This window comes from Bos mutus, chromosome 1 (genome assembly GCF_027580195.1).
Source record: "Bos mutus isolate GX-2022 chromosome 1, NWIPB_WYAK_1.1, whole genome shotgun sequence".
NCBI classification, from domain to species: domain Eukaryota; kingdom Metazoa; phylum Chordata; class Mammalia; order Artiodactyla; family Bovidae; genus Bos; species Bos mutus.
In genome coordinates, this window is record NC_091617.1 from 89,942,362 (window position 1) to 90,014,450 (window position 72,089).

At 37.0% G+C, this 72,089-nt stretch overlaps 1 pseudogene; it reads left to right on the top strand.

Annotated features, from left to right (window-relative positions):
- The first annotated feature begins 7,960 nt into the window (after positions 1-7,960).
- LOC102280822 (E3 ubiquitin-protein ligase RNF135-like) lies at positions 7,961-52,367 on the top strand (annotated as a pseudogene).
- Positions 52,368-72,089: the final 19,722 nt, after the last annotated feature.

Genomic DNA, 72,089 nt, shown 5'->3' on the forward strand with positions numbered 1-72,089 from the left:
GCCCATCTATGTATATGACTTTGATAGTGCCAAGTAATTTTTTGAGTCTTAAATAATTTTCAGACTTTTAAAAATAGTAAACCCACAAAACTAATCTAGCTTATACTAGGGAGCAGTGGGAGTCTTTGAGGCAATGCTTATCCTATTTTAGGAAAATTGCATGACAGCCACCTGATCAAATTCAGGTCAGAGATATAAGATTTGGTAACAGAAAATGATATGAGACAGGGAAACACATTTGAAAGAAAACTTGGTAACCCCTTTCTCAGCACTTTCACATATTGTTAGGCTTCTAGGTTACTATGGAAAGGTAAGGTTCCTGTTCCTTCTGCATTTCAATACAGTGCCTTACAGATAGACTTATATATTAGAATTTCTAGAGACTTCTACTTTTTCCTCCCTTTGTTTTACTCCTTTTTTTTTTTTAAATTTACCAGGATGCATTGCACTAATTAAACTCAGCTAAGGTCTGATGGCTTGTCAGGATGAGAAAAATCTTTATGATAAAAATATGTAAAGCTATTTATATTAGGCATGCCTTTTCTTCTAAATTCTTGGTGTTTGAGCTATAACCGAGACAAGATACTTTTGTTTTTCTCTCTGCTTTAATGACTGCTCTACACTATTTGTAGTACACAGGATTGCACTGTTTTCCAATTAGGAAAGTATACAGGATGCAAGGCTTATCGTTATTCTGCACATAATTGAGCCATGCATCTTCTACCATCATCATGGTTTTATTCCCTCAGAGATTCTCATTATCATATATAGCTTTTGCTTTTTTGGCAGACTCGAGAATGTCCTTTGGGGGTTGAACCTCAAAGTAACTTGACATCCTCTTTAACTTTTATGGCAACTAAGGCATTGAGCTTTCTTACTCTGAGGAGTTGTGTCAAATTGTTATCATTTCTTTCTTTCTGCATCCATTCATTAATACAATCTTAAATTTGTTAGCAGACCAGAAAAAGTGAGAAGAAAACCAAAAGAAGTCATCTAGGTTTTGAATATATTTTTAATGTGTGTCTAAGTAAGAAGAATAGATGCTTTTGAACTGTGGTGCTAAAGAAGACTCTTGAGAGTCCCTTGAACTGCAAGGAGATCCAACCAGTCAATCCTAAAGGAAAGCAGTCCTGAATATTCATTGGAAGGACTGATGTTGTAGCTGAAACCCCAATATTTTGGCCACCTGATGTGAAGAACTGACTCATTTGAAAGACCCAGATGTTGAGAAAGATTGAAGGCAAGAGGAGAAGGGGACGACAAAGGATGAGATCATTGGATGGCATCACCAACTTGATGGACATGAGTTTGAGTAAGCTCCAGGAGTTGGTGATGGACAGGGAAGCCTGGCATGCTTCAGTCCATGGGGTTGCAAATAGTCGGACATGACTGAGTGATTAAACTGAACTGAACTGAAATAGGAATAGCAATTTTTTTTTTCTTTCATAAGAGGTAGGTGTTCTATTGCAACAAACCTTTAGTACTTCACTAAATAAAAAGTAAATAACCATTTAGTTTTGTTATTTTAGAGAATTTGAAGCCTGAAAGATGTGTTAGTGGTGACTGAGATTACCTATTTTATTTTATAGATGAAGTTGCAAGAACCAAAAGAGTTAAAGACACCAAAATTAGCAAAAAAAGAAAATTAAAATAATAGACTATTTTTCTGGGGTAACTGTGTCTAATGCACATTACAGAATGCTAAAATGTTTCAAAATATGAGTATTTAACACTGGTTGGGCAGAGAGAATTATCCAGATTTCATCCCTTTGCAAATCATCCTTCAGATCATCTGAATATGGTTTACCTCTGTCTCAAATGCTTGCTCATCCTTCATCACCTAACACATTGTTTCACATACTAGTATGATCATCAGAATCCCAATCCCATGGGACCTGTCATATCATGCTCCTTATTCAATATTCAAACACATAATGTCCCATAATTGCCCACAGAATGTGTTTTCATTGGAAGACCACTGGGATGGACCTTTTTTTCTTCTTTCTGGATTGTATGTTGGAAAAATCTATGATCAGTCTTTTCCTACCAAAACATATCACTCCTCCTTTGTTTGGACTGGAAGTGTGCTGTCTTAAGTCACCTTATGAGATGTCCACCCAAGGGGAAGTGTGAGCCATTCATCAGGACCAAAGGGCTACTTGGGGTGTATGGTAGTGAATTAAGAAATGATTGTGACTTTTACCAGTGCCAGAGGTGGCCTTGAAATGAAGTAATTGGTGGCCTGCTTGACTTAGAAAAAGTCTTTGTAAGCTAATTCATTTTAGCTAATCACACAGCTATGAATCATATTTATAATTGTGGAATAGATACATAAGTGTACATCTATATCCACTCAGATCTCCATTACATCTCTGGAAACTGGAGATCCACGTGTTCCAGTTCAGAATAGTGTTGCACTTATTTAATCATAGGTCGGTCTCTGAAAGTAATATTAAAATAACTCAAAGCCTTTACTTTTATTCTTGAATATGTTAAAAGAGGATTCGAAAGATACAATTAACATAGTTAAAACTCCTTCATTTCTTTTTCCCTTGATTCTTTAGTTTCCTAAAGCCTTCTAAAATTCTTAATCCACAAGCAAATCTTCATATTCATGCCATTTTTAATTTTTTTCAGATAATTCATTTTCTTGATCACTTTTGTCCCCATCAGAACACCTACCCATATATATACTCATATATATCCATGATGCATCCTCACAGCCACCATGATGTTAAGCTATGAAGCTCTCAGCAGCTCATTTCTGGGAGAAGTAGACTTTAATGTTTGCTGCTTTTCTTACTAAAATGAGCCCTATCTGCTTTCCTCCCCTTATCTAATTCTGCAGAAGTTGGGAATACATGATTGTCATGTTAATAATTGTACACACACACACACACACATATATATATATACATACATATATTATTATTTCTAATTTTAAACATTTAGTGTAAAAACTACATACAATAAAATATAAAACAACATACATTACTACAAGCCAATGCTAAATAAAATTACCAGATCATTGTGCCTTTTTTTCCAGTCATATATAGATATATTTTTTCAATACATACAATCCAATAACAGGATTTGGACTATGTTGTATGTAAAAATTTTTATTTACAGTTATTCTGTGATGATATTTTTCTAAGTACATTTTAAATGTCTCTGTAAAATGTGATTTTTAAAATACTAGTGTTACATTTTATTATTTGAATATACCATAATTTTTAAACCATTCTCAGATATGTGGACATATATGTGAATAATCCATATTCAGATGAAATGAACCTCAGCAGTTTCCATTTTATAGAAAGAACAATCTGATTTCAATATCTGAAAGATTTACAAATACTTTTGAAAACTGTTTAGAACCTTCAAAGAACCAGATACTTTCAACTTCAAAAGAAAATATTTGGTGTAGAATGAAACTGGCTTGGGTCCAGTTAAATATTCTTTTAAGTCACTTAGAGTAAGTCAAGGTGTTACTTCCTCTATCCCAGTGGAGGAAATATAAAGTTATTAATTTCAATTTTTTAAAATTGCATTTTAGGTTCAACTTGCAAAGTTATTTTTAAAATTTTGTTTTCATGATAACCATAAGTATATGCTCATCAGAAGATATTTTATGCTCACTGTAATCCTTCAATTACTTCATCAATCTAATGCAGACAGTACTTACTTTTCATGGTAATTTTATTCAGTATTTTGCAGTCCAGACACACTAAAAACACATTTTTTTAAACAAATGAAACTGAAACAGGCAGTAAAAAAAGGCTAAATCTGATGAAATTTTTAAGTAAGTGCTGACTTTGGTATCCAATTTATTTATTCAACAAGAGGGCAATTGACAGGTGAAAAGAAAAATGATGTTTTAATCAGATTCTAAATTCATAGCTTAGCTCTGTGACAGAAGATACCAACTAGTGCAGAATGATACTTTTCCTTCTCTGAGCCTCTTATTGAAGAAGCATTAAAAATTGCAACTGTTTACTTTCCTTGTAACCTTGTAAAACTGGTACAATCCACACTTTTCAGCTAAAGAAACTAAACAACCAAGAGATTAAAATCATAGTGTAAAGAAAAAGGACAACTTAACAAGCATAGCCAAGATAAATTTTATACTATCTGATGCCAGTCTTGGAGAAGAAAAAATGCATTTTGATAACAAAGACACTGATGGTGTTAAAGCTCAACAACAGTAGCTAATCATGTTCCTCTAATAATGATGACAATAGCAATAGCACTCAAGAAAAAAGATTATCATGAATGGGAAAGTTTGAGTTTCAAAATTCATCACCATCATTAATTAAAATGTTGGAGTTTACTCAGGCAGCATCTCAGAAGCAGCCCAAATATCTGACTGTGGCTGCTCCATCACAGCTCAGCCCCCAGAGCATACCAAGAATCCATGTGGGGTCTACCTGCCTGTCCGGTGATTCCACAACAGAGTAGGGGCAGCAGAAGCTAAGGGCAAGAACTGACATTAAGAAACAAAAGGAACTTGCACCCAAGTCTGTGCTGGAGTGGAGTCATGGATACCTGCACCAGCAGTGCACTGGACCTCTGTCTGTGGCTGACATGAACCCCAGTAGTGGAGGTTCTTCAGCACTCCCTCATAGCAGAGCAAGGATCCTGGTGTAGGGATACCTGGTGGGTAGAGGGAAATACACACACTCAAAGAGAGCAAAGCCAGCTCAGGCTGACCCTCAGGACTTCTGCTCCTTGCCTGTTAGGTGGGTGACAGCAACTGAGTGGAGGGGAAGTCCTACCTCACACCCAGTGCCTCCTTTAGGCCATTTATCTCACCTGGTAGACTCCACCTACCAAGCTGAGAGCTGCCAGTGCTTCCTGGGAAAGATGTGACTTGTCTCCACTTTAATCCAGTTCTCCCACCAGAGGAAGTAAATACAGCCTGTACAGGGATGCTTCCACACAAGATCACCCTTTCAGGACTGCAATAGGCAACTTTTCACCTACATGCATAGAGGCAGAGAAAGTTAAACAAAACAAGGAGGTTATTGTCAGTTGAAAGAGAAAGAGAAAAGCTCTGGAAAAAAAAAAAGGTTGAATCAGAAATAATTTACCAGATAAATAATTCAAAGCATTCTTAATAAATAGGTTAACAGGAAAAGTAATTGATATACACAGTGAACACTTTAATAAGGAAGTAGAAAATATGAAAGAGACCCAATCAGAAATGAAGAATTCAATAACAGAAATAAAAAGCAAATGGAATGAATAGCAGGCTAAGCAATATGGAAGAACACATAAGTGTTCCTGATCTTATACAAAAGCTTTTATGTTTATACTGTTTGTATTATATTAGTTAACTGTGAGCTTGTCATATATAGCTTTTATTACAATGAGGTATATTCATTTTAGGCTTCTCTGGTGGCTCAGTTGGTAAAGAATCCACCTGCAATGCAGGAGACCCCGGTTTGATTCCAGGGTCAGGAAGATCTGCTGGAGAAGGGAAAGGCTATCCACTCCAGTGTTCTTGGGTTTCCCTGGCGACTCAGATGGTAAAAAATCTGCCTGCAGTGTGGGAGATCTGGGTTCAAGCCCTGGGTTGGGAAGATCCCCTGGAGAAGGAAAAGGCTAACAACTCCAATATCCTGGCTTGGAGAATTCCATGGACTGTATAGTACATGTTGTCCCAGAGAGTCAGACATGACTGAGAAACTTTCACTTTCACATGTTCATTTTATGCCAAAAACTCAGCAGTGGCCACAGGACTGGAAAAGGTAAGTTTTCATTCCAATCCCAAAGAAAGGCAATGCCAGAGAATGCTCAAACTACTGCACAATTGCACTCATCTCACACACTAGTAAAGTAACGCTCAAAATTCTCCAAGCCAGGCGTCAACAATATGATAAAACTGCTCAGAAAGCAGGAATAGAAGGAACATACCTCAACATAATAAAAGGGAATGACAAAACCCACAATGTGAGCCATGAACTAATACATCCAAAACAGAGATGTTCAGGCTGGTTTTAGAAAAGGCAGAGGAACCAGAGATCAAATTGCCAACATCCACTGGATCATCAAAAAGAACAAGAGTTCCAGAAAAACATCTATTTCTACTTTAATGACTATGCCAAAAGAAATCAAAGAGGACACTTTGACCATGTTCGGATCACAATAAACTGGAAAAATCTGAAAGAGATGGGAATAATTTCACAATTTGTATGGAAATACAAAAACAGACCAGCTGACCTGCCAGAAATATAGATCAATGGAGAAATCTGTAATATACAGGTCAGAAATGCAAACACCATAGTTAAAATGAACTAGACATAGAACAACAGACTGGTTAAATAGAAAAAGGAGTACATCAAGGCTGCATATTGTCACCCTGCTTATTTAACTTATATGCAGAGTACATCATGAGAAACGCTGGACTGGATGAAGCACAAGTTGAAATCAAGATTGTCAGGAGAAATATCAATAACCTCAGATATGCAGATGACACCACCCATATGGCAGAAAGTGAAGAACTAAAGAGCCTCTTGATGAAAATGAAAGAGGAGAGTGAAAAAGATGGCTTAAAGCTTAATATTCAGAAAACAAAGATCATGGCATCTGGTCCCATCACTTCATGGCAAATAGATGGAGAAACAGTAGAAACAGTGGGAGACTTTATTTTTGGGGGTTCCAAAATCACTGCAGATGGTGACTGTAGTCATGAAATTAAAAGATGCTTACTTCTTGAAAGAAAAGTCATGACCAACCTAGACAGCATATTAAAAAGCAGAGGCATTATTTTGCCAACAAAGGTCCGTCTAGTCAAGGCTATGGTTTTTCCAGTAGTCATGTATGGATGTAAGAGTTGGACTACAAGGAAAGCTGAGCGCCAAAGAATTGACGCTTTTTAACTCTGGTGTTGGAGAAGATTCATGAGAGTCCCTTGGACTGCAAGGAGATCCAATCTGTCCATCCTAAGGAAATCAGTCTTATGTTCACTGGAAGGACTGGTGCTGAAGCTGAAGCTCCAATATGTTGGCCACCTGATTGCGAAGAGCTGACTCATTTGAAAAGACCCAAAAGACCCTGATGCTGGGAAAGATTGAAGGCGAGAGCAGAAGGGGTCAACAGAGGATAAGATGGTTGTATGGCTTCACCAACTCAATGGATATGAGTTTGGGTAAACTCCAGGGGTTGGTGATGGACAGGGAGGCCTGGCATCCTGCATTCCATGCGATCGCAGAGTCAGACATGACTGTGCGACTGAACTGAACTGAACACAGTCAAACCTTTTCAAATGTTTGTTTGATGGGTTTTATCATACAAATATATCAAATCTTATTAAATATTTTTTACATCTATTCTGATGGTCATATGATTTTTAGACTTCATTTTGTTAATGTGATATAACATCTATTAATTTGCATATGTTGAAATATCTTCACATTCTGGGAATAAATTTCACTTGATCATGTTGTATAATCCTTTAATGGGCTTTTTAATTCAGTTTGCTAGTATTTTATTGAGAATTTTTGTATCTATTTTAATTATCAATATTGATCTGTAGCTTTCTTCCCATTTGGGTGATGCTGGATGCTATGCTTCTTGGTTTAATAGGGTTGCTATCTCATCTCCTTGCCTGGGCAAGGCCACAATCTGTGCTCAGCAAACAGGCAGGGCCATAGTCTGGACTTTGCTGCAAAACGGTCATAGTCTGGGCATTAAGGTTGTTCAGTGTTACTGTTTGAGCTCCCTGGCTAGGCAGGTCAGTGGCTATATTCAACAGTTGGGCAGGGCTGCTGACTTTTCTGTGCCTAAGCAGGGCTGTAAAATGGGTTTTATGGCTAAGTGAAGTTCTCTATTTACATTTTTGGGTCTCCAGGGGCTGCTGTTTGATAGGAATGCTGACTTGCTTTGCTGCTCAGATGAACCAGAAGCTAGGCTCTGAGCCTGCCTGGCATCTCAGGCCATACTTCTTGCAGATGGGCGAATGGGGCAAGTATGGAACCAGAAGATATGCTACGTAGCTGGGCAAGGCTTCAAACTTGCCTTCCGGCCCAGGTGGGCTCATAGAATAGGCTCCATTGCCAGTATGGGCTATTGGCTGGATCCCAAGCCAGGCAGACATGCCAACTGAGCTCCTTGGCCAGATGGGGCTACCAGCTCAACTCGAAATTGACAAAAATCCTGGCTAGGATCTCTGCTTTGATGCTGCTAGTAGAAATGCAGTTGGCCAAGATCCAAGTGCTGGTTTCTATAAGCCCTGTCTCCCCTCTTCTGTCTCAGTCTGATCTGCAGTTATCCAGCTATCAGATTCCCCCAGTGAACTAACTCCAAGGTCAGGACCCAGCAGGTCTTTTCCAGGAAGAATCCTGCAATAATGGGAAAGCTAGATGTACATCTTGGGCTCTCTTTCTTCCACTGGAAAATGCATAAGCTTGGTGTGAGTTATGCCAGTCTGGGAGAGGACGTTCAAAATGAAACTATGCTTATTATCCTTCTAATGTGGTCCTTCTCTGTCTCTGTGCTCCAAAAGAGACTTCTGCTTCACCTCAGGGTCTGGGATTTGCACAAAGGTATATTGTCTGTGAATAATTGTTGGTCTTCCTGTGAGGGAGACTGAAGCCAGGAATTACCTATTTTGCCACTTTGATGACATCATTCCCCTTTGACTAAAATTTATTTCCTATCAATTTTCTTATTTCATATTCTTTCAACCAGATCTTGAAATGATAATTTGTTGTTCAGTTCAGTTCAGTTGCTCAGTCGTGTCTGACTCTTTGCGACCCCATGAACCACAGCACACCAGGCCTCCCTGTCCATCACCAACTCCCGGAGTTCACACAAACCCATGTCCCTTGAGTCCGTGATGCCATCCAACCATCTCATCCTCTGTCATCCCCTTCTCCTCCTGCCCTCAATCTTTCCTAGCATCAGGGTCTTTTCAAATGAGTCAGCTTAATAAAAATTTAGGTTAATGATTCTCCATTCCAAGACCAAGTAGTTGTATTTCTTTTACTCAAAGATCCCTCCCTTAAGTTAGTTATGCTTTATTTTTTGTTTGTGGTTTTCCAGTTTGTTTTTTTTTTTTTTCTGGAAAACCTAAGGTCATCAGCTCTAAATAGATAAAACAAAGACTTTCAGGATCTAAAAGTAAGTTATAAAATCAAACATTTTAGATAATTTTGGAATCTTGACTTTAAAAGATTAATACTATTTCTAGCACACTTAACCTCTTCTCCTACCTTTAGGAAAAATAAATATATATGTAGTCAAAGGAAAAAACGTGAAATAAAAAGTCTTTGATATATTTCTTAACTGGTCTTTTTGGATGATAGAAGACTGTTTTAGCCCTACTTGTGTTATTTACATACATATGACACAGTGAGTGTGAGTGGAGACTATGTCCTTTATGCATGAGGAGCATGGGTCAACATGTGTGCAGTGGTTTGAGTAATGTTCCCCCCAAACTCCTTTCTATCCAGAACCACAAAGTGCAATCTTATTTGGAAATAGGGTCTTTATAGATGTAGTTAAGTTTAGATGAAGCTACACTGGATTAGGTGGATCCTAAATCAAATGACTAATCTCCTTATAAAAAAAGAGGAAAGGCATTCAGACATAGACAAAGAACATGTAAAGATGGAGGCAGAGAAGGAAACGATGCTGATACCAGCCAAATGTTGGCCAAGGTTTTCAGAAGCTAAGAAGAAGGAGGAAAGGATCCTTACCTAAGGCCTTCAGGAGGGAGTTTGGTGCCTGCTGACACCTTGATTTCAGACTTTCAGTTTCCAGAACTATGAAAGTATAAATATCTGTTGTTTTTAGTCTCCGAGTGTGTGTTATTTCATTACAGCAGCCCTGGGGATCTAACAGTGTGTTCTGTAACCTTTTGTATGTCATGAATTGGAACCTATGGAGATTGCTCTTAATAATCTTCCCATTCAGACAATATAAATTTATGTTTTTTTTTCCACTTCTCAAGTTTACCCACTTAAGTTAGCTGAAATTTATTCAGAGTCAATAATATTTATAGTGTATTGCAATGAGTTATATTTCTTTACATATTCTTTCTGGCAAATAGTTATAACTTCTCCTTGATATGAGCTATATTACTTCCATATATCCAGAGGCAATCAATGAGTGTTTAAAGACAAATAAGAGAAGTGGGGAGTAAAACAAGAAGGAAAAGGATAGAGGAGAAAGAAGAGGAAGGAAGAAGAAAGGAAAAATTTGAAAACTTTAATATTGCCATCATTTGACTTGAAGATTGTCAGAACCACTTGAAAACTTTAAGTTACATAGGAGGAAATCTCCTCACGAGCATTGAAATAGGATAAAGACCAGAAGTGAGTATAAATATTGTATTATATTAACAAGAGTAAATATTATTGCCTACTCATCATGTGCAAGGTACTGTGTTAGATATTAGTCATACTGCTGCTGCTGCTAAGTTGCTTCAGTCATGTCCGACTCTGTGCGACCCCATAGATGGCAGCCCACCAGGCTCCCCCATCCCTGGGATTCTCCAGGCAAGAATACTGGAGTGGGTTGCCATTTCCTTCTCCAATGCATGAAAGTGAAAAGTGAAAGTGAAGTTGCTCAGTTGTATCCAACTCCTAGCGACCCCATGGACTGCAGCCTACCAGGCTCCTTCATCCATGGGATTTTCCAGGCAAGAGTACTGGAGTGGGTTGCCATTGCCTTCTCCATTAGTCATGAGTTATGCTTAAACCTTGCAGCAAACTCCTGAGGCAGCTACAGTGTTGCTGTAATCAGGGTATCTAAATCCTAGATGTAGAAAATAGCAAGATGGGCATTTAAGCCCAAGACAGCAGCAATTCACAACACTTTTCTTGACACTTCTATTACATCTCCAAACTTGGCCTAGAAAGGACACCATCCTTTGCTTCTATGACCTTCTTACTTACTTTGTTCTATGGTCTCTTGACTTTTTCTCCTTTGGTTCTCTCATGCCAGCTACTGGGCAGACTTTTCCACCGTAAATTTTTTTGCTCATTTTTTCCACTCATTTATTTCTCATCCTCATTGCTAGCAAGACATGTCCCTTCTCATTAGAATCAAATGTGAATGAAAATTTTACTGTCTCCGGAGTCAGTCATGTCTACAAATATGCAAGCCTATTTCCTTCCCAATTCTGATCCTTGGAACTGAGAGAGACACTAATGTTAAAGCAATAGGGACAGCAAATGCCAAACAATAGCAATGACATTACCATAAAAATGGTCCTCAAGTTTTTTACCTATCATGAGTCTTCTGAAAAGGAATAATTCAACAAATGTTAGAAGTCTTTTCTTTTCACACTTGGCTCTCCTTGTGAATTCTACAGCAAATTTATTTAACTCCAAAATACGCTTATTGCTAAATAGCAAATTCAAGCTGGAAAATTAATTTTAAGCATATGCTAAAAGCACCTATATTATTCTTTTGATGACACTTAAATTGCATATTGACCACATCATCTTGGGGGGGAAATGATACTGACAACCATATTCAGACTGAAACCATATTGGAACAACACATTCTTAGAGAGAAAAATGGCACAGTCTGTGAGCCAAAAAGAGAAATGCAAAAATGTGCAGCCATTTTAAAAATGAGATTAATTATATCCAGCTTCATATATCTTAGCAAATTGTTTTTAATCTATTATATAGTGGCTCAAGCTTAAATGGTGCAAGAGATACCAGCTTTAACTCAGGAGTAGGCACCACTGTCTCTGAATGTGATTTTTTAAGAACAATTTCAAATTTTCCATAAATAAGTACAAAATCATTTTCATTTTGAAAATGACTGAACAGTCTAGAAACAGAGATACCACTTTTCATTGTTGTTAAACCCAAGTCGAGCAGTTTCCATAAAGTTTATGATAATCAGCCTTTCTTTTTAAGCATTTCTGTATAGTTAATCAGTACATCAGGAGAGATTTCATTTCTACTTAAAATTTAGTTATGTAAATAAGCATAATGGACAGAGATCAGACAGTTGTTAACTATCATATGAAAATTTTAAAGAGGAGTAAATTAGAAAAAAATGTTTATCGCTTATTTGCATTTTCTGAGGGAATATACTGCAGTTTCTCTTGCCTCACTTATTATGAGGCTTAATAATTAGCTCCAGTGTAATTAACTGTTAAATCAAGAAAATAAAACCAGCTTTGCTGATGAGAAATTTAAGTGGTGCTGTACAAAACATCATTTCCTTAAAGTATACAAATACTCTGCTATCTTTCATTCATATTTTCAGTTATATGTATCCATTTTGGAGATGTGACAGTTTAATAAATTAAGGATCTTAAAATATTAAGCATTAATGATAATACTTCTATGGCATGGAATATTTTTGTTGTTAAAATTGTTTTTAGATAAAGCACTTTATTGATAAAATTTCAGTGTTATATATTTTGCAAGGGCCCTTCCAAAACAGTGTATATTGACAAAATTAAAATGTAAGGTGCTTTGTCTTCTAGATATTTTAAAAACAAGATACTGTCATCTAGAATAGAGAGCAAAGTATAAAAATCAAAGAAAAAGGAAAGAAAGATTTCTTAATTTCATTCAAATATAATTAGATACATTAAAATTAAAAATGTTTCATCAAAAGACACATTTAATATGTGAAAATAAAGAGTAGGAAAAGATTTATATAAGGACATGGTAAGATGTACAAAGTACTTTGTACTTGAAAAGTTGAAGAATTCATTCAAGTCAACAAGGAAAAAATATGACACAATTAAAATTAAAAGCACAGAATACTTGAATCAGCACTTCATAAAAAGGGTACCCAAATGGTCAATAAACATTAAAATATGTTTGCTAGCTATCAGGGAAATGAAATTGAAAACCACAGAATCACAAACAGTTTCACCTATTGGTGAATAACTGGAACACATATAAGGCTAGTAGAAATATGAATTGGGCAACACTTTAGAAAAATGACTGTCTCTCTCTACTGGAGTATACTAAATGCCTCAGCAGTTCCACTCATTTAACTAAAAGAGATTCATTCACATATGTAAAAAATGATGTTTGAGACTGTCAATAGTATTATTCTTCATGATAGTCCCAGTTCAGTTCAGTTCATTTCAGTCGCTCAGTCGTGTCCTACTCTTTGAGACCCCATGAATCGCAGCACGCCAGGCCTCCCTATCCATCACCAACTCCCGGAGTTCACTCAGACTCACGTCCATCAAGTCAGTAATGCCATCCAGCCATCTCATCCTCTGTCGTCCCCTTCTCCTCCTGCCCCCAATCCCTCCCAGCATCAGAGTCTTTTCCAATGAGTCAACTCTTCGCATGAGGTGGCCAAAGTACTGGAGTTTCAGCTTCAGCATCATTCCCTCCAAAGAAATCCCAGGGCTGATCTCCTTCAGAATGGACTAGTTAGATCTCCTTGCAGTCCAAGGAACTCTCAAAAGTCTTCTTCAGCACCACAGTTCAAAAGCATCAATTCTTTGGCGCTCAGCCTTCTTCACAGTCCAACTCTCACATCCATACATGACCACAGGAAAAACCATAGCCTTGACTAGACAGACCTTTGTTGGCAAAGTAATGTCTCTGCTTTTGAATATGTTATCTAGGTTGGTCATAACTTGCCTTCCAAGGAGTAAGCATCTTTTAATTTCATGGCTGCAGTCACCATCTGCAGTGATTTTGGAACCCAGAAAAATAAAGTCTGACACTGTTTCCACTGTTTCCCCATCTATTTCCCATGAAGTGATGGGACCGGATGCCATGATCTTGGTTTTCTGAATGTTGAGCTTTAAGCCAACTTTTTCACTCTCCACTTTCACTTTCATCAAGAGGCTTTTGAGTTCCTCTTCACTTTCTGCCATAAGGGTGGTGTCATCTGCATATCTGAGGTTCTTGATATTTCTCCTGGCAATCTTGATTCCAGCTTGTGCTTCTTCCAGCCCAGCATTTCTCATAATGTACTCTGCATATAAGTTAAAGAAGCAGGGTGAAATATACAGCCTTGACATACTCCTTTTCCTATTTGGAACCAGTCTGTTGTTCCATGATAGTCCCAAATGTCTATTAAAATAAGAATAAGTAAATATTTGGTTTTATTCCAACATGAAATGCAAAACTATTGCTCGACATAAAGCATGGATGAATTTTACAAACAGCATTGACTAAAAGAAGCTAGGTACAAAGAGAACATGTATGTATGCTGGTGAAACTCTGTTTCTTGATCTGGGGGCTGGTTACATAAGTGTGTTCACACCATGAGTTACTGAGCTTATGATTTATATACATCTGCATGTAATTTATACTTCAGTAAAAAGCTAAAAGTGAAATAGAAAATCAAGTAGCAAAATGGTATTTCAGGGAAAATAAACCTAGTAGAAAATTTTATTTAGGGTAGATATTAAGAAATATTGGAATTATCCATGATCATAAGATCAAACCCACACATAAAGAAACACATTATTTTAGGTAGTCTTTAGTCTGATAGGCAATAAAGAAGCAGAATAACTTCATAGAAGGTCATAACTTAAGAGTTAAACATGCCTAGGAAAGAATCCTAATTTCAAAACTTTTTTTAGTTATATGATTTTAAGCAAGGAGCCATTTAGACATTAATGAATTGGTGATAATAATGCCTACCTTAAAAGATTTTGCTAAGGATTAGAGATAAGTTTAATTTATAGTTCTTGCCATACAATATTTTTCAATATATAATATATTAAAAATATAAACTTTATAGATATCACCTTTTATATATGCAAACCAAAGTCCAAGGATATGAATAAAGGATATGTTCAGGGATAAGAATAAACAAATGAAGCCACAGAAAAAGAAAGTTTAAAGAAATAAGGAAATAGAGGAATTTATTATTGGACCACAATATCACAGAAAATTCCCTTTGTATTTGTTAGAAAATTTAATCAAATTCAAGTGTGCATGAATTAGGAAGGAAAATCCTATAAATAATTATCTAGGAATTAATGTATTTATTTGCCTAATTTACTGCAAATATAAACATTTTTTTTAAAGATTTAATTGGCAGGCAGGTTCTTTACTGCTAGCATCACCTGCAAAGCCCAATAGTCTTTAAACCACAGAAGAAAAACTAGAATATCATTGAATAAGTTTTGCTGCCTCTTGCAATGTTTATCATTTTATATAATTCGAGTTTTAAGATGAAGTACCAAGAAACTCTTTATTTTACCCAAAATTAGGAGAATATAAGCAGTGTTCCTTATAGAAACTTATGCTGGGACATGAATGAACCTTGAAAATTCATGTGTAATATAAATCTATATAAAGCAAGTAAGCTTTTAAGTAACAGAATACATATTTTAGAAGATGTTATTCATAATGGTAGCTAAGATGTATCATCTTTCCATAGTCTAAGTTGACTGAAATGGTTGTGAACAATATTAAAATTTAAAAGGACGTGATTGTCAAAAACTATGACTTGTATATTAATAAAACAGAAAAACCTAATATTGTGGCTCTTATATCAATGATGGCAGTTCTGTTATCTTAGTATAAAAGCAACCATAGAAAATATGTAAACAAATGGATGCCCCTATGTTCCAATACCAGAGAAGGCAATGGCACCCACTCCAGTACTCTTGCCTGGAAAATCCCATGGACAGAGGAGCCTGGTAGGCTGCAGTCCATGGGGTCGTTAAGAGTCAGACACGACTGAGCGACTTCACTTTCACTTTTCACTTTCATGCATTGGAGAGGGAATGGCAACCCACTCCAGTGTTCTTGCCTGGAGAATCCCAGGGACCGGGGAGCCTGGTGGGCTGTCGTCTATGGGGTCACACAGAGTTGGACACGACTGCTGCGACTTAGCAGCAGCAGCAGCAGCACTGTAATGTTTACATAACTTAATCTACTTTATCTCTTGTTTCTTTCATATGCTTGTTCATAAACTAGGGTAAATAATAGAACCCACTCATAGATTTATGGAGAAGAGTAAATGTCATCACATTTAAAGAATTTTGAATGCTTTGAAACAATGCTTCAAATTACTGTTACATCACTCAGTTCAGTCACTCAGTCCTGTCTGACTCTGCTACCCCATGAACTACAGCATGCCAGGCTTCTCTGTCCTTCACCAACTCCTGGAACTTGCCCAAACTCAGGTCCGTCAAGTCAGTGATGCCATCCAACCATCTCATCCTCTGTCCCTTTCTCCTTCTGCCTTCAATCTTTCCCAGCTTCAGGGTCTTTTCCAATGAGTCAGTTTTTTGGATCAGGTAGCTAAATTATTGGAGTTTCAGCTTCAACATCAGTCCTTCCAATGAATATTCAGGACTGATTTCTTTTCAGGTTGACAGGTTGGATCTCCTTGAAGTCCAAGGGACTTTCAAGAGTCTTCTTTAGCACCACAGTTCAAAAGCATCAATTCTTGGTGCTCAGCTTTCAGAAATATATATATATATATGTATATATATATATATATATATATATATATATATATATAAACCACTCCAGTATTCTTGCCTGGTAAATTCCATGGGCAGAGGATGTATATATATGTATATATATACATGTACATATATATACATATATGTGTATATATATACACACATATATATATATGGGCAGAGGATATATATATACATGTATATATATGTGTGTATATATATATATATATATATATATATATATATATATATATATATAAAAAAAAATTTCACATTCATACCTGACTACTGGAAAAACCATAGCTTGACTACATGGACCTTTTTCAGTAAAGCAATGCCTCTTCTTTTTAATATACTGTCTAGGTTGGTCATAGCTTTTCTTCAAAGAAGCAAGTGTCTTTTAATTTCATGGCTGCAGTCACCATTGCAGTGATTTTGGAGCCCAAGAATATAAAGCCTGTCACTGATTCCATTGTTTTCCCATCTATTTGTTATGAAGTGATTGTTATATCACTAGAGATAATATTAATTTCTATTTAATAGATTGATAAACAGAGGTTCAATTATGAGTGCTTTGTTTAAGATCATATATCTAATAGATGGCAGACCAAAAATGAAACCAGTTCCATTTTTCTTTCTCAAGATTGCTTTGGCTATTTGAGGTTTTTTGTATTTCCATACAAATTGTGAAATTATTTGTTCTAGCTCTGTGAAGAATACCATTGGTAGCTTGATAGGGATTGCATTGAATCTATAAATTGCTTTGGGTAGTATACTCATTTTCACTATATTGATTCTTCCAATCCATGAACATGGTATATATCTCCATCTATTAGTGTCCTCTTTGGTTTCTTTCACCAGTGTTTTATAGTTTTCTATATATAGGTCTTTAGTTTCTTTAGGTAGATATATTCCTAAGTATTTTATCTTTCCATTGCAATGGTGAATGGAATTGTTTCCTTAATTTCTCTTTTGGTTTTCTCATTATTAGTGTATAGGAATGCAAGGGATTTCTGTGGGTTGATTTTATGTCCTGCAACTTTACTATAATCATTGATTAGTTCTAGTAATTTTCTGGTGGAGTCTTTAGGGTTTTCTATGTAGAGGATCATGTCATCTGCAAACAGTGAGAGTTTTACTTCTTCTTTTCCAATTTGGATTCCTTTTATTTCTTTTCCTGCTCTGATTGCTGTGGCCAAAACTTCCAAAACTATGTTGAATAGTAATGGTGAAAGTGGGCACCCTTGTCTTGTTCCTGACTTTAGAGGAAATGCTTTCAATTTTTCACCATTGAGGATAATGTTTGCTGTGGGTTTGTCATATATAGCTTTTATTATGTTGAGGTATGTTCCTTCTATTCCTGCTTTCTGGAGAGTTTTTATCATAAATGGGTGTTGAATTTTGTCAAAGGCTTTCTCTGCATCTATTGAGATAATCATATGGTTTTTATTTTTCAATTTGTTAATGTGGTATATTACTTTGATTGATTTGCGGATATTGAAGAATCCTTGCATCCCTGGGATAAAGCCCACTTGGTCATGGTATATGATCTTTTTAATGTGTTGTTGGATTCTGATTGCTAAAATTTTGTTAAGGATTTTTGCATCTATGTTCATCAGTGATATTGGCCTGTAGTTTTCTTTTTTTGTGGGATCTTTATCAGGTTTTGGTATTAGGGTGATGGTGGCCTCATAGAATGAGTTTGGAAGTTTACCTTACTCTGCAATTTTCTGGAAGAGTTTGAGTAGGATAGGTGTTAGCTCTTCTCTAAATTTTTGGTAGAATTCAGCTGTGAAGCTGTCTGCACCTGGGCTTTTGTTTGCTGGAAGATTTTTGATTATAGTTTCAATTTCCGTGCTTGTGATGGGTCTGCACAAAGACAGAAATATAGATCAATGGAACAAAATAGAAAGCCCAGAGATAAATCCACACACATATGGACACCTTATCTTTGACAAAGGAGGCAAGAATATACAATGGATTAAAGACAATCTCTTTAACAAGTGGTGCTGGGAAATCTGGTCAACCACTTGTAAAAGAATGAAACTAGAACACTTTCTAACACCATATACAAAAATAAACTCAAAATGGATTAAAGATCTCAATGTAAGACCAGAAACTATAAAACTCCTAGAGGAGAACATAGGCAAAACACTCTCCGACATACATCACAGCAGGATCCTCTGTGACCCACCTCCCAGAATATTGGAAATAAAAGCAAAAATAAACAAATGGGACCTAATTAAACTTACAAGCTTCTGCACAACAAAGGAAACTATAAGCAAGGTGAAAAGACAGCCTTCAGAATGGGAGAAAATAATAGCAAATGAAGCAACTGACAAACAACTAATCTCAAAAATATACAAGCAACTCCTACAGCTCAATTCCAGAAAAATAAATGACCCAGTCAAAAAATGGGCCAAAGAACTAAATAGACATTTCTCCAAAGAAGACATACAGATGGCTAACAAACACATGAAAAGATGTTCAACATCACTCATTATCAGAGAAATGCAAATCAAAACCACTATGAGGTACTATTTCACCCCAGTCAGAATGGCTGTGATCCAGAAGTCTACAAGCAATAAATGCTGGAGAGGGTGTGGAGAAAAGGTAACCCTCTTACACAGTTGGTGGGAATGCAAACTAGTACAGCCACTATGGAGAACAGTGTGGAGACTGCCTTATGATCCAGCAATCCCACTGCTGGGCATACACACTGAGGAAACCAGAAGGGAAAGAGACACGTGTACCCCAATGTTCATCACAGCACTGTTTATAATAGCCAGGACATGGAAGCAACCTAGATGCCCATCAGCAGATGAATGGATAAGAAAGCAGTGGTACATATACACAATGGAGTATTACTCAGCCATTAAAAAGAATACATTTGAATCAGTTCTAATGAGGTGGATGAAACTGGAGCCTATTATACAGAGTGAAGTAAGCCAGAAAGAAAAACACCAATACAGTATACTAACGCATATATATGGAATTTAGAAAGATGGTAACAATAACTCTGTATACTAGACAGCAAAAGAGACACAGATGTATAGAACAGTCTTTTGGACTCTGTGGGAGAGGGAGAGGGTGGGATGATTTGGGAGAATGGCATTGAAACATGTATAATATCATATATGAAATGAGTCGCCAGTCCAGGTTCAATATACGATACTGGATTCTTGGGGCTGGTGCACTGGGATGACCCTAAGGGATGGTATCGGGAGTGAGGAGGAAGGAGGGTTCAGTATGGGGAACACATGTATACCTGTGGCAGATTCATTTCGATATATGGCAAAACCAATACAATATTGTAAAGTTAAAAAATAAAATTAAATAAAAAAAAGGGGATACCTGAAAATAAATAAATAAATAAAGAATTGTTTGGTTCTCAGTAAGGGTCTTGAATATTAGATGAAGAAATCTGTGGCTTTCTTAAATGGACAACCATTCCTCATTTGTGAGAAGGGCAATTACAGTACAGCATGTGTTTTTTTAGAATGATAATATTGAAGGTATTGTAGAAAACAAAATTAAGATGGTAACCATCTGGGCAGTTTCAAGATAGGGCTTGTATTTAAGATTGGTCAAGAAAAATTAACTTCTTGACTTTCAAGCCTCACCCACTATTAGTACAAAGACATTCTTGACATAAAATAGATTATGTCAGAGACTGTGAACCCTATTCTGCCTCCCTTTTTACCCTGGATATTCTTAAGACTTGAAGAAGTATGAAAAATAGATCTGGAAAATACGGCCAATCCTGGTTAGGACAATAAACAAACTGAAGAGCTCTCATTTTCAGTATCTCTTATGATCATAAAAAATTTGTCCTTTGGTAACAGACAAGCCTGGGAAACTTTAAAAATACCAATGCCTATGTCCCATCCAAGTCTAATTACATCAGAATCTCTGAGTGTGACAACCACTGATATCTCTCAGGTGGATATTTAATAACCAGTGACTTTGGTGGCCAAGTGCATGCCATCCTTTGTAAATATTCTGTGAATGTATGAAATAAATGATTATCCTCTAAAATAAATAAATAAATAAAAAACCAAAAATGAAACCAGGTCTTTCTGATTTCATACTTTCACTACACCAAACAATGAGCACAGAAAAAGGACACCAATGAAACAAGAATATGTGCCATTTTTAAAAGATAGATGGTGTTACAGCATATTTGCATGTTGACCGGTTGACCTATTAGGAAGGTAAATATTAATGGCAAGGGAGTAGAGAAAGGTAATTCCAGAGGAATTCCTTCTTGAATTGGCAAGGAGGTTGTGATTAAGTCCATAAACACGTTTTGACCATAGACATGCGAATATATATATATAGTTGCAAGCAGGAGGAGAAAGTACATGAATATTAGATGTAGACAGGTTAATAGGGTGTGGTGTCTGATGTGGTAGCATAAAAAAGTTTCCTTCTAGTAGCTTTTATTTCTCTCTAGCTTTTTTAGAGGTACAACTGACAAATAAAATTGTAAGATCTTTAAAGTGTACAATTTGATTATTTCATATACCTACACATCATGAAAGAATTCACTCCATTAAGTTAACCATTATTTACTTATTTATTTTAGTAAAAACATTTAAGTTCTACTTTCAGGAAATTTCAATTATATGAGTATTATTAATTATGGGCTTCCATTGCAGCTCAGCTGGTAAAGAATCCGCCTGCAATGCTGGAGACTTGGGTTCGATCCCTGGATTGGGTAGATCCCCTGGAGAAGGGAAAGGCTAGTCGCTTGACTATTCTGGCCTGGAGAATTCCATGGACTGTATAGTCCATGGGGTCGCAAAGACTCAGACACCACTGAGTGACTTTCACATGCACACACACACATTATCAGTTATAGTCACCATGTATAGTGACTTATTCATCTTATAACTAAAAGTTTGTACCTTTTCACCAACCTCTTTCTATTTCCCTTATCCCTTATTCCCTGGCAATTGCTTTTCTTGTTAAGTCACAAAGTCATGTCTGACTCTTTTGCGACTTGTCTGCCAGGCTACTCTGTCCATGGGATTTCCCAAGCAAGAATACTGGAATGAGTTGCCATTTCCTCTTCCAGGGGGTCTTCCAGACCCAGGGATCGAACCCATGTCTACTGCAATGGCTGGTGGTTTCTTTACTACTGAAATACCCTGTGTGTGTGTTTGTGTGTGTGTTTTAATATTTCACATATAACTGATACCATGACATATTTGTCTTTCTCTGTATGGCCTTTTTACACAACGTAATGCCTTCCAGTTTTATTCATGTTCTTGCAATTTATAGAATTCCTTCTTGTTTTGGAGTTGAGTATATTCCATTGTATGTGTTTGTGTGGGAGTGGTACAGTGTTTCTTTAATCCATTTATTCATTGATAGATACATGCATGCATGCTCAGTCACTTCAGTCCTGTCTGACACTTTGTGACCTCATGAACTGTAGCCTGTCAGGCTCCTCTATCCATTGGGATTCTCCAGGCAAGAATGCTGGAGAGGGTTGCCATCCTCTCTCTAGAGGATCTTCCTGACCCTGAGATGGAACCATGGTCTCCTGCATGGCAGATGGATTCTTTACCACTGAGCCACCTGGGAAGCCCTTATTCATTGATGGACACCTACTTTTTTTCCATACCTGCGCTATTGTGAATAATGCTGCTATAAACGTGGGGGTACAGATTTCTCTTCAAGATAATGATTTTATTTCCTTTGGATATGTATCCAGAAGTGGACTTAATTAATCATATGTTAGTTCTATTTTAATTTATTGAGGAAGCCTCATACTGTTTTTCATAATGCTGTATCAATTTACATTCCTACCAACAGTGTACAAGGGCTCCTTTTCTCTTGCTTGCCAACATTTGTTATCTTTTTTTTGTTTTGATAATAGATAGACATTGTAACAGATATGAAATAATATATTGTCCTGGTTTTGATTTTTGTTTCCTTAATAATTAGTAAAATTAAGCATTTCTCATTACCTTTTGGTCATTTGTATGTCTTCATAGGAAAAATGCAGTTTTTGGATCCTTTGCCATTTATTTCATTGATTCGTTTTTTGCTATTGAGTTGCATGAGATCCTTGTATATTTAAAATGTTAGCCCCTTATCAGCTATATGGTTGCAAATATTACCTCTCATTCTGTAGGTTGCATTTTAACTCCATTGATCATTTTCTTTGCTATAAAGAAGATTTTTAGTTTGTTGAAGTCCCACTTGTTTATTTTCTCGTCTGTTGCCTTCCTTTTTAGTGCCAAATTCAAAAATTCATTGCTAAACCAAAGTCAAGGAGATTATTTACTATATTTTCTACTAGGAATTTTTCAGTTTCAGAGCTTTCATTCAAGTCTTTTTTTAATATACATTTATTTATTTTAATCGGAGGCTAATTACTTTACAATATTGTATTGGTTTTGCCATGCATTAACATGAATCCACCACGGATGTACACGTGTTCCCCATCCTGAACCTCCCTCCCACCTCCCTCCCCATGCCATCCCTCTGGGTCATCCTAGTGCACCAGCCGCAAGCATCCTGTATCATGGATCAAACCTGGATTGGCGATTCATTTCATATATGATATTATACATGTTTCAATGCCATTCTCCCAAATCATCCCACCCTCTCCCTCTCCCACAGAGTCCAAAAGACTGTTCTATACATCTGTGTCTCTTTTGCTGTCTTGCATACAGGGTTATAGTTACCATCTTTCTGAATTCCATATATATGCATTAGTATATTGTACTGGTGTTTTTCTTTCTGGCTTACTTCACTCTGTATAATAGGCTCCATGCTCATTCAAGTCTTTATTGCAATTTGAGTTGCTTTAGGGTAGATTATATTTTTTTTACATGTATGTATCCAGTTTTCCTAACATTGTCTATTGAAGAGACTGTTCTATCTTGATTTTATGTTCTTAGCTCCTTTTTCAGAAATTATTGATCATATATGCATGAATTTATTTCTGGGCTCTTTATTATGTTACATTTATCTATACTTTTTTTTTTTGGTGCTGTTGTTGTTGTTATTGTTTGTGTACATTTTTCCTGCCTTTACTTACTATTTCGTTTACTATAGCCTTTAGTAGAGTTTGAAATCAGAAAGTTTGATGCCTTCAAATTTGTTCCTCTTTCTCAAGATTGTTTTGGCTATTTGGAAATTTTGTGGTGACATGAAATTTTAGGATTTCTTCATATTCCTATGAAAAATGTCCTTGGAATTTTTGTAGAAATTGAATTGAATCTATAGATTGCTTCATTTAGGATGGACATTTTAAAAATAGTAATTCTCCTAATCCATGAACACAATATCTTTCCCTTTGTTTCTTCAATTTCAGTTCAATTCAGTACAGTCGCTCAGTCGTGTCTGACTCTTTGCGACCCAATGAACCAGGCCTCCCTGTCCATCACCAACTCCCGGAGTCCACCAAACCCACGTCCATTGAGTCAGTGATGCCATCCAACCATCTCATCCTCTGTCATTCCCTTCCCCTCCTGCCTTCAATCTTTCCCAGCATCAGGGTCTTTTCAAATGAGTCAGCTCTCCGCATCAGGTGGCCAAAGTATTGGAGTTTCAGCTTCAACAGTCCCTCCATGAACACCCAGGACTGATCTCCTTTAGGATGGACTCGTTGGATCTCCTTGCAGTCCAAGGGACTCTCAAGAGTCTTCTCCAACACCACGGTTCAAAAGCATCAATTCTTCCGCATCAGTATTTGATAGTTTTCAGTATGCATATCTTTCACTTCCTTGGTTAAATTGTTTCCTAACTATTTTATTATCTTTGATGCTATTGTAAATGAGAATGGTTTTCTTAATTTTACTTGTTGATAGTTTGTTGTTTTGTATGTTGATTTTGTGTCCTACAATTTTATTGAAATTGTTTATTAGTTCTAAGATTTTTGGTGGTATCTTTAGGATTTTTATATATAAGATCATGTCATCTGCAGATAGAGAAAATTTGTCTTCTTCCTTTCTGATTTGAATGCCTTTTTTTTTCCTTTGCCTATACTAATTGTTCTGGATAAGACTTTCAGTACTATATTGAATAAAAGTGATGAGAGTAGGCATCCTTGTCTTTGGTCCTAACCTTAAAAGGAAAAGCTTCAGCTTTTCACTATTTAATATTATGTTAACTGTGGGCTTATCATATATGGCCTCTATTATATTGAGATACATTCTATGTAAACTCAGTTTGGTGAGAGTTTTTATTATGAAAGGATATTTTATTTTATAAAATGCTTTTTCTATATGTATTCAAATTATCCTATGATTTTTTTTTATTTGTTAATGCGGTGTACCACATTTTTTGATTTGCTGGTATTGAACTATCCTTGCATCCCTGGAATATATTACAAAATCATTTTGTAGACATTTACTTGCTTAGCATACCAGGTAACAGGATCATAATGAGGAGAATGGAGCATTGTTAAAGGCATGAAAAAATGGTATTAAAGAATTTTCTCTCAAGGCAGAAGTATATTTAGACAACAACAACAAAAAACATAGATAGAATCTAGGCTGCATTAAGTACCAAGTAATTGGTCTATTTTAAAAGAACACAGCATCAATATAATTTTGACTTTTTCCCCACCTAAGTCAACTGCCAAAATGCAAATATAAGAGATACAGATAGTTGATTAACAAGGTTTGGGGTTTCATTAAGTGGATATCAGGAGACAGGATCATATAGAGCTAGAGTTCATGCAAGATAAATTAGTCTAAAAATGGGCCGCAGAAACGATGCTGAGTAGTAAGGGATTGGAGAATATAGAAGAGTAATAAATAGTAACAAACTTGTAGAATCAAATGAAGTTTTATTTAGGGTCTAGTGGAAAATCCCATGGATGGAGGAGCCTGGTGGGCTGCAGTCCATAGGGTCGCTAAGAGTAGGACACGACTGAGCGACTTCACTTTCACTTTTCACTTTCATGCATTGGAGAAGGAAATGGCAGCCCACTCCAGTGTTCTTGCCTGGAGAATCCCAGGGATGGGATTCTCTGTCTATGGGGTCGCACAGAGTCAGACTCGACTGAAGTAACTTAGCAGCAGCAGCAGCAGCAGTGAGGGCAAAGAATTGTACTACTTGGGGAAGAAGAGTGAATAAATTGGAAAGATAGAGACTTGTATTCAGATGAGGAGATGTTGAAAATGAGATGATGGAAGAGGGATATTGACAGTTAACTGTGGTATCTGTGGTTGTAGCAGTGAGGATTGAGGAAATGTGGCAGATAAGATCAGAGGGAGAGGGCATCAAGAAACCAGGAGAAGCTCAAAAAGTATTGTAAAAGGTAACACGGATATTGAAATTGCTAATAATTAGAGAGGTATTGAAGAGAATAACAGTAGATAAGGTGCTAAAATATTCAAGGAATTGGAAGCAGTGATCAGTGGACTTGATGATTGCAACAAGGAAAGAGTGAAATTATAGATCGGTGGTAATGACTGTACTGTAATTACATCTGTGTGTTTTGTGTTTTCTTTTCTTTTGTCGAGTATTAAGTGAATAAAAAATCATTTAGTATGAATGGCAATGATTTTCATAATTGAAAACAACAGACAGGAAGGTCTGTGGAGTTCATTTCCTATAGTTCAAAAAAACGTCACAATAGAAGCAATTAAGTCTATCTAGTGAGAGGAGACGCATTTGAAATAAAGCTAATGAATTGACCTTTGTTTAAGAAATGTTTTGATAATTGCAATTAAATTGTTTAAAAATGCCCTGGTCTCAGCTAAATTTTAGTGACTAAGAGTAGCACATAATTCCTAAAGATATGCATAAGTAAAAACAAATGATAACTTGTGAAAAAGTCACATTATATACAAACACATTGGTAAAGGACCTTGCATGTGCAAACGTTAGTTCTGTATAACTATAAGTAAGAAATTTATAACATTTAATATTTATGGAATTCAATGCAAATCCAACTAACACAACGATATGAACATTAAACAACATTATACCAGGAATAAAATTGGTTGTTCGCAAAACATATGAGTTAGAAAATATTAAGGTACCATTTGGAAAGAATGATTCTGATTTTAAATCATGTTTAGTGTTTCAGCACACTTATGCTCTGTATATATATCACTAAAACATTAGGGTATTTTAATTGACCAAACAACTAGATTGACTACATTTTAAACTGAATTTCTAAATTTACTTAGTTACAAACTTAACAAAACCATAAAATGGAAAAAGGATTATTATTTCTATCTCTGTGTACTTAAAGAGCAGAAAGGCTTAGGAAATCTTGTTAATATAATAAAGTGAGCAGAAGCACCAAATCTGAGGATCTTTGATATTTAATGTCATGAAAAGACAGAAAAATAAGGAGTGAGACCTTGAGGCTCAGGTCAGGAGCACAGGAAAGCCCAATGACATAACTAAGGCAAAGTGGGATTTTTAATGCCAGCCACATAAATTGGTGTGTAGCAATGGCCAGAATGGATTTCACAAAGTCAAAGCAATTCAGGGGTCCAGCTTTACTGTTCTGATATGTACCAGGAAACTGAGGAGGGATGTATCGCTAAAAGTTAATAATATTTTATTAAGCTGAGAACACCTTACGACTTAGGTATTAAGAAAGTCTATCCTTTACATATATGGCTTTTCTTCTAAACCATTGCTGGCTTTCTGACGTTTATGAGAGGGTTAGCCACTCTTTTAAGGCTGGCTTATTTTAACAAGGAAGGAGTAATAGCAATTAAGAAGAAAGTGACTAAGCTCTTTTACCTTGATCAATATTTTTTTAAAGAGCCTTATTGAGATATAACACTTAGCCATGATTCAACCGTTTAAAATATGTGAAGTGAAGTGAAAATTGCTCAGTTGTGTCTGACTCTTTGCGATCCCATGGGCTATATACAGTCCATGGAATTCTCCAGGCCAGAATACTGGAGTGGGTAGCCTTTCCCTTGTCCTGGGGATCTTCTCAACCCAGGGATCAAACCGGGATCTCCTGCATTGCAGGCAGATTCTTTACCAACTGAGCTATCCAGGGAGTGGTTTTTAGTATATTCACAGAGGTGTTCAGTGATTTTAGATTTGAGTCATCTCCAAAACAAACCAAGTAACCATTAGCAGTCTATCACCATTCTTCCAATCCTCAGCTCATCAACCACCAGTCTGCTTTCTATTTATATAGATTTGCTTATTCTGATCACTTTATAGAAATAGGGTTGAAAAAGTTCTCTTCTATGCCAAGTGTGTCAAGTTTTACTCTTTCTATAAAAGGTATTAGAGTTTATCACACGTTTTCTAGGTACCTACTGATATGATCATATTGTTGTTCTTTATTCCTGTTAACCAAAATTTTCAGAAATGAAGATCTAATTGAGATAAAGAGGCATTTATTTAGGATTTGTTAGTACTGCAGCCTCAGAGACACAGATTCAAGAAGCACGTAAATTGTGTCATGTGGGAAAGCATGAAAGTGTCTGTTGCTCAGTTGTGTCCAACTCTTTGCAACCCCATGGACTGTAGCCAGCCGGCCTCCTCTGTCCATGGAATTATCCTGGCAAGAATATTGGAGTCGGTAGCCATTCCTTCTCCAGGGATCTTCCCAACCCAGGGATCAAACCCAGGTCTCCCATGTTTCAGACAGATTCTTTACCATCTGAGCCACCAGGTGTCAGACTACAAAATTGAGGAAGCTTATAAAGACAAAGCCTGCAAAGCCACTGTTAGTTACATAAGCTGTTTGCCAGGAATTATGATCGCAACTGGCAAGAAGTAAGGGTGCTTGTTAAAAGGATGGTTTGAGGTCTAAAAACTTATGTAGATGCAGTGGAGGGTGGGAGGGGTAACTCTGAGACCACAAGGTTGCAGCTAGGAGATGTTGTTCTAAATGACTGGTGGTGTCTTTGGGAGGTCATTGTTTGGTACAGTTCAGAAAAGTCACATTCTCAGTGGCGCAGAAACATTTTTGAGACCAGATGTTCAATGGCCACCTGAAGACGTTTTGTATGCCTAACTATGATTACTCCACTGTAATTTTCAATTTGTCATCATTCCATTTCTATGACATTTTACATTAATGGATTTTTGGGTGTTAAAAATAGCCTTGTATTCCTGAGCTAAGTCCTACTTGGTTATGGTATATAATTCTTTTTTATATGCTTATAGATTTGGATTCCTACTATTTATTAAGGATTTTTATATCCATCGTCATAAGAGATATTGGTTTGTAGTTTTGTTTTCTTCGATTTTGGAATCAGGTTAATACAGGCCTTATAGAATAAGTTGGAAAATATTTTCTCTGCTATTTTTGGGAAAGAAATGCTGAAGGATTTGTGTTTATTCTTTAACTTTTTGGAAAAAGTCATAGGTGAAGCCGTCTGAGTCTGAATTTTTCTTAATGAGAATTTTAAAATTATGAATTCAATCTCTTTTTATTTTATGTATTTATTTTTCTGCTTTCTTCTTCTAGGGTCAGTTGTGTTTTTTTTTTTTAATTTTTCCTCTAGAGTAATATTTAGTAATTTGCATTTTTTTAAGAATTTATCCCCTTCATTTAAGCAGCCTAATTTTTTGGTAAACAAATGGTCATAGTGTTGCCTTCTAAAGCTTGTTCATTTTTGTAAGTTTGGTAGTGACTTTCCCTCCTTCATTTCTTATTTTACTAGTTGACCACCCCCATCTCATTGTAGCTAAAGGTTTGTGAATTTTGTTAGTTTTTACAAAGAGACAACTTTTGGCTTCCTTTATTTTCTGTTTTTTTTTCTATTATCTACACATTTCTGTTCCATTCATTAGTATTTCCTTTGTTTATTTTATTTTTTATATGAATTTTATTTTATTTTTTTTCTTTTTAAATTAATTTTATTTTATTTTTAAACTTTACATAATTGTATTAGTTTTGCCAAATATCAAAATGAATCCACCACAAGTATACATGTGTTCACCATCCTGAACCCTCCTCCCTCCTCCCTCCCCATACCATCCCTCTGGGTCGTCCCAGTGCACCAGCCCCAAGCATCCAGCATCGTGCATCGAACCTAGACTGGCATCTCATTTCATACATGATATTTTACATGTTTCCATGCCATTCTCCCAAATCTTCCCACCCTCTCCCTCTCCCACAGAGTCCATAAGCCTGTTCTATACATCAGTGTCTCTTTTGCTGTCTCGTACACAGGGTTATTGTTACCATCTTTCTAAATTCCATATATATGCGTTAGTATACTGTATTGGTGTTTTTCCTTCTGGCTTACTTCACTCTGTATAATAGGCTCCAGTTTCATCCACCTCATTAGAATTGATTCAAATGTATTCTTTTTAATGGCTGAGTAATACTCCATTGTGTATATGTACCACTGCTTTCTTATCCATTCATCTGCTGATGGACATCTAGGTTGCTTCCATGTCCTGGCTATTATAAACAGTGCTGCGATGAACACTGGGGTACACGTGTCTCTTTCCCTTCTGGTTTCCTCAGTGTGTATGCCCACCAGTGGGATTGCTGGATCATAAGGCAGTTCTATTTCCAGTTTTTTAAGGAATCTCCACACTGTTCTCCATAGTGGCTGTACTAGTTTGCATTCCCACCAACAGTGTAAGAGGGTTCCCTTTTCTCCACACCCTCTCCAGCATTTATTATTTGTAGACTTTTGGATTGCAGCCATTCTGACTGGCATGAAATGGTACCTCATAGTGGTTTTGATTTGCATTTCTCTGATAATGAGTGATGTTGAACATCTTTTCATGTGTTTGTTAGCCATCTGTATGTCTTCTTTGGAGAAATGTCTATTTAGATCTTTGGCCCATTTTTTGATTGGGTCATTTATTTTTCTGGAGTTGAGCTGTAGGAGTTGTTTGTATATTTTTGAGATGAGTTGTTTGTCAGTTGCTTCATTTGCTATTACTTTCTCCCATTCTGAAGGCTGTCTTTTCACCTTGCTAATATTTTAAAAATAAGATATTGAAGTCTTCAACTTGCTGTTGTTAAATTATCTATGGTGGTTTAGTGCCTAAGTCATGTCCGACTCTTGCCTGCCAGGCTCCTCTGTCCATGGGATCTCCCAGGCAAGAACACTGGAGTGGGTTGCCATTTCCTTCTCCAGAGGATCTTCCTGACTCAGGGATCATACCCACATCTCCTGAATTGCAGGCATATTCTTTACCAATGAGCCACTCTGCTGCTGCTGCTGCTGCTGCATCACTTCAGTCCTGTCCGACTCTGTGCGACCCCATAGATGGCAGCCCACCAGGCTCCCCCGTCCCTGGGATTAGGTCCATACCATTTCTGTCCTTTATCGAGCCCATCTTTGCATGAAATGTTCCTTTGGTATCTCTGATTTTCTGGAAGAGATCTCTAGTTTTTCCCATTCTATTATTTTCCTCTTTTCCTTTGCACTGACTGCTGTGGAAGGCTTTTTTATCTCTCCTTGCTATTTTTTGGAACTCTGCATTCAAAATGGGTATATCTCTCCTTTTATCCTTGGCTTTTCATTTCCCTTCTTTTCACAGCTATTTGTAAGGCCTCCTCAGAGAGTCATTTTGCTTTTTTGAATTTCTTTTCTGGAGATAGTCTTGATTCCTGTGTCCTGTACAATGTCACAAATCTCCATCCATAGTTCATCAGGCACTCTATCTATCAGATCTAGTCCCTTAAATCTATTTCTCATTTCCACTGTATAGTCATAAAGGATTTGATTTAGGTCATACCTGAATGGTCTAGTGGTTTTCTCCACTTTCTTCAATTTAAGTCTGAATTTGGCAATAAGGAGTTCATGATCTGAGCCACATTCAGCTTCCGGTCTTTTTTTTTTTTTTTTTTTTTGCTGACTATATAGAGCTTCTTCACCTTTGGCTGCAAAGAATATAATCCATCTGATTTCAGTGTCGAATATCTGGTGATGTCCATCTGTAGAATCTTCTCTTATGTTGTTGGAAGAGGGTGTTTGCTATGACTAGTGCATTCTCTTGTCAGAACTCTATTAGCCTTTGCCTTGCTTCATTCTGTATTCCATGGCCAAATTTGCCTGTTACTCCAGGTGATTATTGGCTTCCTACTTTTACATTCCTGTCCCCTATAATGAAAAGGACATCTTTTTTGGGTGTTAGTTCTTGAAGGTCTTGTAGGTCTTCATAGAATTGTTCAACTTCAGCTTCTTCAGCATTACTGTTTGGGACATAGACTTGGATTACCATTCAGGTTTGACCTAAATCAAATCCCTTATGATTATACAGTGGAAGTGAGAAATAGATTCAAGAGATTAAATCTGATAGAGTGCCTGGAGAACTATGCACAGAGTTTTGTGATATTGTACAGGAGACAGAGATAAAGACCATCCCCAAGAAAAAAAAATGCAAAAGAGCAAAATGGCTGTCTGTAAAGGCCTTACAAATAGCTGTGAAAAGAAGAGAAGCGAAAGGCAAAGGAGAAAAGGAAAAATATACCTATTTGAATGCAGAATTCCAAAGGATAGCAAGGAGAGATGAGAAAGTCTTCCTCAGTGATCAGTGCGAAGAAATAGTGGGAAAAAATACAGTGGGAAAGACTAGAGATCTCTTCAGGAAAATTAGAGATACCAAGACCATTTCATGTAAAGGTGAAGACAATAAAGGACAGAAATGGTATGGATCTAACAGAAGCAGAAGATATTAAGAAGAGATGGCAAGAATACACAGAAGAACTGTACAAAAAAGATCTTCAGGACCCAGATAATCACGATGGTGTGATCACTGACCTAGAGCCAGACATCCTGGAATGTGAAGTCAAGTGGGCCTTAGAAAGCATCACTATGAACAAAGCTAGTGGAGGTGATGGAATTCCAGTTGAGCTATTCCAAATCCTCAAAGATGATGTTGTGAAAGTGCTGCACTCAATATGCCAACAAATTTGGAAAACTCAGCAGTGGCCATAGGACTGGAAAAGGTCAGTTTTCATTCCAATCCCAAAGAAAGGCAATGCCAAAGAATGCTCAAACTACCACACAATTGCACTCATCTCACATGCTAGTAACATAATGCTCAAAAATCTCCAAATCAGGCTTCAACAGTACGTGAACTGTGAAATTCCAGATGTTCAAGCTGGATTTATAAAAGGCAGAGGAACCAGAGATCAAATTGCCAACATCTGCTGAATCATAGAAAAAGCAAAAGAGTTCCAGAAAAACATCTATTTATGCTTTATTGACTATGCCAAAGCCTTTGATTGTGTGGATTACAACAAAGTGTGGAGAATTCTTTAACAGATGGGAATTCCAGACCACCTGACCTGCCTCTTGAGAAATCAGTATGCAGTTAGGAAGCAACAGTTAGAAGTGAATATGGAACAACAGACTGTTTTCTAATTGGAAAAGGAGTACTTCAAGTCTGTATATTGTTACCCTGTTTATTTAACTTACATGCAGAGTGCATCATGTGAAATGCCAGGCTGGATGAAGCACAAACTGGAATTAAGATTGCCTGGAGAAAATATCAATAACCTCAAATATGCAGATGACACCACACGTAGGGTAGAAAGTGAAAAAGAACTAAAGATGAAATAACTCTTGAACAAAATGAAAGAGGGGAGTGAAAAAGTTGGCTTAAAATTCAACATTTAGAAAACTAAGATCATGGCATCCGGTCCCATCACTTCGTGACAAATAGATGGGGAAAGAGGGGAAACACTGACAGACTTTATTTTTCTGGGCTCCTAAATCACTGAAGGTGTTGACTGTAGCCATGAAATTAAAAGATGTTTACTCCTTGGAAGAAAAGCTATGACCATCCTAGACAGCATATTAAAAAAAAGTACATTACTTTGCCAACAATGGTCTGTCAAGTCAAAGCTGTGGTTTTTCCACTAGTCTTGTATGGATGTGAGAGTTGGACTCTAAAAAATGCTGAGCACCAAAGAATTGATGCTTTTCAATTTGTGGTGTTGGAAAAGACTCTTGAGAGTCCCTCGGCCTGCAAGGAGTTCCAACCAGTCCATGATAGAGGAAATCAGCCCTGAATATTCATTGGAAGGGACTGATTGAAGCTGAAACTCCAATACTTTGACTCCCTGATGTGAAGAACTGACTCATTTGAAAAGACCCTGATGCTGGGAAAGATTGAAGGCAAGAGGAGAAGGGGATGACAGAGGATGAGATGGTTGGATGGCATCACCGTCTCAACGGACACAAGTTTGAGTAAACTCCAAGAGTTGGTCATGGACAGGGAGGCTTAGCGCGCTGTAGTCCATGGGGTTACAAAGAGTCGGACACAACTAAGCTACTGAACAGAAATGAGAAACCAAATAGGCTTAATTCTATTAGGTAAATCATGAAATTGCTGACATTTGACTCTTTTTGACTTATAAAACAACCGTTTCACTTAGCTCAACCCATACATTCCTGGCAAAATGAGGGGGGTAAATGGGCCATTATTCTATTTTAAAGCTAATCAGTTGATAAACATAGAACAAATGAGACTGTTTTCCAGAAAATGATATCCATTTTTTATCTTGCCCCCTATCCTTATTTAACCTCAAGAATAATAATCTTAAGAAAATCTTCTCTTTAAGATACAGATTTTCTTTCAAAGAGCATTGCTGCCTCATGCAGGCTTTTCCTCTAGACTGGATGGCCTCTGCATCACATGGTCAGGTCTTTTCCCTGGTTGGGGCCACCCGAGATCCAGAGCTGCGCTATGAGAGGGCCAGTGCAGGCTCTCAGCTTAGGCTGGAAAGCAGGGCAAGGAGCCACAGGAAACCCAGCAGCCACTGCAGCAGAGCTCTCTGAACCCTCACTCAAGTGCAAACCTTATTTGATCTCTCCTCACATGCACAGTCCAGGCTTCCTACAGCCCTTCTATTGGTCTCAGCTGTCCTCTGAACAGCCAGAGGGCTGATCTCCCCTGTGTAGGACCTCAGGACTGGGGCATCCAATTTGTGGCTTTTACCGCTCCTTCCCCAGAGCAGGTGTATATCCATCCCTCCCCTCTCCATGTTATCTCCCTTTTCCTCTGAGTCCCCTCCCAGGGGCACAGGTCCTGACCCAATCACTTTCTTCCCTTACTACCCAATTGCCTGTGTATTTTTCTTATAGCCTTGGTTGTCCAAGTGTCCTTTTGCCAGTTTCCAGTTGGTTTTCAAAGAGAATTTTTCCACATGTATATGTACTTTTGATGTGTTCATGGTTGGAGGTGAGATCCATTGTCTTTTACTCTGCCAACTTGAGCCAAACCCTCAGCCTGTGTCTTTTGATGGATGGATAAAGAAAATGTGATAGATATAATGAAATATTAGTTAGTCATTCAAAAGAAAGAAATCCTGCCATTTGTAACAACATGGATAAAGCTTGAGAGTGTTATGCTAACTGAAGAAAGACAAATAATATATAATCTCACTTACATGTGGAATTCAAAAATTGATCTTTAGAAACAGAGAATAGATTGAAGGTTGTCAGGAGCTAGCGGTGGGGGGGATAAATGATGGGAGTCAAACTTCCAGTTAGCTATAAAATGAGTAAGTTAAAAGATCTAATGTATAGCCTGGTGAAGATAGTTAACAATACTACATTGTATACATTGCTAAGAGAGTAGATTTAAAATATATTCAGCTCGTGCCATCCCATAAAGTAACTAAGTGAGGTAATGAATGTGTTAACTTTATTTTGGTAGTCATTTCGCAGTATTTTTCATTTGAAATCATCACATTGTATATCATAAACTTACAAAATGTTAAGTCAATTATACCTCAACAAAGTTGGGAAAAAATGAATAAGAGTTTAGTATGAAAGAGAAAGACAGGAAGATGGAAAAATAGATACAGATCTTTCTCTCTCTCTCTCTTTTTTATTCTTCTGAGGTTTCCCTCATCCCTAGCTTCTTCCTGCATCTCTAATATCCTGACAATCTAACTTCACTTTCTCCATAAACCTCAGTTCCCTGGACTACAGAGATGCTGAGACCACAGCAAATTTCACCACATCTGACAAATGTGACTGCATTTTGTCCAGGCTACTTTAAGAGCAGCTCCTATTTCTCTTAAGAATTCCTTTGTTGTGTACCGAACACCTCTGAGTCATTTATCAAGAGTTGGTTCCATACAGCTGGAATGTCTTCTACTTTGTTTGCATTTATCTCTGTTATTCTTCACAAAAGTAAGAAATTCCAAGTGAAACATTTGGAAAATTCCCCATGCCACTCTAAATTTTCCTATCTCTTTCATTGAGCAACAGTGATTTTTACAATCAGTGAAATGGATGTGCCTTTCTTCCCTAAAATGACGAACAGTGCCTATAATATTAATTACTTAAATCATCATCATTTAGTGAAATATTCTAAAAGTGTTTATTGATCTTTATTTAGCGGCAGGTCCCCTGTGTAGGACCTCAGGAATGGGGCATCCAATTTGTGGCTTTCCCCACTCCTTCCCCAGAGCAGGTATGTATCCATCCCTCTTCAGCATGTTATCTCCTTTTTCCTCTGAGTCTCCTCCCAGGGGCACAGGTCCTGAACCAATAGCTTTCTTCCCTTCCTACCCAATTACCTGTGTGTTTTTCTTATAGCCTTGGTTGTCCAGGAGTCCTTTTGCCAGTTTCCAGTTGGTTTTCAAAGTGAATTTTTCCACATGTATATGCACTTTTGATGTGTACAGAAGTACTACTTCTCCCAATGTGAGTAATAACATATAGTTAGACAATTTTTTTAAATTACATTGTGATTCTTAGTTAAAAAACATGTCATCTGCTTTGATGATTGCCTAGTTTTAGAAAGAAATTATAGTATCCAATATGATCCTTCACAGAGTTTATAGGAGAGGTATAAAACAGTATTGTCATTTTCACTGAAAATTAATGTGATCTTTAGAGCAAAATATTGTAGTACAACCTCTGCATTGCAAAATAGGGCATTTACACACAGACTCAAACTCTCAAAACAACTAGCCTCAAGGTTAAAGAACATGCTGATGCTAAGGGAATAAGCAGAAACTGTTATGGAGTACTGCTTGAGGTAAAAAAATATATATATATATATATATATATATGTATAAATAAAAGTGAAAGTTGCTCACTCGTGTCTGACTCTTTGCGACCCAATGGACTGTACAGTCTATGGAATTCTCCAGGCCAGAATACTGGAGTGGGTAGCCTTTCTCTTCTCCAGGGGATCTTCCCAACCAAGGGATCAAACCCAGGTCTCCTGCACTGCAAGCAGATTCTTTACCAGCCGAGCCACAAGGGAAGCCACAGGGTAACAAGCAGTTCACAGGGAGTGAACTGTTGACCGCATTCTCATTGAGAACAGAAAGGAATCAATTGCCAGGTGCTAATTATGCTCTTGGTACTTTTCCAAGAAAGGATAAATGATTACTAAGTGATTACAATTCAGAAGAGCAAAATACCTTTGGTGTTGGCAATTCATGAATTCAATATTGTTTGGAGTTGCTGCTGCTGCTAAGTAAGTCTTTTCAGTTGCGTGCGACTCTGTGCGACCCCATAGACGGCAGCCCACCAGGCTCCCCCGTCCCTGGGATTCTCCAGGCAAGAACACTGGAGTGGGTTGCCATTTCCTTCTCCAGTGCATGAAAGTGAAAAGTGAAAGTGAAGTCGCTCAGTCATGTCTGATTCCTAGCATCCCCATGGACTGCAGTCTACCGGGCTCCTCGATCCATGGGATTTTCCAGGCAAGAGTACTGGAGTGGGGTGCCATTGCCTTCTCCTGTTTGGAGTTAAAATACGTGTTAGAGCTCAGATCATGGAAACATATGTAAGAGGGAGCTTCTTTTAGTAACTTGGCTCCTTGAATGACTGCAGTGGAGAATCACCATTGTCGACTCATAACAGACATACTGTGAGAGCAAAACATGAATTAATTTTGTAATAAAAGACCAACAATTCATGTTGTTACTGTAGCATAACCAGGTTTACTCAGACTAGTTTATTCCAGAGGTTGAATTGGCTCCATTAGTCCAAATAAAGGCATGTTTGTTTGGCAAACATTTTTGTTGTTGCTGTTTTTGTTTTCAACTCAGAACCTAAGAAAGATTTTAGGCAAATAGTTAATCACTAAGTTACTTGCCTTAGGTTGCTTGCTAAAAGCTAATAGGGGAATAAGTAGTGATTGAAAATCTTCTAGTCCTTCTGAGTTCTTTGTTAATTTTATAATGGTATTAGATTATTACATGAGTATTAATATTATTATCCAAGTTTTTGTGGAAATTAGAGTTTAATGTAACAGATTAAAGGTAATGAATGTAGTGTGTGGCCGCTTTAGTTCGTGGATTAACCCAGAGGCTGAATCAGTCATGGTATTCCAGTAAGTTTCCCTTTCCTCTCCTGAATGATCATTTTTAACTCTATTCATTCTATTTTCAAATACATACCCAGTTATACCCCCATCTTAAAATACAATAAAATACAATCTCAACTACCTTTCTACTTCTGGTTGTAGTCCTGCTCATCTCCTTCCTTGTAAAGCAAAACTCCTTGAAGAAGTAGTCTATTCCAGCTGGTCTTCATGCTTTCTTTTTTGAACCTGGTCCAATCCTGCAAAAATGTTCTTGTCAGTATAACCTGATTACCTCCCCCACAGCCTGCTGCTCTCTCAGTCTTTCACATCTTAGTTAATAACAACTCCATTTCTCTTGATGTGTATCCTGAAGAACTTGGTGCCATTCTTGACTGTTTTATTTTGTACGTACTCCATGTCCAATCTATCATTAAATAATTTTTCCTCTATTGCTAAAATATATCCAAAATCCAATCGTGTCTACACTGCTTCCAATATTCTACCTGAATCCACACTTTCCTTATATCTTGTTTGCTTTTAAGCAATAGCTTCCTAACTGGTATTTCTGATTCTGCTACGGCTCCTAAAGTCTATTTTTAATTCAGCTGCCAGAGTAACTTAGATCATGTTATATTTCTGCTCGACAAACCGTGAATGGCTTCGTATATCATTCACATTGAAAATCTAAGCCCATGGTGATGTGTAAAGCTGTATATAGTTGACAACTTTGAACCTGGGTTATTTTATCTTCTGCTACTCACTCTGTCTTGTTTGTTTCCTTTTAGTTGTGTGGGCCTCATTGTCTCTGTTCAAAAATCATCCTAGGTACCTCCTGCCTCAGAGAATACCTTTGCATTTTCTGTTGTCTCTTTCTGGAATGTTCTTCTCTGATATTTGTATAATATACCCTTCATTAATTGTATTCCTTTAAGTAAATGTGATCTCTTCAGTGAGACCTGCCCCATTACCTCATCTATATAAGAATCTCCATTTCCACATCAACAATTTTTTTAATTAATTAATTTTTAGTTTTTGGCTGCACTGGGTCTTCATTGCTTTGTGTGGGCTTTCTCTAGTTGCAGCAAGCATGGGTTACTCTCTAGTTGCGGTGCCTGGGCTTCTCAGTTTGGTGGCTTCTCTTGTTGCACAGCATGGGCTCTAAGGCATGAGGCTTCCATAGATGTAACACACAGGCTCAGAGGTTGTGGCATACAGGCTTACCAGCTCTAAGATTCCACTGCATGTGCATTCTTCCCAGATCAGGGATCAAACTTGTGTCACCTGCATGGGCAGGTGGATTCTTATCTACTGCACCACCAGGGAAGTCCCCACATCAACAATTTCTCGCCCTCTTTTCAATTTTGTTCTGCTCCTTAGAACTTATTATATGCATCCCTATATACTGCTCTTATTTTTTTTATTCAGTCTTTTTTGCAAGGTAGAATGTAAGCCCCATAAGTGCAGAGATTTTGTATGCTTTTACTGATATACTATTATTGTCTAGAAGAAAGCTTATTTATTGAATTATTTAATTAAAGGCTTGACCCCTACCTTCAAGTTATGTGCTAGCTAGTAATCTACAAGGATGGTGATGCATGCCTCTCTCAAGAAGCTTCCTTTGTTTGTTGTCCCCTTTCCCTGGAAAAGTGATTGAGATAAGCTACTCCTTCTAAAGCATCTGTTTATGAACATAAGGAAAGAGTTAGCGTTTATTGCTCAATCAAGGGTAAATGCTATTCTTTTATCCCCATCATTAGTTGCTTACAATTTAAGAAGACATGATGAATAAAAATGGAAGACCAATATAGACTCATTATAAAAATGTAATTCAAGTATTCAAATTAGCAAATTGCAATAGCTTGGGTTCAAATGTGACAATTAATGATTACATTACCTTAGTTTTCAAAATGCAATTATCAATATTAAAATGTTTACTATATAAAGCAGATCCTTCAATTACTCTCCTGTGTTCTTTTGCTTCCTATTTAAGAAACTAATAAAAAGAACCAAAACTAAGGATCAATATAATTTGACCTTATTAAAATTCTGTCATCAACTTTAATATTAAGGTGTGAATGAAAATTCTTGATAACACAAAATAAAAACCATGCCAGAAAACATTGGTGAGTTCCTACTAATTTCAACCCCAAGTTCTTTTTTTTTTTTTCCTAACTCCGTTTGTGTTTTAAATTCCAGCCGGAATTTCTCAAAACATAATTCATATGTTTATTGTGCTTTCAAAGTACCTTCTAATTTTATAGCCAATGAGGGCAATCCAATTATTGCTGTTACTTTCCTGATTTCTTTAACATTTTCTCATCACGTTTCTCTTCATAACTCAGTATCAACTGGCCTGTCCTAAACGTAAACTTTCAAAGTAATGATAATCTTATCATAACCAAAAAAAGTCTCATGTTGGAACTTCCCAAGGTGCTGTTTGGTAAAATATGATCCCTTTTCATTTATGTTCTCTTTCTGCCCTCATGAGATTCATTACACTGAGTTTTATACCTACTCCAAGCAAACAATCAAAGAACTATTCTCCAGTGACTTCCAGCTTAGTTTTTCTTTTATTCTTCATAATGTTTATTGAATGGCATATGTTCCTCATCTCTCTGAATCTACAGTACAATAAATTTATGTTATCAGTAAACTAAACCAGACATTAATGGTAAAATTGTTTTGACTCAGATTATATTTCTCACATACCTCTGATTTGCCATCATCATAAAACTCATTTATGTGGATTATAAAAGTGGCTTTCATGATGAATTATGTAAAGCTCTACTTACCAGTCAAGAAAAAATGCCATTTATATTCATTTCACTTGCTCTCTTCAGCTGAAATTATTCTTATTTCCATTGTTATCAGATTTCATAAAATATGTGTTGAAAATCCATATTCAATGTATAACATATATATTTTTTATAGTTCTCATATTGTCTTTCAGCACCTTATGATTTGATTTCTGCTGTGTATCTTTTAAGAGTTCCCTATTTTCTTGGAATTTTAAACACAAACAAAACACTTTCAAAGGATACCCACAATCTCTCTTACAATCAGATTTTGCTGTTGTTACTGTTTCTTTGTAGCTGCTGTGTTCTGTCCCCATTTTTGCTAGGAAGAGGGAATGCTTGACACAGACAGCCCTGATTCCTACGCTAATAACTTAGAATTTCCCCTGAGCATATTCTTTCTACATGCGGGATTATTTTACTGAATAACTTTTACTGAAATCATGCCAAGGCACTCCAAATGGTTTCAGTAGGAAATTTCTCTTTTCTTAGCCAGTTCTATAGACTGAACTATAGAACTATAGACTGGTCTCACATCTACCCATAGTTAGCATGATTGAAACCAATTTGACACCCCCTAGTTAGCAAGAAGTTTCTCATTAAATGACAAGATAAATTCAATATATAGAGGTATGTCTGTCAATCCACAGGAGTGGCATTGTAGTATTTAAACAATGTAGTATTTCTAGCAGAAGTCTATGGAAAATATTTTGGCAGTCAGTGTGGGGGAAATTAATATACAGGGTCAAAAAAAATTACACTTTTTCTTCCATGTATCAAGAAACAGCCATGTTTGGAGAGCAGAAATGAACAAAGTAAATGAAAAAGTTATATAGAAAGAAAATTAGTGCTAAAACAGATTATGAGTTTGGATAATTAGGAAAAAATCAGCTAAACAATAATGAATGTTAATATACAAAATAATTTAGTGATTCAGGAATAACAAAGTCCAATCTTCTTGTTATGTGTAAATAATTTTATTTATGTTACTTAACCCATGTCCTGTATCATGTAAGTTTCTTAGATCTATGTCAAACAAAAATTTCAAGGAAGATCATGATGTCTAGATTTTTCAGAACAAAGTATCAAAGAGGCAGTCTCTGTATAGAATCTTCTTTAAGTACTCAGTAGATAATGACTACTGAATATGTTTGAGGAAACTAGCTAAGACTAGGAAAAGAACCATCTAAATTATAAGAAAGAATATTGTTCAGGATTTTACAATACCAAGAACAGTGCCTATTTCAACCAGTCAGACTGGAAAAACTTATTAAAATATGGAGCATTGAGTAAAGTACCCAGGAATGCCTAACCTCACTAGTGGAAGGTAGTTAGCCCTAGACTGACCTCTGCTTCTAATCAGCCAAATGAAAAATAAAAGCAAGATCCAAACCCATCAGATTGTATCCACATAACCACATGTCAGAACAAAGTTAAAGAAAGAACAGTAGAGATACAAAAACAGCCAGAACCCAACAAGGTGAAGTTCACAGTTTTGTACATCCAATGAAAGAAAATCAGGCATACAAAGAAGCAGTAAAACATGACTCAGAAGGAGGAGAATAATCATTCCTTTGTTTGAAAACTGATAAAGGACAGAAGTGGTATGGACCTAACAGAAGCAGAAGATATTAAGAAGAGATGACAAGAATACACAGAATAATTGTTCAAAAAAGATCTTCACAACTCAGATAATCATGATGGTGTGAATCACTGACCTAGAGTCAGACATCCTGGAATGTGAAGTAAAGGGCCTTGGAAAGTATCAGTACGAACAAAGCTAGTGGAGGTGATGAAATTCCAGTTGAGCTATTCCAAATCCTGAAAGATGATGCTGTGAAAGTGCTGCACATAATATGCCTGCAAATTTGGAAAACTCAGCAGTGGCCACAGGACTGGAAAAGGTCAGTTTTCATTCCAATCCCAAAGAAAGGCAATGCCAAAGAATGCTCAAACTACTGCACAATTGCACTCATCTCACATGCTAGTAAAGTAATGCTCAAAATTCTCCAAGCCAGGCTTCAGCAATATGTGAACCATGAACTTCCTGATGTTCAAGCTGGTTTTAGAAAAGGCAGAGGAACCAGAGATCAAATTGCCAACATCTGCTGGATCATGGAAAAAGCAAGAGAGTTCCAGAAAAACATCTATTTCTGCTTTATTGACTATGCCAAAGCCTTTGACTATGTGGATCACAATACACTGTGGAAAATTCTGAAAGAGATGGGAATACCAGACCACCTGATCTGCCTCTTGAGAAATGTGTATGCAGGTCAGGAAGCAACAGTTAGAACTAGACATAGAACAACAGCCTGGTTAAATAGAAAAAGGAGTACGTCAAGGCTGTATATTGTCACCCTGTTTATTTAACTTATATACAGAGTACATCATGAGAAATGCTGAACTGGAAGAAGCACAAGCTGGAATTAAGATTGCTGGGAGAAATATCAATAACCTCAGATATGCAGATGACAACACCCTTATGGCAGAAAGTGAAGAGGAACTAAAAAGCCTCTTGATGAAAGTGAAAGTGAAGAGTGAAAAAGTTGGCTTAAAGCTCAACATTCAGAAAATGAAGATCATGGCATCCGGTCCCATCACTTCATGGGAAATGGATGGAGAAACAGTGGAAACAGTGTCAGACTTTATTTTGGGGGGCTCCAAAATCACTGCAGATGGTGACTGCAGCCATGAAATTAAAAGACACTTACTCCTTGCAAGGAAAGTTATGACCAACCTAGATAGCAGATTCAAAAACAGAGACATTACTTTGCCAACAAAGGTTAGTCTAGTCAAGGCTATGGTTTTTCCAGTGGTCATGTATGGATGTGAGAGTTGGACTGTGAAGAAAGCTGAGCACCGAAGAATTGATGTTTTTGAACTGTGGTGTTGGAGAAGACTCTTGAGAGTCTCTTGGACTGCAAGGAGATCCAACCAGTCCATTTTGAAGGAGATCAGCCCTGGATGTTCTTTGGAAGGAATGATGCTAAAGCTGAAACTCCAGTACTTTGGCCACCTCATTCGAAGAGTTGACTCCTTGGAAAAGACTCTGATGCTGGGAGGGATTGGGGGCAGGAGGAGAAGGGGATGATAGAGGATGAGATGGCTGGATGGCATCACTGACTCGATGGATGTGAGTCTGAGTGAACTCCGGGCATTGGTGATGGACAGGGAGGCCTGGCGTGCTGCGATTCATGGGGTCACAAAGAGTTGGACACGACTGAGTGACTGATCTGATCTGATCTGATCTGATAGATGTTAGAGTTAGACAAGGACATTGAAAAAATGTGTTATAACTGTATTCCATATGTTCAAAAAGTAAACAAATTGAAGCTGTAAAAATAGACTCAATTAGAACTTTTTGAAGTGACAACAATAATTTCTAAAAAATTTCGCTGAATAAGATGAATGGCAAGTTAGATGTAGCATAAGAAAATGAGTCGGTGGGTACAGTGTTAGCTGCTCAGTCGTGTCCAACTCTTTTATACCGCATGGACTGTAGCCTGCCAGACTCCTCTGTCCATGGAGTTCTCCAGGCAAGAATACTGAAGTGGGTTGCCATTTCCTTCTCTATTTGGGTATAGTAGACTTCTCTAAACCTTAGGATTGGCCAGGCCTCAGGAAGGACCTCTTGTCCTATCCCTGTCTTTTGCGAGTACACGGACGTGGAGGAAAGGATTCCCTGAGAGTCTGAGGATCTTCACCTCTAACCCCTCAGACGTTTTTACCAGCAGGAAGGGAGCAAGAGGACACTCCCTAGCAAGAGGCAAGAGCTTTTTCTGAGCTTATTGTTTTCAAATTAAGCCGTTGACTCTCCTATTCTCCACAACTAGCAGGCATTCTCTCTTTCTCTTTGCCAACAACTAAATTTACCTGTCAGTGACATAGTAAAAAAACCAACCAAACAAACAGAAAATAGAGTGAACTGTGGGAATATTTCAAACATGCTAACGTATATGTAACTGGAGACATTAAATATGAGAAGTAGTACATAAAAATATTTAAATATTTACTGAAAATTTCCCAAACCTGATATAAAGTATACAACCACAGATCCCTAAAACACAAGGGGAAAAAAAAAAATGAAAGTGCCCAAGATACACTATAGTCAAACTTTTTTTTTTTTTTTTTTTAATTTTTTTAAATTTTTTATTCCTTTATTTCTCATGTGTTCCCCATCCTGAACCCTCCTCCTCCTCCCTCCCCATACCATCCCCAACCCAGTGCACTAATCCAGCATCGTGCATTGAACCTGGATTGGCATCTCGTTTCACACATGACATTTCACATGTTTCAAAAAATCTTCCCACCCTCTCCCTCTCCCACAGAGTCCAAACAAATCAGTGTCTCTTTTTGCTGTCTCGTACAAAATTGTTACCATCTTTCTAAATTCCATATATATGTGTATTGGTGTTTTTCCTTCTGGCTTACTTCACTCTGTATAATAGGCTCCAGTTTCATCCACCTTTTAGAACTGATTCAAATGTATTCTTTTTAATGGCTGAGTAATACTCCATTGTGTATATGTACCACCGCTTTCTTATCCATTCATCTGCTGATGGACATCTAGGTTGCTTCCGTGTCCTGGCTATTATAAACAGTGCTGCGATGAACATTGGGGTACATGTGTCTGTTTCCCTCTGGTTTCCTCAGTGTGTATGCCCAGCAGTAAAAATATTTAAATTTTTACTCCACACTGTTCTCCATAGTGGCTGTACTAGTTTGCATTCCCACCAACAGTGTAAGAGGGTTCCTTTTCTCCACCTGCATTTATTATTTGTAGACTTTTGGATCGTATTCTGACTGGTGTGAAATGGTATCTCACAGATCCCTGAAACACAAGATGTTGAAAAAGCCATCTGTATGTCTTCTTTGGAGAAATGTCTATTTAGATCTTTGGCCCATTTTTTGATTGTTTATTTTTCTGGAGTTGAGCTGTAGGAGTTGCTTGTATATTTTGCAAACTTTTAAGATATAATCAACATGCAGCCAGAAAAAAAAGAGAGAAAAGAATTCTTAACACAAATTAGTAGAACTGGTCAATAGAAAATCACTAAAAATAAAAGAAAGAAAAAGGAAATCACTATGGATAGATAGCTCTTGAACTCTCCACCCAATGACATACTAAACATTCAAATATGCAGGAATCATTTTCTAACATAAAGCATTTTTTTTAATTCACAAAAGAAGATAAGCACATTTAAAAGTATTTAAGTCATAGAATGTATTTTTTTTTTATTTTATTATTATTTTTTAAATTTTATTTTATTTTTAATCTTTACAATATTGTATTGGTTTTGCCAAATATCAAAATGAATCCACCACAGGTATACATGTGTTCCCAATCCTGAACCCTCCTCCCTCCTCCCTCCCCACACCATCCCTCTGGGTTGTCCCAGTGCACCAGCCCCAAGCATCCAGTATCGTGCATCAAACCTGGATGAAAAAAATGAGATGAAATTAGAAATCAAAAAATATATCTGGAAAATTCTCAAGTATTTGGAAACTAAATAGCATACTTCTGAGGGGAAAAAATTAGAAAATACATTGAACTGAGAAAAATTAAAAACTAAATGTATCAAGATTTGTAGAATGCAGCTAATGCAGCACTTAAGAGAAATATATAACACTAGATGTCTATATTTGAAAAGAAGAAAGTCTCAAATTGAATACCTCAGCATTAAGCAATCAGAAAGAGTACAACAAATAAAATCCAAGGGAAGCAGAAGAAAGAAATAAACAAACAAAAAAAGAAATCAGAAGGAGAGAGAAAATGAGGGAAAAAAGAGTGAAAATTAACAGAAATCAAAGGCTGACTTTTTGGAAAGATTAACAAATTTTGATGAACTTCTAGCTGGACTAATTTTGGGGAAAAAAATATATATATATATAAGAAAGCAGCATCAGGAATGAATGAAGTAAAATCACTCTAGATTTCATGTATACTTAAAAAAAAATGGTAATATTCAGTTCAGTTCAGTTCAGTCACTCAGTCATGTCCGACTCTTTGCGACCCCATGAATTGCAGCATGCCAAGCCTCCCTGTCCATCACCAACTCCTGGAGTTCACTCAAACTCATGTCCATCGAGTCAGTGACACCATCCAGCCATCTCATTCTCTGTCATCCCCTTCTCCTCCTGCCCCCAATCCCTCCCAGCATCAGAGTCTTTTCCAATGAGTCAACTCTTCGCATGAGGTGGCCAAAGTACTGGAGTCTCAGCTTTAGCATCATTCCTTCCAAAGAACACCCAGGACTGATCTCCTTTAGGATGGACTGGTTGGATCTCCTTGCAGTCCAAGGGACTCTCAAGAGTCTTCTCCAACACCAAAGTTCAAAAGTATCAATTCTTCAGCACTCAGCTTTCTTCACAGTCCAACTCTCACATCCATACATGACCACAGGAAAAATCATAAGCAATTTTATACCAATATATCCCACAATGTGGGCTTCCCTGGTGGCTCAGTGGTAAAGAATCCTCCCGTCAATGCAGGAGAGGCAGATTCAATCCCTGGGTCCAGAAGATTCCCTATGAAAGGAAATGGCAACCCACTCCAGGATTCTTGCCTGGGAAATCCCATGGACAGAGGAGCCTGTGGTGTGCAGTGCATGGGGGTCACAAAAGAGTTAGATATGATTTAGCAACTAAACAACAGCAATAGTAACAAAATCCCACAATTAAGATTAAATGGATAAATTTCTTGAAAAAGACAAGGCTGACTTAAGAAGAAATAAAGTCTGAAAGCCCTATATCTATTAAAAAATGAAAAAAAAAATTGTAGTTAAAAGCCTTCCATGAAGGAAAACTCCAGGCCCAGAAGGCTTTGTTAGTACATGCTGCCAAATATTTATGAAAAAAAAAAAAAAATACTACCACTGAATAAGCTCTCCCAGAAAGTTGAAGAAGAGGATATTCTTCTCATATCATTCTATGAGTCTAGTATTATTTTGATACTAAAACCAGAAGAGGATATTAGGAGAAAACTACTGACCAATATCCATCATGAATCTAGATGAAAAAATATTTTAACAAAATATTAACAGACTAAACACAATAATGCATAGAAAGATAATACATGATGAGAATAAGCTGGATTTATCCTAGGAACACATGACTAAATATTACAAAATCAATGTACTAATTGCATAACATATTAAAAAATATAAGTTTTATGAAATTTTCAAATATATAGGAAACATATTTAAAGTTTTCAGGAAAGTAAAAATATAAGAGATCTTTCCTATCTTGGTAAAAGTAATTTATGAAAAACTATGCCCAATATTTAAGACTGAAAGAATGAATGTTTCCCTGTAAAGTAAAAATAAAATAGCAAGGATTTCTGCTCTCACACTGCTATTCAACATTGCATTGAAAGCTTTAACCAATGTAATATGCCATGAAAGTAATGAAAGGCATAGAGATTTAGAGGAAGAAACAAAATTATATTTATTAGCAAATTGCCAATCATATGTGTCAAATATGATGGAAGCTGGAAAGAAGCAGAAGAATTTAAGTGAGTTTAGTAAATGTTATAGGATATAAGATCAACGCACAATCAATAGTAGCAAAAAATAAAACAAAACTAAATTTTTTGTATTTTGTTTATTTTTAGTTCCCTGACCAGGGACTGAACCTATGGCCCCTGCAGTGGAAGATTAGAACCTTAAACACTGGATTGCCAGGGAAATTCCCAAGAAATTAAAATGTTTTGAAGTTACCATTTATACTAGTATAAAAAAACAAGTACTGAGGGATAAATTTAACCAAAACTTAAAAGAGCTCTACGTTGAAAACTACAAAATATTTTTGAATTTAAAAGACCACAATAAATGGAGAATGTGTGTTTTTGGTCCCAAAATTCAATGTTGCTAATTGGTCAGTTCTCTATAAATTTATCTAAAAGTTGAATGCAATATGGTTAAAATTCTGAGTATATTCAATTTAATCTTCGTTAAATTGACAAGCTAACTCTAAACTTCATATGGAAGTTAAAAAAAAAATCTTCGAAAAAGTAATAAGTTTAATACATCTACTACCTCTACTACATATCCCCAGTATTACTGCCAGGGAAATCCCATGGACAGAGGAGCCTGGCATGCTATAGTCCAAGGGGTCACAAAAGTCAACCATGACTCAGCAATTAAACAACATCAAGAATGTACATCATATTTTACTTTGCACATTTTAAATAGATGCAATTAGTTGTTATGTTGATTATACCTCAGTAAAGCTATTAAGAGACCACGGTATTTATTTCATATTAGTTCTCCTTAACTTCAAAATCCTATGTTAGAGAAATATTTCATTTTCTGCCAAAGCTCGGAACATATAAAGAATTTACTCTCTTATATAGTGCTCCAGTACTCTGACAGAGCTATGTTTGGATTGCTCTGTGGTTCACTTGGATTTAAAAACTATACGGGGAATGCCATGACTGAGTGAATAAGTATGAATTCACAGTTTTGTTTTAAATGAGAATCTGAAAAACAACATTTTTCAACATAACAATTTAAGAAGAAATATGTTTTCTTTTCACTTTATCGTTATGACTAACAAATAAAAGAACTTTCACTTAACCTCCAACTTCCTTAAATGTATTTGTGTGTGTAACTGGAGCCTATTATACAGTGTGAAGTAAGCCAGAAAGAAAAACACCAATACAGTATACTAACACATATATATGGAATTTAGAAAGATGGTAACAATAACCCTGTATACGAGACAGCAAAAGAGACATTGATGTATAGAACAGTCTTTTGGACTCTGTGGGAGAGGGAGAGGGTGGGATGATTTGGGAGAATGGCATTGAAATATGTATAATATCATATATGAAACGAGTCGCCAGTCCAGGTTCGATGCATGATACTGGATGCTTGGGGCTGGTGCACTGGGACGACCCAGAGGGATGGTATGGGAAGGGAGGAGGGAGGAGGGTTCAGGATGGGGAACACATGTATACCTGTGGCAGATTTAAAATTTTAGAGAGAGAAAAAAAAAAGATACAAATAGACAAACACATGCATATTACATACACATGTATGTACATGCATATAGATGTAAATAGACACCTGTATATCTATACACATATACACATGTTACTATATATTTATACACATACATATACACATCTATATCCTGGAAAAGGGAATGGCAACCCACTCCAATATTCTTGCCTGGAGAATTCCATGGACAGAGGAGCCTGGAGGGCTGCAGTCTGTGGGGATACAAAGAGTCAGACATAATTGAGTGACTAAGCACTCACACACACACACACACACACACATTTATATATGTATTCACACACATTTATGTTAAAAACAGATCTAATTTTCAAAAATAAACTAAATTTTAAAATTAGTTTTTACTTAGTTTTTATTTTGCTCACATTCTTTGCTTGTAAATATAATGGCAAAGAGAAGTGTTCAGTTTTTCTTTTTCACTCTTTGGCTTCCTCTCAAATATTTGTTGTCTTTATTTGATGACCGTGGTTCTCACAGTGAGGAAATCTGCAATGAAAGCTCCTGTTTTTAGAGTGCTTTTTTAATCCACCGTGCATTTGAGCCACTGTAATGTGCTTGGTGGGTTTGAATTTTCCCCTGAGCATATCACAAACAAAACAGATTAGTTTTTATGACTGAAGTATTGCCTGTGTTAAGTATCTCTTTAGTCTTCCTGCAACTCTGGTGCCGAGAAGAAGAGAATGTGATATTTCCATGTGCTTCATTTTAATTGAATCAGCTGCAAGAACAAAATACTTTTTTAGATTGAGTGAGAATTGCTGCCTTGGTTCCAATTCACTGCTTTGTAACCAAATAGCTCTTCTTGGTCTAGATTTATTGTATTTCTACCTCCATCTTCTTTGGGACATTGGCTGCTGAACTCTTTCACTGACACTCTTCTCATTAGGCTACTGAGAAAATTAAATAGATTCTATCAGTCTCTTTCCTAACATTCTGGTGATACTTTATGGACTATAGGCTGAGAGTGAGGAAATTTAACTGTAACTTCTAAGAACTAAGTTCCCATTAGGGGAACAAAATATTTTATGTTTCTTGTCAGGGTGGATGTGGTGGCATGAATGGGAAGAATGCCTTCATCCCCTGTGAGCAAGATGAAAGCCCCAAACTAAACCCTAGAGGTGTCTTTCCTAGCACATTATCTACCACTTTTTAAAACAAATATGAAAGAGCCAAATATTCCCTAATTAGTGTTACTATGTATCCTAAGCTTTAATCAGCAGTAACTCTGAGGTCAGCATTTATAATCACGTTTGAGAACGGGGCACTTGGATCAGACTTTCCCTGCCCGGGAATCAGGCATAGAATTCACAGGCTTTGGAGTCAGAAGTCCCACTCTTCACACATCCCTTTGCCACTTTCTATGTCTATGATCATGGACAAAGTCATCAATTTCTCTGAATACAAATGTATTCTTCTGTGATACATACAGGTTAATATTAATTATTTTATATAGAGAACAAGTTAAAGTTAGTGTGGTATCACAAAGAGATACAGAAACATGATGACTTAAGTAAGTAAGAAATTTATTTCTCTCTCATGAAAACAGTCCAGGACTGATGAGGAGGCTTTGTAAACTTTAACACATGGCTTCTGGCAACCCACTCCAGTGTTATTGCCTGGAGAACCCCAGGGATGGTGGAGCCTGACGGGCTGCCGTCTATGGGGTCGCACAGAGTCGGACACGACTGAAGCGACTTAGCAGCAGCAGCAGGGTTAAGGATGGTGATCATCATTTCTAGCCAGTGGAAGGTGAAGGGAGAATGAGGGCAAGTAGCTTCTCTGCTGAGTTTGTCGCTCAGAATATACAATCAGTGTTGTTATTTCTTCCCCACTGGCCAGGGCTTGGCCAGAGGTCAACATGCCTGTGTGTGAGTCTGAGAGACTGTGTTCCCAACTGGTAGGCCATGTGCCCAGCTAAAACTTGGAGGGACCTTTCTTTAAAAGAAAGAGATAAGAATGTATGTTAGAGAACAATGAACAAACTCTAATGTTAAAATATGCAGGTAACAAGATTCAAGAGTTATTGTCTGAAACCAGGTTAGGTATAAGGCATGTTGAAATAAATGTCATTAAATGCTCAAGTATTTTAAATAATGGAATAATCATTTAATCTATACTTGTAGATTAAATAAAATAATTATTTAATCAGACACCTCCCAGAATCTGAATCAGACAAAGAAGCTTTGTCGGATGGTGTGAACTTTCCTTGGCTTCTCCCAAACTAGTGACTTCATGCCCACCTGAGCAAAAAAATGAAAGATATTCTCTATGACCTAGAAGAGATCCAGGGAAAATTACAAGAAAATTTCACTCAGCAATGGGCCCTTGAAGAACAAACACAGGTTGAACTCCCGGAAGCTCCATCTTCTTCCTCATGCTCACTGCCTGACCAGAGCCACCTTGCACCCAAGAGGTTTCTTCATCTGCTCGATAGACCATCATCAGTCCAAACTTTGACCTTGGGAGCCTCTCCTATAATCTGAAGGTGTCCACAGATCACTGGACAGTGACTGTATCTCACTTTCCACACACCTGACCCTGGAGTCCTGAGAGGTTTGCCTCCAGCCAAGCCATATGTTTCCAGGCCCTCTCTTCTGGGCAGCAGTATTGGGAAGTGGACACTCAGCATTGTAGCCACTGGACAGTTGGGGTGACCTTGTGGAGGGATGAAGAAAAGCCAGATCCTAGGAAGGACCACAGACTCCTGGTGTATAGAGTGGGAAAGGGACCAGCCAGCTGTCTGCATGGTGCACAGTCAAGGAAACTGTCTTCGACTCACACAGACCTAGTGTGGTGGACATCTGGCTAGACCTTGAGAAGGGAAATCTTGCCTTTTATTCTGTGGCTGATCTGGCGAAGCCTCTGTATGAGTGCCCAGTCTCTGTCTCTTTTCCTCTGCACCTTGCCTTCTGCCTGTATGACTTATACCCTGGAAATTCTCTGACTATAAGGCAAAAGAACATGTAAACATTCCCTGGGTGTTAAAACATATTGATTTCCCAGTCTCTCAGGTGGGAAGCTTGTGATAAAGTGATAAAGCATCACTTTATCACTAGTGAAGCTGGTGGTAAAGAATCAGTCTGCCAATGCAGGAGAACTAAGGGATGTGGGTTCTATCCCTGGGTTGGGAGGTTCCCCTGGAGGAGGAAATGGCAACCCTCTCCAGTATTCTTGCTTGGAAAACCCCATGGACAGAGGAGCCTGGAGGGCTATAGTCCATGGGGTCACAGAGAGTCGGACATGACTAAAGTGATTTAGCACACAACCTGCTTGTAAATAGAAGCTTTTAGAAGTTTCTTTATTAAAGTTTTAGAAAATACATTCATGTGTTTGTTTCTATCTGCTAAAGCAAATGTTTAAATTGAAGAACTTGAACAAGTCAGTTTTCACAGTTAGCAAAGACAGGTAAATACAAAATAACCAAAGAGTAGGACATACTTACATAGGAGATTTTCAACTATTTTAGACTATAATGTAGCAAAGAATACAGTTTGAAACAAAATTGTATAGCATCATGATGGTCATCAATTTTAGAATCAGAAAAATATCATTTGGGATTCCAGGTCAATCTCTTTTACTAGCAGTATAGTCTTAAAGCAAGTATTTTTCCTTTTAAGTGAAGTCGCTAAGTCGTGTCAGACTTTGCAACCCCATAGACTGTAGCCTACCAGGCTCCTCTGTCCATGGGATTTTCCAGGCAATAGTACTGGAGTAGATTGCCATTTCCTTCTCCAGGTGATCTTCCCAACCCAGGGATTGAACCCGGGTCTTCCACATTGTAGACAGATGCTTTTACCGTCTGAGCCACCAGGGAAGCTTTTAAAGGACAGTGTTAATTAAAAAAAAAAAAAAATATGGATCTATACAATAAACACTCATACACCCACCACTAACAAAAATAACACCCTTTTTCTATTTAAATTTGATATTATCAATCCCCTTGAACAAATAAAAAAGACTGAAAATAAAATTGAGTTCCTTTTATACTCCTTTAGCCAGCTATTGTGATTTGTATATAGCCTATTATGTATTTTGGAGAAGGCAATGGCACCCTACTCCGGTGTTCTTGCCTGGAGAATCCTGGGGACGGCGGAGCCTGGTGGGCTGCCGTCTATGGGGTAGCACAGAGTCGGACACGACTGAAGCGACTTAGCAGCAGCAGCAGCATTATGTATTTTTAGACTTATTTTGCATGTATACCTATGTATCTTATATATGTTGTTGTTCAGTCACTAAGTTGGGTCCAGCACACTGAGACCCCATGGACTGCAGCACACCACGCTTCCCCACGGACAGCAGCATACCTGGAGTTTGTGCAAGCCCATGTCCATCGAGTCAGTGATGCCATCCAATCATCTAATCTTCTGTTGTCCCCTTCTCCTCCTGCCCTCAATCTTTCTCAGCATCAGGGTCTTTTCCAATATGTATCTCGAATATGAAAACATGTGTGTCTATCTTTGTTTCACATTCTCTTTTTCTCTTCTGTGACTTACCTGTTTCTCACTGAGCATTTTTTAAAACGTATTTTCCCTGTTGATGTGTGGGTATGATAATTAATCAATATCTAATGCTTTTCTATATCATATATGTTGTAAATATGTTTTCTGTGTTTTTCACTTCATTTAAAATTTTCTTGTGATGCCTTGCTCTACAGTTTTTTTTGTTTTTTGTTTTGACACCAATGAAAGTATTTTCTTTTTATTGTAAACATGTTTATTTGTTTTTAAAAGAAATGTTTCCAATTCTGAGGCTGTAAAATATTCTTCCATCAGATCAGATTAGTCGCTCAGTCGTGTCCGACTCTTTGGACCCCATGTATCACAGCACGCCAGGCCTCCCTGTCCATCACCAATGCCCGGAGTTCACTCAGACTCATGTCCATTGAGTCAGTGATGCCATCCAGCCATCTCATCCTCTGTCCTCCCCTTCTCCTCTTGCCCCCAATCCCTCCCAGCATCAGAGTCTTTTCCAAGGAGTCAACTCTTCGAATGAGGTGGCCAAAGTACTGGAGTTCCAGCTTTAGCATCATTCCTTTCAAAGAAATCCCAGGGCTGATCTCCTTCAAAATGGACTGGTTGGATCTCCTTGCAGTCTAAGAGACTCTCAAGAGTCTTCTCCAACACCACAGTTCAAAAGCATCAATTCTTCAGCGCTCAGCCTCCTTCACAGTCCAACTCTCATATCCATACATGACCACAGGAAAAACCATAGCCTTGACTAGACTAACCTTTGTTGGCAAAGTAATGTCTCTGCTTTTGAATCTGCTATCTAGGTTGGACATAACTTTCCTTGCAAGGAGTAAGTGTCTTTTAATTTCATGGCTGCAGTCACCATCTGCAGTGATTTTGGAGCCCAGAAAAATAAAGTCTGACACTGTTTCCACTGTTTACCCATCTACTTCCCATGGAGTGATGGGACCGGATGCCATGATCTTTGTTTTCTGAATGTTGAGCTTTAAGCCAACTTTTTCACTCTTCACTTTCACTTTCATCAAGAGGCTTTTGAGTTCCTCTTCACTTTCTGCCATAAGAGTGGTGTCATCTGCATATCTGAGGTTATTGATATTTCTCCCGGCAATCTTGATTCCAGCTTGTGTTTTTTCTAGTCCAGCGTTTCTCATGATGTACTCTGCATATAAGTTACATAAACAGGGTGACAATATACAGCCTTGACATACTCCTTTTCCTATTTGGAACCCAGTCTGTTGTTCCACGTCCAGTTCTAACTGTTGCTTCCTGACCTGCATACACATTTCTCAAGAGGCAGATCAGGTGGTCTGGTATTCCCATCTCTTTCAGGATTTTCCACAGTTTATTGTGATCCACGCAGTCAAAGGCTTTGGCATAGTCAATAAAGCAGAAATAGATGTTTTTCTGAAACTCTCTTGCTTTTTCCATGATCCAGCGGATGTTGGCAATTTGATCTCTGGTTCCTCTACCTTTTCTAAAACCAGCTTGAACGTCAGGAAGTTCACAGTTCACATATTGCTGAAGCCTGGCTTGGAGAATTTTGAGCATTACTTTACTAGCATGTGAGATGAGTGCAATTGTGTGGTAGTTTGAGCATTCTTTGGCATTGCCTTTCTTTGGGATTGGAATGAAAACTGACCTTTTCCAGTCCTGTGGCCACTGCTGAGTTTTCCAAATTTGCTGGCATATTGAGTGCAGCACTTTCACAGCATCATCTTTCAGGATTTGGAATAGCTCAACTGGAATTCCATCACCTCCACTAGCTTTGTTCATAGTGATGCTTTCTAAGGCCCACTTGACTTCACATTCCAGGATGTCTGGCTCTAGGTCAGTGATCACACCATCGTGATTATCTGGGTCCTGAAGATCTTTTTTGTACAGTTCTTCTGTGTATTCTTGCCATCTCTTCTTAATATCTTCTGCTTCTGTTAGGTCCATACCATTTCTGTCCTTTATCGAGCCCATCTTTGCATGAAATGTTCCTTTGGTATCTCTGATTTTCTTGAAGAGATCTCTAGTCTTTCCCATTCTGTTGTTTTCCTGTATTTCTTTGCATTGATTGCTGAGGAAGGCTTTCTTATCTCTTCTTGCTATTCTTTGGAACTCTGCATTCAGATGTTTCTATCTTTCCTTTTCTCCTTTGCTTTTCACTTCTCTTCTTTTCACAGCTATTTGTAAGGCCTCCCCAGACAGCCATTTTGCTTTTTTGCATTTCTTTTCCATGGGGATGATCTTGATCCCTGTCTCCTGTACAATGTCATGAACCTCATTCCATAGTTCATCAGGCACTCTGTCTATCAGATCTAGTCCCTTAAATCTATTTCTCACTTCCACTGTATAATCATAAGGGATTGGATTTAGGTCATACCTGAATGGTCTAGTGGTTTTCCCTACTTTCTTCAATTTAAGTCTGAATTTGGCAATAAGGAGTTCATGGTCTGAGCCACAGTCAGCTCCTGGTCTTGTTTTTGCTGACTGTATAGAGCTTCTCCATCTCTGGCTGCAAAGAATATAATCAATCTGATTTCAGGGTTGACCATCTGGTGATGTCCATGTATAGAGTCTTCTCTTGTGTTGCTGGAAGAGGGTGTTTGTTATGACCAGTGCATTTTCTTGGCAAAACTCTATTAGTCTTTGCCCTACTTCATTCCGTATTCCAAGGCCAAATTTGCCTGTAAACACCAAGAAACTCCAGGTGTTTCTTGATTTCCTCCTTTTGCATTCCAGTCCCCGATAATGAAAAGGACATCTTTTTTGGGTGTTAGTTCTAAAGGTCTGTAGGTTTGAAAGTTTTATTTGAAACATTTAAATCTTTCATCCATCTGGAATTTATTTTTTTATGGGGTGTGATAAAACAGTCCAATTTTATTTTTCTATATGCATAGTTAATTATTACAACACTATTTATTGAATAGATAATTTTCATTACTTCCTATTCTATTTCCTTTTCTTACGTACTTTCTCTTCTCCTCTTCTCTCAAGTTCATACCATTCCTCTACCTTCCCTTTTCAGCCTTTCACCTTATCTGTCTTTTGCTTCTTTCCTATTTCTTTTTCCTCCTTTCCATCTTTTTGTCTTCTTCCTTTTCTTTTTCATAATAATAATATTATGTTACTAGTGGATGTACCAAGTTAAAATACCAAATAAAATAATAAGTGTAAATAAATAAGCTATAATAATAGGCAAACCAATAATTATTCCCTCCAAAGTTCAATAAAGGTATCCATTGTTGATTTATTTTTTATTCAGTAGATTTTTATTAAGCAGCTATTAGGTTGAAGGCACTAGGGATTCCAAAGTGAACAAAAAAGAGATCTTCAGCCTAAAGATGTTTAAAGAAGCACATGCAAAGATCAAAACCTCTTTATTAAGATAGGTACAGTTTTTAGAAGCAGTTAACTTGTCACCTCCAATGCATTTTCAAGAGTTACAGATGAATAAATGTTATATAAATATATATACTTGTTAAAATATATATAAATATTTATATGTGGTATACAATATTTTGCTATATAATAAATACATAACATAAATATGTGAAATTATCATAAATATAAATATTCATAAATATAAAGAAATAAATATATATATATTACTATACAGATATACTTCTATCTAGGAGTATGTGAACTGTGAACTTCCAGATGTTCAAGCAAGATTTAGAAAAGGCAGAAAAACCAAATTGCCAACATCCATTGGATCATTGAAAAAGCAAGAGAGTTCTAGATAAACTTCTGCTTTATTGACTACATCAAAGCATTTGACTGTGTCGATCACAACAAACTGTGGAAAATTCTTCAAGAGATGGGAATACCAGACCACCTGACCTGTCTCCTCAGAAATCTGTATGCAGGTCAAGAAGCAATGATTAAAACTGGACATGGAACAACAGACTGGTTCCAAATCAGGAAAGGAGTATGTCAAGGCTGTATATTGTCACCCTGCTTATTTAACATATATGCAGAGTACATCATGAGGAATGCTGGGCTGGATGAAGCACAAGCTGGAATCAAGATTGCCAGGAGAAATAACAATAACCTCAGATATGCAATAACCTCAGATGACACCATCCTTATGGCAGAAAGTGAAGAACTAAAGAGCCTCTTGATGAAATTGAAAGAGGAGAGTGATAATGTTGGCTTAAAACTCAACATTCAGAAAACGAAGATCATGGCATCTGGTCCTATTGCTTCATGGCAAATAGATGGGGAAACAGTGACATTTTGGGCTCCAAAATCACTGCAGATGGTGACTGCAGCCATGAAATTAAAAGACGCTTGCTCCTTGGAAGAAAAGTTATGACCAACCTAGACAGCATACTAAAAAGCAGAGACATTACTTTGCTGACAAAGGTCCATCCAGTCAAAGCTATGGTTTTTCAACTCATCATTTATGGATGTAAGAGTTGGACTATAAAGAAAGCTGAGCACCAAAGAATTGATGCTTTTGAACTGTGGTGTTGGAGAAGATGCTTGAGAGTCTCTGGGACTGCAAGGAGATCCAACCAGTCCATCGTAAAGGAGATCAGTCCTGAGTGTCCATTGGAAGGACTGATGTTGAAGCTGAAACTCCAGTACTTTGGCCACCTAATGTGAAGAGCTGACTCATTTGAAAAGACCCTGATGCTGGGAAAGATTGAAGGCGGGAGAAGAAGGGGATGAAAAGGGTGAGATGGTTGAATGGCATCACCGACTCAATGGACAGGATTTTGAGTAAGCTCCGGGAGTTGGTGATGGACAGGGAGGCCTGGAGTGTTGCAGTCCATAGGGTCGCAAAAAGTCAGACATAACTGAGGGATTGAACTATTTGTAAATATAAATTTTTGTTATAGTCTGGGATGTAGTTAAACTTTTATATTAAAAGAAATAAGACTTTTGTGGCTCCTAGGTGGCCACATAAGTGGTAAAAAATCTGCATGCCAATGCAGGAGACTTGTGTTCACTCCCTGGGTTGGGACGATCCCCTGAAGGAGGAAATGGCAACCCACTCCAGTATTCTTGCATGGGAAATACCATGGACAAAAGAGCCTTGTGGGCTGTAGTCCATGGGTTTGCAAAGAGTCAGACATGGCTAAGGCACACACATACAAATAAGACTTTGACATGCTCTTGCCTGTTTTAAAGACCTAATTTCCCCAATGAAGAATGTAAAAACCAGTCTGAATTCAGGTTCCTAATCTTGTAATAAAGACTGATCACATTATTCTCCCATTGTAGGTGCTAATAGTGTATTGAGTTAATTTTAATCTTATAAAAATTATAATTACTTTGAATGGAAATGTATGTGTCTGACACCAGTTACAATCCACAGCTAAGATATTTCTTCAGAGTGCATGAAGCATCATTATGTATATTAAACAAATAAGCTAGATCTTATTTAAGGGAACTACAGAAATTCAACTTGACTGTATCACTACACTTTGCAGTACTTGGCAGACTCTGACAGCTTTATCTCCCAGTGGCTATAATATACAAAGATCATTTTTTTCTTGCAGAAATATGTTGGTCTGTCTTCCCTGAGGCTGCATCTACCTGTAATAATTTTTGGATATTTTTAAGAGCCAAAAATAGGTTTTGGTGAAACAATCAAAGCATGACTTAATTTGATAAAACAACAAAAGAAGAAAAAAAGGAGCAGGAGATGAACTATTGGCAAAACTAATACAATTATGTAAAGTTTAAAAATAAAAAAAAAAAAAGAGATGAACTACAAGTGGAAAAGATGAAGCATAAGTGGAAAACCTCATCCCATTATTGAAAAGACACCTGAGTTTTGTTCTTTAGAGATTATGTTAGCAGACCACTCAAGAAATTTTAAATTGTAGTAGTTTCCCGCTTAGTCTCCATTTCACTACAGTGATTGCAGTAACCCACAGTTAACCCATGATCCAAAACTACTAACTAGAAAATTTCAGATATTAAAAATGCATGCATTTTAAATTGCCTGCCATTCTGAGTAGCATGAGGGAATCTCACGTTATCCTTCTCCTTTCTGCTCAGGACTAGGATGAAATCATCCCTTTATCCAGAGTATTTAAGTTGTACAGGAGCCTTGCCTTGTTAGTATGTATAGACAAAAACATAGCACATATAGAGTTTGGTACTATCCCTGATTTTAGGTATCCACTGGAACCTTGAAATGAATGACCTGCAGATAAGAGGAGACTATTCAGTTAACATCAGTCAAATTCTGACCCTGGAGATGTTACCTGTACTTTGTAAACCAGTCTGGCTTCTTGGCAAATCTCATGTGATTTTTTTGGTTAAAAAAAAAATAGAGAAAAGATAAATACTTTTGCTAGATCCTTAGTCCTTAAGGCTTGTCAACTTGCTTAATGCTAGCTTAAATTCATTTATATATGTTAATAAATATTTTCAATTGTTTTATATATCAGACTTTAAATTTGGTTTAAATAAATAAGAAATAACTGGTTCAGATCAGTAAGAAATAATCTTTGACCAACCTGTTGTAATTTAAACCAAAAAGAAAAAGCTGCTAATAAGAAAAAAACAGAATTAATTGCAAGAAGTATTGTGATGTTAGTTTGTTTGAAATTAGTATAAGATTTGTAAACTTACTTGAGCAAATTAGAGAAGGTGACTATTGAGCTTTGAAACAAAAGATGATTCATGTTCATCAGAGGTCAATTTGGGATACAGTGGAAACAAAATTAGAAGTAAGCATTTTCACATAGAATTATGTGTTCTGAGCAAAGGTACACAGGTATACATTAGCCCAGGATATAAAAAGACCTGTAAGAATTGTATTATTATTGTTTTAATGGCAAAGCAATAAGGATGCAGGAGTAACCCTACTAAAAGCTATTATGGACAAAACCAGTATCATAATCTCAGGAAAACTTGAGTACCTAAGCAATCAAAAAAACTTCATCTTGAAACTTGAAATGTTTAAATGAGATAACATTATTGGGCTTCCCTGGTGGCTCAGACAGTAAAGCATCTGCCTGCAATGCAGGAGACCTGGGTTCAATTCCTGGGTCGGGAAGGTCCCCCTGGAGAAGGAAATGGCAATCCACTCCAGCACTCTTGCCTGGAAAATCCCATGGATGGAATTAGACACATGCATAAATCAGTCATCATTTAGGAAATAATTGCAGAAGTTCATTTTGAGAAATAGTGAGAATCTAAACATATGCAGTGTAAATGGTTATGGAGGAGATGTTAATAAAGATTGAACTGGCAGTTTTCTATTAGATACAGGGATATGAGGGAATATAGTTAGAGGAGACCCATTCACTAACATAGAGCATATAGTAATTACACAAAGAAGGGTTTGTGAGAGAAAAAGAATTGTGTGTAGGAAAAAACTCGATCTGGAGGGTAGGGTAGCAGATAGTTGGATGATTCTACTAAAATTGGGACTTTAGAAATTTTGATGGACAAAACTGAAAATAAGATTGATGTCAGGAAACATTTAACAGGAGGCATCCTGTGTGCTGTTTTGGATCTATCAGGAATTCTCTGTTCCTTATTAATTTCCTGAATATTCAGGAATTAAGAGGAGAGGCAAGCCTCTCCCAGGGGCTGAGGAATCCAGGCATTTCCTTCGTTAGTTTTTCTATACGGTGATAAGTACCCTGTTCCTTTTTATGAACCATATGGTAAAAGTGATTATTTACAACTCTTTCTCTCTTTAATATGGATTGCCTGTGTTTTGTAAGTCTGGAATTTTAATCTTTATCTTTGCTGAGAATAACTACAGTATATATACCTACTGCTGCTGCTGCTAAGTCGCTTCAGTCGTGTCCGACTCTGTGCGACCCCATAGACGGCAGCCCACCAGACTCCCTTGTCCCTGGGATTCTCCAGGCAAGAACACTGGAGTGGGTTGCCATTTCCTTCTCCAGTGCATAAAAGTGAGAAGTAAAAGTGAAGTCGCTCAGTCCTATCCGACTCAGCGATCCCACGGACTGAAGCCCACCAGGCTCCTCCGTCCATGGGATTTTGAATAAAACACCTTTGCTCCATCAGAGCTTTGGTCCCCGTGTCTTGTTTGCTTGCTCTCTCTCTCTGTAAACCAAGGAATATCAGCCTCTTTCTCTCTCCTTTACTTTCTTATCGGTCGACTCAGGACCACCAAGTTCCGGTAGATTGAGTAACATGTTTGCAAGCATTTGACTAATGTTTCAATCAAATATAAACCAAGCCAACGAACTACCATTATCAAAACATGATAGATTTCTTAACATTAGTATTTGTAATTGGGAAAAAATACTGTGGATGTTATTAATGTAAAGACTCAAAGTTTGCAAGAGTAGTGGTATTATCACAAGAAGGTATTTGCAAAATGTGTATATCTTCATTTATCGAAATGATTAGCAGCACACCATACTTCGAGTGGGACATGACTGAAGCAACTTAGCAGCAGCAGCAGCAGCATACTTCAGTGGATAGTGGTCAGAGCAACTAGACAACATACAAGGTTCACAATTGACCTACACAGCATAGAATTATCTCATAGCCTACACCCATTTTGAATGTCTCCTAGATTTTCAGGTAACTGAAAACCTGGTTTAAAGCATTTTGGCCTAGAATTTTACTCCACATTACAAAAAATAAAATTTATTTTTTAATATAATTTAATGTTTATAGAATTTCAAGAAATGCTTCTAACTTGCAAATAGAGAGAGAAGTATATTTTTGGTTCAAAAGTTTACAAGAATTGTTCATTATTTCATAAAATCATATCAATGTGGTTTTAAAACTGTCTTCATGACTTAGCTGTGGCAGTCTGCATTTGTAGCTATGATTTTCTCAATGATTCTACACATATTTGTACTATATGGCTCATTTGTTATGTTTTCTAGAAATGTTATGTCCTAACATTTGCATGGTGGTGATTTAGTCGCTAAGTTCTGTCTGACTCTTGCGACCCTATGGACTATAAACCTCCAGGCTCCTCAGTCCATGGGATTTCCCAGGCAAGATTACTGGAGTGTGTTGCCATTTCCTCCTCAAGGGAATTGTCCCAACCCAGGGATCAAACCTGGGTCTCCTGAATTGCAGGCAGATTCTTTACCAACTGAGCCATCAGGGAAGCCCAACATTTGCAGGATGAAATATATATTATATAATTATAAATTATTTTCTTTTATTACATCTTTATATTATAGTTTGGTAATTGCAGTTTGTTTTTAAGATTATGTATGTAACATATTTGCTCCATTTTTTTCATGAAAGATAGTAAAGATGGCAAAAAAAAGTGCTAGAAAATCATAGGTTTAAATACATTGGTTAGAAATTACCAATGCAATAATGTGTATGGAACATAAAAATTTAGTAGTTTCTTTCATCCACATTTATCATTCACTATCTATACCTCTGTATAAGGTAGACAGGGTAACCATTATTTTTAATCTCTTTTTCACTAAAAGAGGCTGAACAGAAATAGGCTGAACAGAATCTCAGGACATGTCAGTGATCATACAAAATTAATAAATGGCATTCAGAATCCACGTCTTTTTTGCTTCAACACTGAACTTATACCCCAACTAAGTTGTAGTGAACAGACACTCTTTGATAATAATTTTCTTCTTTTTCTTTATTGCTAGAAGTTTCTTGCATATAAGTTGTTGTCCACTGTTATGTCATTTCAAGCTTTCTTCAGACTCAAATATGGCACAGAACTTTTCATTCCCTATTGTACTTTTATACAAATGTGCATCTTTACTGATAAAGTGGACTTGAATATTGAGGTAATATTCTGAAAGTTTCAAAGCAAGAACAAAACAAACAAAAACTCAACCACAATTTTAGCCTTAATTGTCTAGATGTTTCAAATCAAGGCAATATTTTTCTTTTCAGTCTGGCACTATTTCCTGCCCCGCCCCCCCACCAATCCTGACTTGTTCTGGTAATTGCCACAAACACTTCATTTCATTTTCTTTCTATCTACCTAAGTCTGGATAACTTTCTGCCTACTGCTATCAGCCAATGTTCTGATGGAACAAACCATGATTAGTGGCAGTAAAGGACACACTGATTGCCTCTAATGAATGGACTTTGTGATTGTGGGTTTCCAACTGAACCTTTAAGAGTAAGCCTGTTCAGGCCGAGCCTAAATAGCAGTAGCATTGTGGTAAGATTTTTTCCCTGCTGTTCACTAAAAGCTTTTATCCTGAAAAGACTTCACCTCTTAATGCTAAATAAATGTTGAAACATTTAATGGAAAAATTATAAATTTTTTAGGAAATGTAGAAGAAAACATATTATAAAACCCAAAAGCTTGTCCAGAACTACAAATTTAGTTGAATATCTGATACATTTGGGTTTCTGAAGTTTTTTATTAGAGTAAGTGACAAGAGATTCAGATATATACTTACAGATTTCAGAAATGCATTTAAGCCAATTATTAGTTGCTGGAAAAATTTTTGGCTAATCCTGAATATATTAAATAGATATCTTAAAAAAAAAGTTTGTCTCCGAGTAGGAGGTTAAGAAGCATGTCTAGTTAGCATACTTAAAAGATAAATATTTCAGAAAATATGCATAATAATTGCATTCTCACCAAAATTTATCAACTTTCAAATTTCTCTTTATATTATTTTTCCTTCTAGTTCCCTTTCCTTATCCTTGTTTTCCTTTCTTCTTTCCTCTGTTCCCTCTATCTTTCTTTTCTAGATTTATACTCCACCAAGTTTAGTAACATTTGAAGGCAAGAATCACTATATGCCATATTTTAAAAGAAACAAATAGAAAAGTACCCATGGGAAATAGCTAGTATGGTGAACTCCAAATGAAGATATTGTGGAAGAGCCTTGCCAATTTTTATATTTTTCACTAGGTTATATTTTCATCATTATAATGGATGAAGTATTAATACTTTCTGAAAGCCACACTGATGTTAAACATCTGTTATATTTATAAAATCAAGTGATATTTGGAGCTCTAAGAGGGTAAACTAGGCAGGTGGGTGAGGTCAGATAAGAGATCACAGCCACGGCAAACTTTTGGAGAAAGTTCCAGAGTGATTAGGGTTGGTTTACCATATACTTGACTTGATTTCCATTCTAAATATAAACATTCCAAATGTTTGGATTTTTCAATAATGGAAAATGTTTTATTTGCAATTGCTTATGCTGGGGATATTTTCCTCTGTACTAGCTTTTTAAAATCTGAGTCTCATTTCAGGACCTCTTGGAAGTATTAATAGTAATGCCAACATATAAATACTGAGACAATATCTATCTTGATAACTTCCTTTTAACTGATATTATTCTTTAGCTTCCATTTTAGCAATTTTTTTTACAAAGTCATAATATTCAAAGATATTTGATTATATCAAGTTAAAAACCAAATGATTAACAATGTTGATCATTATTGTTTCCTTGAATCATCATGTTTTCTGAGTATGAGGCTATTCTTGAATGAGAAAATGTTGAGTAGAATTAAAATCTTGACAAGAAGTATATAATGGTTTAACCATGTGTATACATACCAGATAATTTTTGTCTTGATGCATTTATTTAGTCATATGCATATAACTGGTTATATGTTTTGGTTGTTTATTAACATTAAAACATGAAAGTTGATGATTCTTTCTGGTGCAAAGTTAATTTATCAAAAACTATTTTTCTGAAGGCTGTAAAGAGTAGGAAGCTGAGTAGAAATCTTATTAGCATCAATATTCTTGACTATAAAAAAAATCAGAAAGAATTACAGGGTTTATAGGACAATGATGACTCCTCAATTTTGAAATTCTCTATAAATCCTTCACCAAAACAGTACAGATCAGAGTAGTCACTCAGTTGTGTCTGACTCTTTGCAACTCCATGAAATGCAGCACGCCAGGCCTCCCTGTCCATCACCAGCTCCCGGAGTTCACTCAGAATCACGTCGATCAAGTCAGTGATGCCATCCAGCCTTCTCATCCTCTGTCCTCCCCTTCTCCTCCTGTCCCCAATCCTTCCCAGCATCAGAGTCTTTTCCAATGAGTCAACTCTTCACATGAGGTGGCCAAAGTACTGGAGTTTCAGCTTTAGCATCATTCCTTCCAAAGAAATCCCAGGGCTGATCTCCTTCAGAATGGACTCGTTGGATCTCCTTGCAGTCCAAGCGACTCTCAAGAGTCTTCTCCAACACCACAGTTCAAAAGCATCAATTCTTCAGTGCTCAACCTTCTTCACAGTCCAACTCTCACATCCATACATGACCACAGGAAAAACCATAGCCTTGACTAGACTAACCTTTGTTGGCAAAGTAATGTCTCTGCTTTTGAATATGCTATCTAGGTTGGTCATAACTTTCCTTGCAAGGAGTAAGTGTCTTTTAATTTCATGGCTGCAGTCACCATCTGCAGTGATTTTGGAGCCCAGAAAAATAAAGTCTGACACTGTTTCTACTGTTTCCCCACGTATTTCCCATGAAGTGATGGGACTGGATGCCATGATCTTCATTTTCTGAATGTTGAGCTTTAAGCCAACTTTTTCACTCTCCACTTTCACTTTCATCAAGAGGCTTTTGAGTTCCTCTTCACTTTCTGCCATAAGGGTGGTGTCATCTGCATATCTGAGGTTATTGATATTTCTCCCAGCAATCTTGATTCCAGCTTGTGTTTCTTCCAGTCCAGCGTTTCTCAATATGTTCTCTGCATATAAGTTAAATAAACAGGGTGACAATATACAGCCTTGATGTATTCATTTTTCCTATTTGGAACCAGTCTGTTGTTCCATGTCCAGTTCTGTTACAATCAACAAGGAAATCAAACAATAAAGATACAAACAATGCAATAGAAGAACTAAAATATTACAACTTTTTAGTTACTTACAATTCAAATTCTCATAAAACCCTGTTACCTATTGCTCTAATCTGAAAAGACTTAAAAGACTCTGTGAAATCAGAATAGATACCCGAATAGCTTAGATGATGAATGGACAAAACTAATCCAAACTAGTAAAGATTCAAAATTAAATATTAGTATATCTCTGGGCTTTCTATTTTGTTCCATTGATCTATATTTCTGTCTTTGTGCCAGTACCATACTGTCTTGATGACTGTGGCTTTGTAGTAGAGCCTGAAGTCAGGCAGGTTGATTCCTCCAGTTCCATTCTTCTTTCTCAAGATAGCTTTGGCTATTTGAGGTTTTTTGTATTTCTATACAAATTGTGAAATTATTTGTTCTAGCTCTGTGAAGAATACCATTGGTAGCTTGATAGGGATTGCATTGAATCTATAAATTGCTTTGGGTAGTATACTCATTTTCACTATATTGTTTCTTCCAATCCATGAACATGGTATATTTCTCCATCTATTAGTGTCCTCTTTGGTTTCTTTCACCAGTGTTTTATAGTTTTCTATATATAGGTCTTTAGTTTCTTTAGGTAGATATATTCCTAAGTATTTTATTCCTTCCGTTGCAATGGTGAATGGAATTGTTTCCTTAATTTCTCTTTCGGTTTTCTCATTATTAGTGCATAGAAATGCAAGGGATTTCTGTGTGTTGATTTTATATCCTGCAACTTTACTATAATCATTGATTAGTTCTAGTAATTTTCTGGTGGAGTCTTTAGGGTTTTCTATGTAGAGGATCATGTCATCTGCAAACAGTGAGAGTTTACTTCTTCTTTTCCAATTTGGATTCCTTTTATTTCTTTTTCTGCTCTGATTGCTGTGACCAAAACTTCCAAAACTATGTTGAATAGTCAAGGAGAAAGTGGGCACCCTTGTCTTGTTCCTGACTTTAGAGGAAATGCTTTCAATTTTTCACCATTGAGGATAAGTGTTTGCTGTGGGTTTGTCATATATAGCTTTTATTATGTTGAGGTATGTTCCTTCTATTCCTGCTTTCTGGAGAGTTTTTATCATAAATGGATATTGAATTTTGTCAAAGGCTTTCTCTGCATCTATTGAGATAATCATATGGTTTTTATTTTTCAATTTGTCAATGTGGTGTATTACATTGATTGATTTGCGGATATTGAAGAATCCTTGCATCCCTGGGATAAAGCCCACTTGGTCCTGGTGTATGATCTTTTTAATGTGTTTTTGGATTCTGATTGCTAAAATTTTGTTTAGGATTTTTGCATCTATGTTCCTCAGTGATATTGGCCTGTAGTTTTCCTTTTTTGTGGGATCTTTATCAGGTTTTGGTATTAGGGTGATGGTGGCCTCACAGAATGAGTTTGGAAGTTTACCTTCCTCTGCAATTTTCTGGAAGAGTTTGAGTACGATAGGTGTTAGCTCTTCTCTAAATTTTTGGTAGAATTCAGCTGTAAAGCCATCTGGACCTGGGCTTTTGTTTGCTGGAAGATTTTTGATTACAGTTTCAATTTCCGTGCTTGTGATGGGTCTGTTAAGATATTCACATCCATGCACATATGGACACCTTATCTTTGACAAAGGAGGCAAGAATATACAATGGATTAAAGACAATCTCTTTAACAAGTGGTGCTGGGAATACTGGTCAACCACTTGTAAAAGAATGAAACTAGAACACTTTCTAACACCATATACAAAAATAAACTCAAAATGGATTAAAGATCTCAATATAAGACCAGAAACTATAAAACTCCTAGAGGAGAACATAGGCAAAACACTCTCCAACATACATCACAGCAGGATCCTCTATGACCCACCTCCCAGAATATTGGAAATAAAAGCAAAAATAAACAAATGGGACCTAATTAAACTTACAAGCTTCTGCACAACAAAGGAAACTATAAGCAAGGTGAAAAGACAGCCTTCAGAATGGGAGAAAATAATAGCAAATGAAGCAAGTGACAAACAACTAATCTCAAAAATATACAAGCAACTCCTACAGCTCAACTCCAGAAAAATAAATGACCCAATCAAAAAATAGACCAAAGAACTAAATAGACATTTCTCCAAAGAAGACATACAGATGGCTAACAAACACATGAAAAGATGCTCAGCATCACTCATTATCAGAGAAATGCAAATCAAAACCACTATGAGGTACCATTTCATGCCAGTCAGAATGGCTGTGATCCAAAAGTCTACAAGCAATAAATGCTGGAGAGGGTGTGGAGAAAAGGGAACTCTCTTACACTGTTGGTGGAAATGCAAACTAGTACAGCCACTATGGAGAACAGTGTGGAGATTCCTTAAAAAACTGGAAATAGAACTGCCTTATGATCGGCAATCCCACTGCTGGGCATTCACACTGAGGAAACCAGAAGGGAAAGAGACACATGTACCCCAATGTTCATCGCAGCACTGTTTATAATAGCCAGGACACGGAAGCAACCTAGATGTCCATCAGCAGATGAATGGATAAGAAAGCGGTGGTACATATACACAATGGAGTATTACTCAGCCATTAAAAAGAATACATTTGAATCAGTTCTAATGAGGTGGATGAAACTGGAGCCTATTATACAGAGTGAAGTAAGCCAGAAAGAAAAACACCAATACAGTATACTGACTCATATATATGGAATTTAGAAAGATGGTAACAATAACCCTGTATACAAGACAGCAAAAGAGACACTGATGTATAGAACAGTCTTTTGGATTCTGTGGGAGAGAAAGAGAATGAGATGATTTGGGAGAATGACATTGAAATATGTATAATATCATATATGAAACGAGCTGCCAGTCCAGGTTCGATGCATGATACTGGATGCTTGGGGCTGGTGCACTGGGACGGCCCAGAGGGATGGTATGGGGAGGGAGGAGGGAGGAGGGTTCAGGATGGGGAACACGTGTATGCCTATGGCAGATTCATTTAGATATATGGCAGAACCAATATAATATTGTAAGTTTAAATAATAAAATAAAATTTAAAAAAAATACATATTCAGTACTGAAAAAAAAAAAAAAAATAGAAAAGGCAGAGGAACCATAGATCAAATTGCCAACATCTGTTGGATCATCAAAAAAGCAATAGAGTTCCAGAAAAACATCTACTTCTGATTTATTGACTATGCCAAAGCCTTTGACTGTGTGGATCACAACAAACCATGGAAAATTCTGAAGGTGATGGGAATACCAGACCGCCTCTTCATGCACATTAAGAAGCAACAGTTAGAACTGGACATGGAACAACAGACTGGTTCCAAATCTAGAAAGGAGTATGTCAAGGCTTTATATTGTCACCCTGCTTATTTATCTCACATGCGAAATGCTGGGCTGGAGGAAGCACAAGCTGGAATCGAGATTTCTGGGAGAAATATCAATAACTTCAGATATGCAGATGACACCACCCTTATGGCAGAAAGAGAAGAAATAAGAACCTCTTGATGAAAGTGAAAGAGAAGGGTGAAAAAGGTGGCTTGAAACTCAACATTCAGAAACTAAGATCATGGCATCCAGTCCCATCACTTCATGGCAAATAGATGGGGAAACAATGGAAACAGTGACAGACTTTATTTTGTTGGGCTCCAAAACCACTGCAGATGGTGAATGCAGCCATGAAGTTAAAAGACACTTGCTCCTTGGAAGAAAAGTTATGACCAACCTAGACAGCATATTAAAAAGCAGAGACATTACTTTGCCAACAAAGGTCTGTCTAATCATAGCTGTGGTTTTTCCAGTTGTCGTGTATGGATGTGAGAGTTGGCCCATAAAGAAGGCTGAGAGCCAAAGAATTGATGCTTTCAAACTGTGGTGTTGGAGAAGACTCTTGAGAGTACCTTGTACTGCAAGGACATCCAACCAGTTCATTCTAAGCGAAATCAGTCCTGAATATTCATTGGAAGGACTGATGCTGAAGCTGAAACTCCGATGCTTTGGCCACCTCATGTGAAGAACTGACCTCACTGAGGAAAACCCTAAGGCTGGGAAAGACTGAAGACAGGAGGAGAAGGGGACAACAGATGGTTGGATGGAATCACCAACTCTATGGACATGAGTTTGAGTAAGCTCAGGGAGTTGGTGATGGACAGGGAAACCTGGCCTGCTGCAGTCCATGTTGTCACAAAGGGTCGAACATGACTTAGTGACTGAACTGAATTAAACTGAATATTATCCCCTTATTTTCATAGCATTCTTTGTTTCTATATTAGTAAAAGGTTTTCCTCTTACATTCCTGACTTTAAATATTTAGCCTTGTTCTCCCTTGCTTTCTTGCTCTTTTGCTATCTCACTATCTTTGCTTAGTAAAGCCAGGTAAAGTTTTATCAATTTATTAATCTTTTAAAAAATAAATCAGTTTTGTTGCTTTACTGAGCACTAATAAAATAATAATAATAAATAAATATTAGTATAATAAAACCGGTTGGGACTTGGTAATCACAACTCTCACTCTAGGGAGGAGTTTGAAAGTGAGTAAGGCTATTAGAAGTAGAAACAGAGAAACATCACCTCTAAGGTGGATATACATCAGATGTGTACAGAGGGGGCTGATCCTCTTGGACTGGTAGACTTTAAGAAAAAAAAAAAAAAAAAGGAAATAATGGAGGAAAATAAGGATCCCATAGAAATGAAAAGAACTAAGACATGCCAGTCATCTCTCTACAACAACCAATAAGACATCCATAAAAGAAACTGAACAGAATAAATCAGAAATGGCAGAATGGGGTAGTCTCATAATGAAAACACTGTTGAAGAAAGTAGGTCATGCCATATAGAACTACTGGAAAAAAAATCAATAGATGTAAATCCACATGTGTCTGGTAATTAAACTTCTACAAGCTACCCTCAAAAAAGGAAGAGAAGAGAATTGCAATATATCAGTCCAAACTGAGTTTAAGATCCTTAGATAAAGATGTGGTAATAAAGATCTGCTAATGAAAATTCTCTGCCAAAACAAAGCAAGTAAAAAAACAAAAAACAAACAAAAAAACAAGCTAATGGTAATTATATTACAACACCCCAAATATAATTGCATATGATCAACAGGATGTAAAGAATTGTGGACAAAAATAAAGAGAAATAAAATGTGAATTGTTTGAAACTGTGAAAGAAATAGAGAAAAAGTAAATCAGAAGTAAACCTTAATTTACTAAATGCCTAAAGTGGAATTTATTTAAATGAAAATGTAATAAGGGGCTCTAAAAAAAGCAAGATAATTACCAAGAAAATAAAAATAAAGACTAAGTAAGGGCCAGGTACAAATTTGTTGAAATGGAAGACAGTCAAGAAAGAACTAACATCTGTAAAATTAGTATCTCAGAACCATATTAAGTCAATAGAAAATTATTGACATTTAAACCTATAATCCAATATTTAATCATAGCTCCTTAAGATATGTGGATTTTTGTTGCAAATGTGTAGAGTTCTGATGAAAAATATTTTAAGT